Source organism: Chiloscyllium plagiosum, unplaced genomic scaffold (genome assembly GCF_037043375.1).
Source record: "Chiloscyllium plagiosum isolate Xiang-an unplaced genomic scaffold, Cpla_swu_hap1 HiC_scaffold_9, whole genome shotgun sequence".
NCBI classification, from domain to species: Eukaryota; Metazoa; Chordata; class Chondrichthyes; order Orectolobiformes; family Hemiscylliidae; genus Chiloscyllium; species Chiloscyllium plagiosum.
Window position 1 is genome coordinate 104,656,679 of NW_028270147.1, and position 72,089 is coordinate 104,728,767.

The following is a 72,089-nucleotide window of genomic DNA, read 5'->3' on the forward strand; positions in this document are numbered from 1 at the left end:
GGTTCCTCTCTTTTAATGTCCACATGCTCCTCATGGATTTCCTCAGATTCAGGCTTGAGGAATGGTACTTTAAATTGAGCCTCAAGTTGGTCCTTTTCCCTGTTCAGTAAATCCAACAGAGGAGTTGAAGAGATCTCATGGATATTGAGTGAAAACCCCTCCCATTGTGCACTGGAAGAACACACAGACACATTGGTATTGATTTTGGTTTCTGTCTCCAGTACTGCCTTGGATGCCTTCTCTATGGACACATCATTCTAGTTCATGTTTCTTCATTCTGGTCTTCACTCAAGTTTGCTAATTGTTCCTCCTCACCAGACTTGGACAAGCTCTCTTTTCAATTTTGGTCATCTCCAAAAGTTTCCACTGCCTTGCTAGATTCATTAATAAGGTGCAGCAAGTCAAACTTACTTGGTTCAGAAAACTGATTACTTGCATTTTGATCATTCAAGTTGTTTTTAAATGGACAGAGCTTAAAGTCTACTTGCCCTCCAGGAGTATTACTTCGACCAAACTCTTCTGCCGGCAGTTCTGCTAATTCTTTTGAAAGCTCTGGCTCAACCTCCATCGCATTATTATGGCCTTCTGGGGTATCCAGCCCCGCACCAGTCCAAAAGCCATTGGCAAAGTTAGTCCTGCCCTTGAAGCAAAGTGTCCCTGGTTGGATGCTACTAACTAAACTTCTTGCACCAATTTGGAATTCAGGCAGCTCATCAGTTTCAGGTAACATGGCTGTTTGAGTGTGACACGGACAGAGACAGTGTGATGACATGGGAGTCTGTTCCTCATCACTTTGCTCTTCTCAGTTGGTGATTTCAAGTCTACAAGTTGTTCTGAATGTACGCTACCACAGCTGGGAGAGTATTTCTCACCCAGTCGCTCACTGATTTCATCATCCACACTGATACTTGGTGAAACATTTCGAGAAAGCTTCTTCCCTTCATTCATTCCCTCCTGCTGAAATGCTCAGGACAGGAGAGCACTTGGGCCTCAGTGTGATTTTTGTCACTGGTGATTTTGATCAGATCGCTGGGTGAGCGTCTGAGGTAGGTTACGCCCCCAGTGGGTATTCTGGTCCCAATCAACCCCGTCAGGGCTGGCACACAGCATTTGGGATCTCCCAATCACATGGAGAATTCCTTGAACTGGCCAGTAAGGTATATTTGCATTCTTTTGTTGGCAACGAATTAATGCAGCCATGCTTCAGATCGTTCTGAAACTTTCACTAATCAACAACCCAACATTGAACAAGATTAATGATTTCTGCCAAACATTCTCGACATTCTAAAACCCGACAGTTTTGTTATATCGCGATACTTCTTTGCTTCATCTTTCACAGAACAATTTCAGAATTAATTTAGACAACACCAATCCGACCGAACCTGAGTCCCCGACTCCTCTCTTCTTTTTTAAAAAAAGTGTCCTGGACTCTATTTTGGATCCACAGGTCCCCGACCTGTTTGTGGGTGTCCTCTTTAATCTTTCCTGAATTAATTCTTACTAAGGCCAATCCCTGGTAAGCAGCGAGGGGTCAAGTGAACCACTAATGAATGAGAGGGAAACCAAACGGACAAAATACTCACGCCTGGCTGGCTGATTCCTCTACACTAAATAGCGGAGGACTCAAGGCACTTACACCGCTTCCCATAATCTGTCCATACTGAGTCCGAGTCATAGCACCAGATGGGACCTGGACCCCAGTGGACTGGGGCGGGGGGGGGTTCTGTTCCGTGATTGGTCAATAAGCACTCACATTCTGTCTGGTTCTTCAAGATTTCATTCTTTATTTTTCATATGGCCGGGCGCAGATCGCCCAGAAACACAGAGGTTATACACTTCCGTGTTCCATATGGCTTAAAACAAAGATATTTTTATACTTTTCTTAAAGAAAGGTACAAGCCATTATCGCATAGCACATTCAGATAATTACCAATCAAGTTACGAAATGATCTTAACTGACAGCAACTTGGTCCAATGATATTTCCTGGGAACCAACTTTATTTTCCAACACTGAAGCCACTCTTATCTCACTAACCGAATCTTTGCACCAGCACTTGAAGGTCAGTTGGATTGGCCAGTAATGTATCATCTAGTCTAGTTATTTCTATGCTGTAAAGGAAGCATTGTCTGCTAATCTCTGTTGAGGCAGACTGTGATTAGTCAATTATGCAGCTCGAACAGCGTTAAAAGCCATTTTATGCAGCTTTTATCAGAATTGTCAATTTGCAGCCTAGTGCGGTGAGGAAGGCATATGGCGTACTGGCTTTTATTGGTAGAGGAATTGAGTTCCGGAGTCCTGAGGTCATGATGCAGTTGTATAAGACTCTGGTACGGCCGCATCTGGAATATTGTGTGCAGTTTTGGTCGCCATACTATAGGAAGGATGTGGAGGCATTGGAACGGGTGCAGAGGAGGTTTACCAGGATGTTGCCTGGTATGGAAGGAAAATCGTATGAGGAAAGACTGAGGCACTTGGGGCTGTTTTCACTAGAGAAAAGAAGGTTTAGGGGTGACTTGATTGAGGTGTACAAGATGATTAGGGGGTTAGATAGGGTAGACAGTATGGACCTTTTCCCGCGTATGGAGTTGGGTATTACAAGGGGGCATAGCTTTAAATTAAGGGGGGGGTAGATATAGGACTGATGTTAGGGGTAGGTTCTTCACTCAGCGAGTCGTTAGTTCATGGAATGCCCTGCCAGTAACAGTGGTGGACTCTCCCTCTTTATGGGCATTTAAGAGGGCATTGGATAGGTATATGGAGGATAGTGGGTTAGTGTAGTTTAGGTGGGCTTGGATCGGCGCAACATCGAGGGCCCAAGGGCCTGTACTGCGCTGTATTCTTCTATGTTCTATGTTCTATGTTCTAAGCCATTTTGTCATATTATTTGCATTAAAAAGCCATTTGGTTCCCATTTTAGTTAGTAAGAGCATGTGTGAAGTGGTTGTTCCTGACAACAACTGGTTACCTCAGTCTGCATTCAGGATTCAGATCCTCAGTAGATAGAGACAGGGAAGTGGGAAGCAAAACAAAGGTCACATTTCATGTACAAAAGGGGATTGAATATGAATGAGCAGTGATTTAATGGATTGAAAACTTACAGCATGGGGGTCGGATCACAGTGTATGTGGCAGCTCTCTATTCCAACAATACTCAATACTTCGTAGAAATCTTTCACCCACTAGACTGCTTTAAGGCACATCTCAAAAACTCACCCAATAGAACTGATTATATTCTGTATGAACATATAATATTCTGCAGCAGCAAGTGTACAACCTTCAGCCATCATTTCCTCTTTAAAAATAATGATCCATTCTTTCTTTTTCACATACAGAGTAAACAGATCGACTTCATTACAAATGCATTTTTTAAAAAAAGGACATGAAACTCCAGAGAGCTCTGACCATGAAATATTTTATCTCAAAAGGTTGATTCAGCATTGACGTCAAAATGCATGAGGTCATCGAGTCAGTTATACAACAGACCCAGCTCATCTGCACCAACCAGATATCCCAACGTGACCTAGTCCCAGTTTGCCAGCATTTGGCCCAATCCTTCTCAACCCTTCCTATTCATGTACCCATCCCAATGCCTTTTAAAAGGTACAACTTGTAATTGTACCCCTCTCCACCACTCTGGCAGCTCATTCCATGTGTGCAGCTCCCTCTGCCTGAAAAGTTATCCGTCAGGCCCTTTTTAAATTTTTCCCTCTCACCTTAAACCTATGCCCTCTAGTTTACAACTTTCCTGCCCTGGGAAAAAAATCTTGGCTACTCACCCTATCCATACCCCTCATGATTTCATAAACCTCTACAAAAACCCTTCAGCCTCCAATGCTCCAAGGGAAAAATACTTCAGCCTATTCAGCCTCTCCCTGCAACTCAGTCCCGGCAACATCCTTGTAAATCTTTTCTGCACTCTCTCAGATTTAACATCCTTCCTACAGAAAGGTGATCAGAACTGTATGCAGTATTCTAGACGAGGCCTCACTAACGTTCTGTACAGCTGCAACGTAACACTTCAACCACTACAGTCAATGTTCTGACCATTGAAGGCAAGCACGCCAAATGCCTTCTTCACCACCCTCTCTACCTGCAACTCCACTTTCAAGGAACTATGCACCTGCATCCCGAGGTCTCTTTGTTCAGCAACACACCCAGGGCCCGACCATTAACTGTATAAACTAATGACTGGATAGGGAACTTTAAAAATGAGATTTGATAGAGAAGTTTAAAAATGAAGACCATAAGACAGAGGAGTGGAAGTAAGGCCATTTGGCCCATCGAGTCCACTCCGCCATTTAATCATGGCTGATAGGCATTTCAACTCTACTTCCCCACACTCTCTCTGTCGCCCTTAATTCCTTGTGGGATCAAGAATTTATTAATCTCTGCCTTGAAGACACCCAATATCCCAGCCTCCACTGTGCTCCATGTCAATAAATTCTGGCTGAAGAAATGTCTCTTCATTTCCATTCTAAATTGAAGCCCTCTCATTCTAAGGCTGTGCATACGGGCCCTAGTTTCCCTGCCTAACGGGAACAACTTCCTAGCTTCCACCCTTTCTAAGCCATGCGTTATCTTGTAAGTTTCTATTAGATCTCCCCTCAACCTTCTAAACTCTAATGAATACAATACCAGGCTCCTCAGCCATTCATCGTATGTTATGCCTACCATTCCAGGGATCGTCCATGAGAGTCTCTGCTGGTGCCAGTATATCCTTCCTGAGGTGTAGGGCACAAAATTAGACACAGCATTCTAAATGGGGTCTTACAAGAGCTTTATCAAGTCTCAGAAGCACATCAATGCTTTTATATTCCAACCCTCTTGAGATAAATGACAACATTACATTTGCTTTCTTAACCACGGACTCAATCTATAAGTCAACCTTGAGAGAATCCTGGACTAGCACTCCCAAATCCCTTTGTACTTTGGCTTAAGGAATTTTCTCACAGTTTAGAAAATAGCCCATGCCTGTATTCTTTTTTTCAAAGTGCAAGGCCTTGCATTTGCTCACGTTGAATTTCATCAGCCATTTCCTAGACCACCCTCCAAAACTGTCTAAATCTTTCTGCAGCCTCCCCACCTCCTCAGAACATCCTGCCTGTCCACCTAACTACTTATCATCGGTGAACTTTACCAGAAAGCCCCCAGTTCCCTTCATCCAGATCATTAATATATAAAGTGAACAGCTGCGGCCCCAACACTGATTCCTGCGGGACACCACTTGTCACCAGCTGCCATCCCGAAAAAGAACCTTTTATGCCAACTCTCTGCCTTCTTTCAGACGGCCAATCCTCAATCCATGCCAGTAGCTCACCTCAAACACCATGGGCCCTCACCTTACTCAGCAGCCTCCCATGGTGCACCTTACCAAAAGCCTTTTGGAAGTCGAGATGGATAACATCCACTGGGTTTCCCTGGTCTAACCTACTTGTTACGTCTTCAAAGAATTCAAACAGGTTTGTCAGGTACGATCTCCCCTTACTAAATCAATGCGGACTCGTTCTAATCTGACCCTGCACTTCGAAGAATTTAGAAACATCATCCTTAACAACATATTCGAGAATTTTATCGACAACCGAGGTTAGGCTAATCGGCCTATAAGTTTCCATCTTTTGCCTTGATCCTTCTTGGACAAGGGGGTTACAACAGCGATTTTCCAATCATCTGGGACTTTCCCTGACTCCATTGATTTTTGAAAGATCACAACCAATGCCTTCTCTATTTCCTTAGCCACTTCCCCCATAACTCTAGGATGTAGCCCATCGGGCCAGGAGATTTATCAATTTTTAGACCTTTTAGCTTTTCTCGCACTTTCTCTTTTGTAATGGCAACCATACTCAACTCTACTCCCTGATTTTCCTTAATTGTTGGTATGTTACTCATGTCTTCCACTGTGAAGACTGATACAATGTACTTATTAAGTTCTTCAGCTATTAACTCCCATCTCTCGCCTTCCTGCATCAATTTGGAACAGCTCAATTTCTACTTTTGCCACTCGTCTGTTTCTTATGTATTGAAAGCAACTTTCACTTACATTTCTAATATTACTGGTGAGCTTACCTTCATATTTGATCCTCTCCTTCCTTATTTCTCTCTTTGTTATCCTCTGTTTGTTTTTGTGGTGTTCCCAATCTTCTGATTTCCCAGTCTTCCAGGCCACTTCATAGGCTCTCTCTTTTTCTTTGATACATTTCCTGACTTCCTTTGTCAGCCATGGCTCTCTAAATCCACCTCCCCCCACCCGGAAACACCCAGAAACTCCTGCCATTGTTGCTCTCCTGTCTTGCCCACTCGGCTCTGCTTCCAGTTGATTTTCCTCAGTTCCTCTCTCTTGCTCCTGTAATTACCTTTATTTAACTGGAACACCATTATATCCGATTTTGCCTTCTCTCTTTCAAACTGCAGCCTGAACTCTACCATATTATGATTGCTGCCTCCTAAGTGTTCCCTGACTTTAAGATCTTTTATGAAGTCTGGCTCATTACATAAAACTAAGTCCAGAATAGCCTGCTCCCTCGAGGGCTCCATCACAAGCTGTTCCAAAAAGACATCCTGTAAGCATTCCATGAATACCCTTTGTTTGGATCCACCGGCAACATTATTCAACGAGGTCATTTGCATATTCAAGTGCCCCATGGTCACCTTGACCTTGCCATTCTGACATGCCCTATCTATTTCCTGGTACATCTTGCGCCCTTGGTCCTGACCATTGCTGTGAGGTCAGTATGTAACGCCCATTATGGATTTTTTTGCCTTTGTGGTTCTTCGACTCCACATCATCTGATCCTATGTCATTCAGTGCCATGGATTTAATTTCATTCTGAACTAATAACCCTGCACCCTCTGCCCACCTCTCTCTCTTTTCGATAAGTTGTAAATCCTTGGATGTTTAACTGCCAGTCCTAAACCCCCTGCAACCATGTCTCTGTGATGCCTACCACATCATCATCATTCATGATGATTTGTGCTGTTAATTCATCTACTTTGTTACAAATACTATGAACATTCAGGTAAAGTGCCTTAATGCTAATTTTCTTATCCTCATGATTTCCAACATCTCTAGTAATATGTTCAAAGTTATCCTTCGTTTTTGCTTCATTCCTGGTCTGCCTTGAACTGAAACCCTGCACACATGCTAACCTGTTGCTTATCGTTCTACTTGACTCCATACTCCCTGTTGCTTTCCCTTTCCCTTCCCCCAGACTAATAAGTTTAAAGTCCGAGTGACCACCCTATTTATCCTTTTCACCAGAACACTGGTTCCAGATCGGTTCAGGTGGAGACTGTCTCATCAGTACAGATCGCCCCAGTTCCAAAACTAATGCCAATGTCCCATGAAATGGAATCCCTCGTTCCCACACCAATCTCCTAGCCACGTGTTTACTTCCCTAATTTTCTTATCCCTATGACAATTAGCACGTGGCTCGGGCAGTAATCCAGAGATTATGACCCTCGAGGACCTGTTCTTCAATTTCTTTCCTAGTGCTTGATATTCCCCACACAGGCCCACATGCCTAGCCTTGCCTATGCTGTTAGTGCCAACATGGATCACAACAACTAGATCTTCTCCCTCCCGCTCCAATATCCTTTCAAGCCGGTTGGAGATGTCCAGCATCTTGGCACCGGTCCAGCAACACACCATGTGGGACTCCCAATCCAGCTCGTAAAGGATACTATCTGTCCCCCTAATTATAGAATCCCCTGTAACAACTATTTGTCTTTTTGCTCCCGCTCTTGAGTGGCTTTCTGAACCATGGTGTCATGGTCAGCTGGCTCATCCTGTCCACAGCCCTTTTCCTCATCCATACAGGGAGCAAAAATTGCATATCTGTTGGACAAGGTCAAGGGCTGAGGCTCCTCCACTCCTGAACTCAGAATCCCCCTTCCTGCCTCACTTACAGTCACACCCTGTTGTTCCTGATCACTAACTGAATTTGAATTACTTAATCTACCGGTGTGACTGCCTCCTGAACCTCCTGCGTCCAGGTAACTCTCCCCCTCCCGGATGTGCCGCAGTGTTTGAAGCTCAGATTCCAGATCATCAATTCTGATCCAGAGTTCTTTGAGCAACCAAAACTTGCTGCAGATGTGGTCACTGCCCTTCACAATGGGATCAGCCAGCTCCTACAACATACAGCTACAGCACATCACCTGTCTAGCCATCTCTACTGATTAAATTAATTTATACAAAATTATAAGTTAAATATTATTCAACTAACCAACTAAGAGTGAACTTTTAATCAATCACACGATACACAAGGAATATCAATTGAAACGCCTTACCTTAGCAACACACGAGAGTCCTTTTCTTTGGTGAGAGGAGAGGGCGGGGGGGAGACACGACACATGTAGTACATCGGGATTCAGCTGCTGCCCAAATATATACCCAACAGTCCTCTGCGCCTCGCTGTGGCCTGTCGCTCTGCTGCTCCTTCAAAAGCCTCACTTATCAAGCAGTCTCACGTCCGTTCCTGCTCAGTGTTCGCTACGCCAAGCTAAGTTTTTATATTTTAAAGTTATCATCACATCGGGTCTCTGGTCCTCATTGTCGCTCCTCCCACTCCAACTGCCGCCCATAAAATGAAGAACACTGATCCCCCGAGGTAAGTTTGTATATTTTAAAGTTAACTTCCCGTCAGGCCTCTGGTCCTCGCTGAAGGTGCTTGAGCTGCATGGAGGGAAAAATGTTTTCACTTGTGAGGCTGACCTGAACAGGAAGTTCACATTAACGAATCGAATCATAAATTCAAAACAAGATATTCTTCCCTGAGAAGAGTGACAACATGGAACTTGCTTATGCCAGGAATGCTTCAGTTGAATGGCACAAATATGTTTAAGGGGAAATTAGATAAGTACCTCAGGGAGAAATATACAGAAGGATGCACTGATGGGATGAGACAAAGTGGGAGTAGAGTCGCATGGAGACTAAATAACCGCAATAGCCTGTTGGGCCAAAAGGCACGTTTCCCTGCTGTAAAGTATCTGGAAAAGTTCTGGTCTCCTTCACTCAAGAACCATTTAATCACCAACTAATTTGGACAAAAGGGGTCCCACTGGGATATGAAAGAGAAATACAAGAGACATCCCTTCATAAGGTAACACAATTAACATCCATTACTGAAAGTACCTCTGCAGAGAGCACGGTTTAATCTTCAGCTTCTCAGTATCAGTGGAGTACAGAGTTTGAATTTGCTGTTTGGTTGAGCTTGAGCTGCCAACATCAAGATCTTTACTGGGTTCAGCTTGGGTCTTCGTCATAAACTGATCATAGGACTGAAAGAAACATGGAGAGAAAGTGAAATCAAACATTGGGATTGAAAGAAGTACACATGACACTACTTTGCCAACTGCACTGAAATCAATGTACTTCTGAATTTTTAAATAAGTTTTCTGGCAACTAAGGAATAGCAGAACTTGATTTTCAGCAAACTACTCCAGTGAGGAGTCAAGTTTTCAATTCAATCAGAAAGTTGAAGCATTTTCTGGATGTATGCAGGAGAGCCAGACAGGTAAGCCAAAAACAGATAAAGCATTTGCCATTTGAAATAATAGAAAATTCAGATGTAGGATGCAGTGTTCATAGTCGTGATGTAATGGTACAATATAATACTGAACAGTTGCTAAACTGAAGCACTTACCAAAATATTGTCCACCCGATCAGGTTTTCTCCTGCCAAATGTCTTCATCTTCTGCCAGCCTGTCTTCTGATATTGCTCCTGGTTGAATCCAAACAACTTCATAACTTCTTTAGAAATGAAGATCTGGGGATAGAAGCACAGGAGAAATGGCAACTAATGCACATACCCTAAATACACAGACAAACAACCTCCAATCCATTATCCTTCCCGTAAACTGCTCAATGAAGACTTTGATGCTTGGACCTTCTGATTCTTCTCCCATTCTGAATGATGTAAAATTGGATGAAACTCAAAGCATGTTCCATTAAACAAAAATCACTAAATGCTTTAAAACATAATTATAATTGAAGTGAATAACATCAGTGAGATCCGAAAGCATATACAAAACAACTTTAAGGTAGCATGCAATACTCCCAGATTGTGAGAAGGTTTGACATTTTCCCTTGCCTAAGACCGAGACTGAGATATGAGTAATTATTCACTTATCAATTCACCGCATTACGTGGTTCAGCACTTTGCCAACAAGTGCTGGCCTCTGCTCTGTCAAATTCCAAAAATGTTCTGCCTTTAATAGACTGTAGGCAGACAACTCAAGATCAGCGCTGTGGGAGGTCTCACAATAAATATTGGGGCTGATGTGGATTCATTCAGTGGACCCAGCATTTCAGGAAGGTCAAATCATTCTCAGTTTAACAGATGAGTTCATCAAAGCTATATGATCTAACCACTGACCACTGCCTCACATGGCTCCAGGCAGGAAGATTTTGATAGGTTTCTCGGCTAACACCGTCAAAGGCAAGTAACATGCCCAGAAATGTTGGTGTGGGAAATAGTACAGTTCAGACTGAAGACACGTTACAGTCGAGTTATAAAGACAAAGCAAAGGAAATGAACAGTTCCAAATTTGCTCTGTGAATGAAAAGCTGATTTACACATGCCCATTCTCAGTCCCTGGCAACGTGCAACGCTTCACAAACTGTGCTCAAAGGGAAGTCAGGCTAGACAATGAGCTGCTTGATGTTGACTTTAGACCGTGGTAAAAAGTTCACATTGCAGTGCTGCAAGTCTGAGTTACTGGAAGGAGTCATCCAGTGTATACTTCAATGTCAGTGCCACAGTAAAATAGAAGTTGCATTGTTGCAATAGTAAAGAACTTGGTCTTCGTGCTGGACAATACTTTTTAACCAATGCTCAAGTCATCCACCTTAACCTCAAATTGCCAAAAATCTTGCAATATATATAACTTTTCACACTTGTAGCATGTTGTTCTCAGCCTTTGAAGTATAGCCACTAATGATAATATCGTCAAAAGCTGCAACAAACTTTCACATAGCAAGTTTCCACAAATTAGAGAAATGGTTCAGTAAACGTTGAGCCAGACTGACTCATGTAGTAAACTGACCAGCACCATGAGGGAGAACTCCACTCCTCTTCAATGTCACACCAAAACTCTTTTAAAAAAACTCACCCAAGGGGGAAAATGGGGCCTCACTTTCAAAACAATACTTCAGTACGGCACCAGGACCGTCATCCAGGATTTCATTTCAGCTTTTGCTTAATCCCCTCTGCTGACTGAGGAAGAATGCCACTGAGCCATGGCTAACACTCAGAGCTATTACATTGTGTCTCCAGTTGGGAGTAAAATGAGGTTCCTCGAGGATCACTTGGGAGATCAGAGTAAAATGGGGCTCCTCAGTTCCTGACCTTGCTTCTATCATAAGGTCAGAACTGCAGATGGTTGCACAATATTCAGTACCATTCATAGTCTGCTTCAGTATCTGAGGAGTTATGTTCAAAGGCAACAAGATCTACACAATATGCAGATTTGGACTGGTAAGAGGCAAGTAATCTTCGCATCAAAACTGCCAATTAATGACCATCTCCAGTAGGAGGCCTGTCACCAGTGGTGGCCCATAAGGATCGGTGCTGGGTTCACTGCTTTTTGTCATTTACATAAATGATGTGAACATGGAACATAGCATGGTTAGTAAGTTTGCAAATGACACCAAAATTGGAGGTGCAGTGGACAGTGATGAAGGTTCAGAATACAACAGGATCTCGAACAGATGGGCTGAGGATTGGCAGATGAAGTTTATTTCAGATAAATGTGAGGTGCTGCATTTTGAAAAGGCAAATCAGATCAGGACTTATACACTCGATGGTAAAGCACTGGGGAGTGTTGCTGAGCAAAGAAACCTTGGAGTGCAGGTTCATAGTCCCTTGAAAGTGGAGTGACAAGTAAGCAGGATTGTGAAAGTGGTGTTTGGTATGTTTGACTTTATTGGTCAGAGCATTGAGTATAGGAGTTGGAAGGTCATGTTGCGGCTGAATAGGACACTGATTCGGCCTCTTTTAGAATACTGTGTGCAATTCTGGACTCCCTGCTCTTGGAAAGATGTTGTGAATCTTGAAAGGGTTATGCAAAGATTTACAAGGGTGTTGCCAGGGTGGGAGGTTTCTGGTATAGGAAGAAGATGAATTGGTTGGGGTTACTTTCCCTGGAGCATCAGAGGCTGAGAGGCGACTGTAAAAAGATTTATAAAATTATGAGTGGTATGGATAGGATAAATAGACAAGTCTTTTCCCTGGTGAAGGCAAATCCAAAACTAGAGGGCATAGGTGAGAGGGGAAACCTTTAAAAGGTACGTAACGGGTAACTGTTTCATGCAGAGGGTGGTGTGTACATGGAATGAGGTGCCAGAGGAAGTGGAGGCGGCTGGCATAATGACGATATTTAAAAGGCATCTGGCGGCGTATATGAATAGGAAGGGTTTAAGAGGGAAATGGACCAAATGCTGGCAAATGGGACTAGATTGTATCTCGGATAACTGGTCTGTATGGACAAGTAGAACCGAAGGGTCTGTTTCTGAGCTGTACATCTTTACAACTCTAAGATAATATTTAACAATGGCCCTTGACATTCAATGGTGTTACCATTACTGAATCTTCCACAATGAACATCATCGGGGTTACCATGGACCTGAAACTCATCTGGACTCATTATATAAACACTGTGGGCTACAAGGGCAGGTCAGAGGCTTGGAATACTGTGATGTATAACTCACCTCCTGATTTCCCATAGCAAATCCACCGAGTACAAAGCACAAGTCAGGGGTCTAATGGAATACACCCCACTTGCCTGGATGAGTGCAGCTCTAGTAACACACAAAAAGCTCACTACATCCAAGATAAAGCAGCCACTTGATTGGCACCACATCCGCAAGCAGCTATGCCCTCCACCACCCTCCACTCAGTAGCAGCAGTGTGTACAATCTACAAGACGCATTGCTGAAATTCAGAGATCTTCAGCCAGATCCTCCCAAATCTGTGACCATTTAGATCAAGAAGGACAAGAGCAGCAGACTGCCACCTGCAAGTTCCCCTCCAAGCCACCCATCATTCTGACTTCGAAAAATATCATTGTTTCTTCAGGATTGCTGTGTCAAATTCTGGGAATTCCCTCCCGAAGGGCATTATGGGTCTACCTACAGCACATGGACTGCAGTGGTTACAAAAGATAGCTCACCAGTTTCTCAAAAGCAACTAGGATCGGTGAATAAATGCTGGCCAGCCGGCAATGGCCAGACCCTGTGAGTCATTTAAAAAATGTTCATTGAGGAGTTTAGAGTTAAAATGGGGTTCCTTGGTACTCAATGGGCATAGAGGAATTTTTTTTGTTCATTCATGAAATGTGGGCGTCACTGGCTGGCCAGCACTTATTGCCCCTTCCTAGTTGTCCTTGAGAAGATGGTGCTGAGCTGGACCCACAATCTCATTAGGGAAGGACTTCCAAGATGCAGTGACAGAATTCCAAGTCAGGATAGTGGCCATTGTTTACAAGTTGAGTCACTCACTTACTTAATCTACATATTTTAACTCCAACCAGCATCACGTTTGCAACATTATTACTGACAAGTAGGAAAAAAGGATTACGTGGAGTTATTACCTTTACTTCATTTAAATTCTGTGGGTTCCTCACTCGTTTGAAGAATGAAGAGCTAATGCGGCTTGGCTTCATCCGTAGGGCTGGGCTGGCATGGAGGTCGTCAGAAAAGATGTCAACAAAAATTTCTCTTGTAACATTAAGGACAAGCTGGAAGAAGTAAAAGACTAACAGAGAAAAGATTATATTAGATGCGTCCTCTCCACTCAGCAAAAAGCTTATGAGATCATTACAGTGAAAACAAAAGGGAATCCTGTTCAAAATATATAAAATAACAACTGTTTGCTCCACGATTTGAACCAAGGCTACATTTCGAAGTTCATTGATTGCAGGAGACAAGGCAAAAGAGAGATTAGAGAAGGGGTTTAAAAGGATTGCAGAACTACCAAGGGTAGGTGCAGATGTATTAGACAAGATTTCCTGCATAATACTGAGGAAGGCACCACAACATAAAAGGAGGCAAATCTTTGAAACAAAATGAATGACATCTGTGGGACATGCTGTAAATAGAAAGCAAGCTATCATGGCTCCAATTATTAAGGTGAATAATAATCAAATATTGGATTATCAACCAATGGAAACAGCAATAGAAAGTCAGAAACGATGGAGAAGAGTTTGAAAAAAATACTGAGTGGCTGGCAGGGACACCATATATCATGTAAATAGAAACAGAATCTGTAGATTCTCAGACTGGGGAAAGTTATGACAGATGGGATTTAACGCATAACAGTATGATGATGATGAGGATGATAAATTAATAATGGGAGAGTACAAACAGTGGAGGAGAAAGGGGCTTTGGATTTTTAGGGAAGGGGCAAAATGGTAAATTGAATTCAATGCAGTCATCAGGATCGAGATAATGTTTTTAACATACTCTGTTATACATATCATCAATCAGAGCTGCTGTGGAGCACTCTTCACCCATACCTTTCTTGCTTAACTAAGAAAAAATAATTTTGTTTTCAAATGCAAAATCTGGGTCTCACCTCACAATTGTGGGCGGCACGGTGGCACAGTGGTTAGCACTGCTGCCTCACAGCGCCTGAGACCTGGGTTCAATTCCCGCCTCAGGCGACTGACTGTGTGGAGTTTGCACGTTCTCCCCGTGTCTGCGTGGGTTTCCTCCGGGTGCTCCGGTTTCCTCCCACAGTCCAAAAGATGTGCAGGGTCAGGTGAATTGGCCATGCTAAATTGCCCGTAGTGTTAGGTAAGGGGTAAATGTAGGGGTATGGGTGGGTTTCGCTTCGGCGGGTCGGTGTGGACTTGTTGGGCCGAAGGGCCTGTTTCTACACTGTAATGTAATCTAATCTAAGCTCTTCTGCTGACACTCTCGTCATTCTTCCATTTATAATTCCCAAAGTCTGGGGGTATTTGCAAATCCCCCAGATCATGGCCAAGTTCCTGCCATTTGCACAGCTCCTCAGCTGCTGCATGAACCAATGTCTCAATCTCTACAGTATCTTGAGCGAAAGCAAAGTTATTTTCCCCTTGGATGTTTCGGGGCACATCTTTTAGGGACTGGGGCTCCTGCACTCGGCTGCCCTGTTGCAAAGTACACAAACTGTTGGTCAATCTAGATACTGAAGGTCAGGAACAAAAATGATGGAATTCATTTCAAAACATTAATGAACAATACATGGTTATAATAAACTGTGAAATCAAAGCATGAAAACGGGAGACAAACAAACGAGAATCATCTTTGTATATCTCAGAGTATGTCTGACGTGTCAGACACAGGCTGGAATTCATTTCCAATTTATTCTCAGCCATGTAATGAAAGTCAAGGTTTCCACATGGAGTGAGACCCAGAACATTAAACAGTATATTTTATTAGACTGAGTACTCAAACTCAATACAAAATTTACTTGATGGAGTCAGAACAAATGCTTTATACTCCTTTTTAAGTTTTAAAACTTTTTGGCCTTAATCAAGGTGGTGAAAATAATCATCTTTACACAATTTCAAAGTATCACAAGTTGTTTTCCTGAGCTTGAAATATAAACTTAGTATGAAAAGAACACGTCACACTTATCCTATAGGTGGAATCAATATTCCATTCGGCTTACAAAGGGAGATATCATGGACTATCATGGAGTGTGGAGGATGAGAAGAATACAGTTATTGAACTGAAAAGAATACTTTTGGACAGTTCAGGATCAGATACATTGTGATGAAAACAGTGAATATTCTTCAAACTATGCAATCAAAAACATATGGCTTGTCACAAGTAACCATAGAGAAAGTAATGGCCATTTTAGGAAACTGATATAGACTGTTCAAATCTTTCCTGGTTCAGAGTATAAGTATGGAGAATCTCTTTATCTTCTAACTGTTGTGTACTTCGGGGAATGAACGATTTCAGACTGAACGTTCTGAGCTTCAGCTTTCCAAAATCAGATCACCTTCAGTTGACTGCTGCACCCCTTTTTATTCCTGCACTTTATAGGGAAACACAAATATTGACAAATCAGAAGAGCATGTGTCAGTTTAGTCAGGAGGTTGCTGTGTCAAATCAAACTGACCCAAGCACCTATTTCAGTGACTTCCTGCATTGAATGCTCAGAAAGGAATGGACAGTATGAGAACTTGTCAAGCACTTTCATCAAAAGAGCTGCTTGTCCAATCAATGTTAATATGTGCAAACCATAAACCCTTCGGTTCTTCTAATCAGATGGTCATTCAGTCTCAGGACTTTGCTTCCGAACACAACGCTGGAAAAATTGCGTGCGAACTGAAAAAGCCAGAGATGATTCAAAACTTAGTTTAAAAGATCCTCTTTAAAAACACTGCCTCCCTTTTAGGGAAGGACAGAAAAGTGCGGAGGAAAAGGTTTGAATTTCAATAGCAATCCTTCAGTTCTAAACTCAGTCATTACACAGTGGAAATAGCCACTAAATCCTTGAGAAATAATCAGGCGTACTTACACTTATTTTGAGAATTGATGGGCAAGGTAGAAAACACTGAGACACCAGAAATTCTAAGAATATCTCCCACAGCTTGATTTTATCACCCACAAATATATTAACAATTTCTCAAGATATTCCTCACAACAGTCTTTTGGGAAAGTGTCCTTGGGAAAGGGGAACACTCAGGGTAATTTCTGAAAATGTTGACGTGCAAAATGTGCCCAAATAAAGTGGAGTTGTATTTTGACATTTGTGACGGAAACAATCACAATCCGACATTTATGTTAAAATATGGGAATTTAATATGCTCTGGGATTATTCATCAAACAATCACATCAATGCTTCAAGACAAATAACACATCTCCAATTCTTAAAATTAAAATCCATCCCAAAACTGGCTCAAAATTAATACTTACAGGTCGAGGACAAGGATCTTGAGATAGTACTTCCTTTTTATCATCAACACTGTCATCTCTTTCAGATGGCTCCAATTGGATGACAGTCTTCTGTTCCTCCTCAAGATCCTTGGAAGGTGATCTGGGTGAGGATTCAACATCCAATTTGAACTTTAATCCTTGATTAGTAAACTGGATCTTCTCAGCTCTTCTCTTCTCTAATATCCCAAGTTGCCAGCATTTAGCCCATATCCTTCTCAACCCTTCCTATTCATATATCCAACTCAAAGCCTTTTATAAGTTAAACGTTGTAATTGTATCTCTCTCTACCACTCTGGCAGCTCATTCCATGTATGCAGCATGCTCAGCCTGAAAATGTTAATCCTCAGGCCCTTTGTAGATCTTCCTCTCTCACCTTAAACCTATGCCCTCTAGTTCTGGACTCCGAAAACCTGGGAAAAAGATCTCGGCTGTTCACCCTATCCAATCCCCCTAAAAAAATCCTTCAGCCTCTAATCATCCAGGGAAAAAATGCTTCAGCCTATTCAGCCTATTCCTGTAACTCAGTCCCAGCAACATCCTTGTAAATCTTTTCTGCACATTCTCAAGTTTAACATCCTTCCTGTAGAAAGGCGATCAGAACTGTGTGCAGTATTCTAGAAATGGCCTCACCAATGTCCTGCAACGTAATGCCTCAAGCCCGACAGTCAATGTTCTGACCAATGATGGCCAGCATGCCAAATGTCTCCTTCACCACTCTTTCTACCTGCAACTCCACTTTCAAGGAACAATGCACCTGCATCCCGAGGTCTCTTTGTTCAGCAACACACCCAGGGCCCGACCATTAACTGTATAAGCTAGTGACTGGATAAAGAACTTAAAAAATAAAATTTGATAGAGAACTTTAAAAATGAAGCAGCCCAAACTGCATGGAGGGAGAATGTCTTCACTTGTGAGGCTGACCTGGACAGGAAGTTAACATTAATGAATCGAATCAGAAATTCAAAACAAAACTTTCTTCCTTGGAAAGGGAACAACATGGAACAACATGACAACTAGTACTGGGAATGCTGAAGTTCAATAGCATGAATATGTTTCGGGGAAATTGGATAAGTACCGAAGGGGGAAACATACAGAAGGACGCACTGATGGGATGAAACAAAGTGGGAGTAGATTTGCACGGAGACGAAATAACTGCACAAATCTGTTGGGCCAAAACGCACATTTCTCTGATGTAAAGTCACTGCAAAATGTACTGGTCTCCTTAACAAAAGAACAATTTAATCACCAACTAATTTGGACAAAAGGGGTCCCTCTAGGGTATAAAAGAGAAATACAAGAGGCATCCCTTCATAAGGTTACGCAATTAACATCCATTACTGAAAGTACCTCTGCAGAGAGCACGGTTTAACCTTTCCCTTCTCAGTTTCAGTGGCGCACAGAGTTTTATTTTGTGGTTTGGTGGAGTTTGAGTTGCCAACATCAAGATCTCCACTGACTTCAGCTTGGGCCTTTGCAATAAACTCATCATAGAACTGAAAGAAACATGGAGAGAAGGTGAAATCAAACATTGGGATGATAAGAAGTACACATGACACTACTTTGGTAACTGCATAAGACAAAATCTTTTTTGAATGAACAAATCTAATTTTAGCAATCTGTAAAACCAGTTAACCACAAAATTGAGAAAGATTAACAGGGAGACCAAAAAGCCCAGTTGGTTGAATGCGATCAAAACAAGTTTGTTTATTCCTTTCAAGCCACTGCACACACCAGTCAACATTACAACAACCTATTTATGCAGCACTTAACAAGTAATAGGCCCCAAAGCTGTTTTAATAAAGAATACTGGGACATTGCTCAGGAAGAAGTATCAGGACAGAATACCCAAGACACCATTGGAAAAAGGAAGGTCTTGAAAGTCAGATGAGATGAGGATATGAAGAGGAATTTGGGATAAAAGGTTTGAATGAATGTTTGGAAGAATATAAAAACTCTTATTAATGGCAGAGAAAAAAAAATCAAACAGAAAAAGCAACCCTGCTCAACCACTTTTCCTTAAGATGGCAAGAATAAAAGTCAACAGCCCCCAACAATTTTTAGTTCAAGGAAATGGATGCTGATTTGGTTTTGAGAACGCAGTATGCAACATGTGAAATGCTCTGAACTCAACCTCTGCAAGGTCACACGTTACAACCATCCCCAGCTGAAACCTGCAGGGCAGTGGAGGGTTCAATCTCACCTCCAGCTGTTTGATGAGACTGGCCTCTTGTGCTTTCAACCGCTCCTGTTGACGTTCCTCCTGCTCTTTCTTCAGCTTGTCCACAATGGACTTGCGCTTCTTAAGTTCGTCCTTCAGTGCATGGATCCTGATCTCAATATCACTCTGGTCTGACGTAGTTTCTGTTGAAGATCCAACCAATGGATGTTAACAGGTCTCCTTACAATCAAATTCAACTTGGACACTAACATTAGCAGATAAGAGATATATGCAAACCTGCATAACTCTTGGTGACACTTCTCACAACCTGTTCAACAACTTTAATCAAACCTGCTAAACCACTGACAAAACCTCGTGCAATGGACACGTTGACCACTTGGGGGCCACAGTGTCACCAAACACATCAACTCCTCAGACCTACAGTATCACCGTACACACCGGCCGATCACGCAGCAGGACTATCAGGGCAGTCAGTAACGGTGAGCATGGTTAGAACCATATTGAGGAAAAAGCCAAAATGGGAAGCTGGAGACTAAAAGCTTGCAAAAGATGTGCATTTGAAGGACAGGAGAGGAATGGGCTTTGGAAATGAATTCTGCAATTAGGCTACTATACATGGCCATTATTTAAGTTAACTCTGGAAGGGATGCAACAGTCAGAGAAATTAAGACCACAAGAGGTTGAAGGATGATGTTAGACTAAAAGTCACAAAGAGAGACAGGGATTCATCATGAAGGGCTTTCTTAACTGTGAAAATTAGATTGGAGATGTTGAAAAATTGGGAGGCAAAGTTCAATGAAGGACAGTCTGATATTTTTCAGATAAGCGCTCTTTCCAGACTTTTGGAAGTGCTCACATTCATGGAGTATTGAGAAATCTGACCAGAAGAGGACGGAATGGTCAAGTCTCTGGGTGAGAGTTGTGGATGATGAGGCAGGAGGCATGTAACTTTACAGAGACAGGTTTGTGATTAGTAAATGCTGGGTTTACTCGACGCTGGAACATGCTGCTGAGATATAAAGGGTGTGGACCAGCTGAGGATAGCAAATGAGAGGCTGGAGTGGCAAAGGGACACAGCTGGAGAGTCAGAAACAGGCAAACCTGTTGGAGTTGACTTTTCTTTGTTGAATACTTCAGTGGTGTGCAATTTTTTTCTGAAAGGCTGGTGACATTCTTTCTCCAATTTAGACAGGTGTAACATGACCGAAGTTACAGACCAATGAAATCAAACTTGCACAGGCATTCAGCTCTTACTGTTCAACTTCAGAGATTCCAAAGGAAACTGACAGAACGAGATGTTAACAGACAATCTACCACACCGAGGCTGACTTAACTCTGGGCTGTCGGCCTCAATTACAGTGACAATACAGTAATAAGCAAAACTAGAGGGTAAGCCTCCTGTGACAGAACTCATGTCATCATCCCATCATGCAAGGTGGTGGAACTTGAATTCAATAAAATAAAAAGTCTGGAATTAAGATTCAAATGATAACCATAAATTAATTGTCGATTGTCAGAAAAATCCCATCTGATTCATTAATGTTCTTTCGGGAAGGAAAGTGCCATCTTTACCTGGTCTGGTCTCCATGTGACTCCAGACCCACAGCAATGTGGTTAACTCTTAACTGTTCTACGGACAATCATGGATGGGCAATAAATACTGGCCACCCAGCAATGCCCACATCCCACAAGTGAATTAAAACAAAATTCCCTTAATAAATCCTACAGCAAGGCCATTTCAGGTGTTATTTTCACTTTCACACAAGACAAAGTCTCAAGAATCACCATCCCTCGGTGTTGTGCTATACTCTCAGCCAAGCAACATTTTTAAACAAAAATTAATACACATCGTGTTTGAGTTTCGAAGCACATCAAATAATTTGAAGAACCTCTGTGAAACTTGGTCATGTTTGAAATTTCCTACCTGACTGTGTCTCAGAAACAGTTTCATCAGACCAGCTGCCAGATGCTTGGTGGGATTTTAGAATAGGTCTGTCATGCACACGGATGCTGGAGCTGATTTTCTGGCCATCTTGCTTCGATGTACTCTCAGTCACTTTTGAGGAAGGAGACTAAAAACCAGAGAAGAAAGCAAACATTAGTTCCAGTCTGACATTATTTTCCAAGTTTGTGAAAAAGGAAGAAGGTGGGATAAGCCAGGAGATCGATTGTCAGCCTCCCTCTGGCTGTCACGATGTCTCAGTGGTTAGCACTGCTACCTCTGAGCACTATGTATCTGGGGTCAAATTCCTCTCTTGAGCAACTGTGTGTGTGTGGAGTTTGCACATTTTCGCTGTGTCTGCATGGGTTTCCTCTAGTTCCAGTTTCCTTCCACAGTCCAAAGACGTGCAGTTAGGTGGATTAGTGACACCACCACTAGGCCATCTAGAATTATGGGAAGATTGAACAATCTCTCTTCCTAAGTTCTAGAATTCTACTTGCTCCATAATTAAAAGCACAGCTTTGAAGGTAAAGCCTTTATTGCCCTTTGAACCTGCTTTTACAAATCACCATCCTTCATAGCACCAGGCCTGCTCCCACTCAAATTACAATTGCTGCTGGTACGCTTAATCTAAAATTAAAAAAATACACTGCCACACACATACCCGCCAACACAATTCTACCTGTCATCTTTCAACCATTCCTGCCTCTTATCAAACCTCCTCACAGCTTCCTTAACTTTTCCAAAACACTCATCATTCTTCTTATTTTACAATATTCTGATTTTCAACACCACATGCTCTTGGCACATAATCAAATTATTAAATGAACACCGAAAATAAAAGTGCCCCCAGAAGCAAACCCAGAAACCACGACTTTCTTGAACCACTCTGGAACTTCCCCAAATCCTTTTCTATATTTCCACCCTTCTATCTGTTTAAATCCCGTTTGCTACCCCTGCCTTAATTCCTTGTCAATTAATCTTATGCCTGACACCCATCATATCTCCACATCTGAAAGTTGAGGTTTTTTTAAGCATAGTCATCACTTTTGAAATCTGCTCTGATGCTTTATTTCACAGTTACCTGTTTTCTTCCTATTTTATCTTTAAAAACTTGCATTTATAACAAATCTTTCATATGATAAAACAAACCAAGTAACTTCACAGAAATAGATTAAACATGATACTGAGCCTCAAAGAGATCCAAGGGCAGATGTGAAATCTGTCAGACAGTTCAAGTGCCTTGAAGGAGGAAAGTGACATAGACAGAAGTAAAGTTCAGGGAGAGAATTAAAGAGGTCACTGTCTTAGTAACTGAAGGCTTTTCCATTAATGGAGCAAATAAAATTGAAATTCTCAAAGATTTAATTAAAGGAATACAAATAGCTTGCCTGCAATGTATAATCATGTAAATTAATTTAAATGATGCAAAGACTGGTTCTGGTATTATCCTTCACCAACCGGCTTTCTGGAATAGAACAAGTAGTATAATATAATCGTCAAGTCTGGAAGTAAGACAGACATTGATGAGGCTCCTGCAGTGGAAGAATGGAGGTGGGGCAGAGACAGATAATCAGAGATTCCATAAAGTGCCGAAGCAGGTCATTTGGCCTTTTAAGTCCACATCAACCCTCCGATGACCAGCCCACCCAGAGCCCCCTCCCCTCCAGCTGGATTTCCCATTGCTAATCCACCCATCCCGCACATATTTCACATGCCTTCACAAAATTCCTATTCTTTCCCACGTTACATTTCTCATTCCCCCTCAGAATTCCCATTCACTGCCACTCCTGATTCCCATTCCCCTCAGAATTCCCTTTCCCCCAACACCTATATTTTCCATTCATTCTCAGAACTCCCATTCCCTCAGATCTCGCACCCCCTCCCCACACTGTTTCCCATTCTCTCCACTTCCTGTTTCCCTGGGACTGATTTTGAGCAAAGCCACAGATTTTCTATTCTCTGCAGCCTTATATGACATTCTTTACTCATTCAAAACAGTTTTTGTAGAAAAAACAATGCAAAACATCTTTTACCATTTTCCTGTGTGTTGCGACAAAGTCCTGGGAATAAACAACATCTATGAAAATACGATGGTCAGGACTGGTGGTCATCCGAAGGGCTGCTGATGGTGATTCCAGAGTCTGAGCAGGTGAACATCTAACCTCCTCAGGAATTGAACTGTCACTGTGGGGCTGGGAGCAAGGTGGCGCAGGACATTCTTCCTCACTGCCTGTGTCTAGAGAAAATAACAATACTTCGAACATTTATACTGTAATGGGTTAACAGTGCTTAAAGTGATGTGCACAATGCAGTATGACTGTCTTACAAGTCTGTCCTCCTTTCAATGTATTCTTTATTTCAGATGCATGTAACAGTATCATAAGGAGAGTAGGTTAGAAACAGTTAACCAGAGAAAGTTAAGTTTGCACAGGTCACTGATGAAAAGCACCTTGAGCTAATTCAGATTCTATCAGACATAACTGCTCATTGTCAAAATACTCCGATACAACATTCTGCGCAGTACTGCAGTTACAGTTTCATGCTGCTGCTAATGGTGAGGAATGAAATTAATTATCAATATTGCAAAGAAAATTAGATTTTTCCATGTAAACAAAGTGGCCACATAGCCTTGTGTAAACAACATCCAAGCTCTCTCACTGGTTACAACTTTTGCTGCTTCTCAACTCTGCAAGTGATATGTAACCACCAGCAGTGAAAGGAATTCAAATCTGAAACATCAGCCTCCCTCGAGAGGGTGAGTGGGAAATTATACTGGGCTATTGTGTCAAGGTACCATTGAGAAAGATGATAATTCCAACATCTGACCTATGCTGAATAAATGGATGACAGCAGATGCTTGGGAAACGTGATTTCCTTGAATGAATGAGACAGGCAAAATAAAAGGCCAGGTTTACACCTTGCTTCTTCTGCATTAATCCAGACTGATGACATTTACACATCAATACATCACCTCAAATGTGCCATAACAATCAGCGATACCAAAGTGCACTTGAAAGCAGTCAGAACCACAGTAAATGCATTACTGTCTCGAAGAGAAAACAAACAAACAAGAAACAGGCTAACATTATCTTTCGATTCGGGAATCTTCTCGCTTGCCTCTCTCTTTGCCATGTTTGGTTTGAGCTCCCTGTCCCAAGCAGCCAGAGCCTGTTTTTCCATTTGCTGGATCGCAGCTTCCTCAGCATCGAGCCGCCGCTTCCACTTCAGCAGCTCCTCTGCATGTCGTCGCCGATGCATCAGTTTCTGCTCCCGTTTAGTGAGGAACCTGATGGACATGCAAGCAGGACGGGGAGAGAGAAAGGAAGTGTCAGCTAGCTGCTGATATTTATTTCTAAAATCGGACATTAACCTGCAGCTCAAAATGTATAATTCTTACTTTTTAAATTCAACACTGTTTGGGTTATAGTTTCACAACACAAACAAAATTCAGGGCAAGGTCTCCTTGTACACCTCACACATCCTAGAACATTGCAGCACTACTGCATGTAAATAGGCTCAGAGCAGTTAATCAACACATTCAAAAGGGTTTCCTCCAAGTTTGCTGACGCAATATTAGTCAAAACCATCAACTTCAATCTGCAATGCTGCTCTTCAAAAAAACTTCAATCTGTCATAGATTTCCCCATCCCACTGCAATTGGTAACCTGGCCCGGCCCAGGGAATGGTACTGGGACATTAGTGAACTGTGATCTCAAAGGAAGTGAGTAACCAAAATTCTGATAGCCTGGTCCTCAAAGTTTAGAAAGAGGTTTGAGACAAGTCAGATGCTATGCCTTCTTGTATTTAGCTCAATTGCATTTCCTATTTACAGTACAGTGTTTTGCAAAGTGTAAAGAATTATTTTTTTTTATCATGGTGGGGGATTTTTATCCTAATTTATCACAGTTGCTGCCTCTCGCTCCCCAAGTCAAATTATTAGCATCTGTAACAAAACAAAGAACTGCAGATGCTGAACATCTGAACCAAAGAAACAAAGTGCTGGAGAAACTCAGCAGGTCTGACAGCATCTGTGAAGAGAAAGAAAGGTTATGTTTTAAGTTCACTAACTCTCTGTCTGAACGAACAACAGGTCACTGGACTTGAAACATATAACGTCTTTTTCACTTCAGTGATGCTGCTGGACCTGAGTTTCGCCAGCACTGCATTTTCTATAAAACTTTATTTATAAAACAGAACGGAAAAATACTAATCTGCAAAAGTGAGTCAAAAGCGTAAACGTGAGCATAGCTTCCACACTTGAGTTCAGATTTCTTAAAGCTACATTTATCAAGATTAGTGGGCTGTTAACTCTGCCAAACTATTTTGCGAAAGTCCAACTCAACGTTAAAAAGGTCAATCTTTGTTGCATCCTGTTAGCATGAGCAGCTCAAGATTGTTTGTTTAACTTCAACTTGTTGCTTTCACAGTAACACCCCTTTAAAAGCACGTTCCAGATTAATTATAAAGTCTGCAGTATATTGCCAACTAGCTGCTTTCTGCATCTATGTGAAGCCACAACTAAGCCAAAGGGATGCACATTTCTCGACACAATTCCTTTCCCTTGGCCCTCCGCCGACCCCCACATCATCCACATGCATGTGACGAAACAGAGCATGCTCGATCAGTGAGAAGCAGAGGTTGCACAGTACCTGACCAGCTGGTTGTAGATGTAAACCTGGAATTTGGGATGTACGTTGGGAAAACAGACACTGAGAGAAGCCCAGTGATGAGACGTAAAGACAGAGAAGTCGTGGTGACAGGACAGCAATGTTTACAAAAAAAGGAGCAAAACAAGAAAAACAAAACAGCTGAGTATCACCCCAAAATTGCTTTATCTTTAGATACTCAAGAAAACCTCACATTATTAAGGAGAAATTACAAATATTCCATCAAAACATTTGTAGCCAACCTCCCTACACCTCTGCCTCAACACAACCACTTCTGCTCGGATTCATTAACTTCAAATGGCAACAGAGCTCATCAAATCCAACCCCTGCTCCATTTCTCTTTGACTTAGATAGTGGGAGAATCTCAAGCACTGCCTTCCACAGCTTACAAACCCATCTGATGCTTGTTTAATGTTGTCATTATTGCTGCCTTCACCACCAACTCTGGCAGCTCATTCCAAACATGTGTGAAAAAATTGCCCTGAGGTAACTTTTAAATTTTTCCTTTCTTACTTATGCTCTCTAGTTTTCAACTCCGCTATCCTGGGAAAAAGATCACGGATATTCACCCTATCCATGCCCGTCATGATTTTATAAACTTTTAAGGTTACCCTTCAGCCTCTCCCGATAGCTCAAACCTTCAACCCGAGCAACATCCTTGGAAATCTTTTCTAAATCCTTTCAGGTTTCACAACACACCAGCACTGAATGCATTATTCCAAAAGTGGCCTCACCAATGTCCTGTACAATCATAACATGACTCAACTCTTACACTCAATGCACTAACCAATAAAGGCAAGCACACCAAACGGTTTCTTCACGACCGTCTGACTGAAACTCTGTCTTCAAGGAACTAGGAACCTGCACCCCAAGGTTTCCTTAATCTGGAACACTCCCCAGGACCTTCCCATTAAGTCCTGCCCTGATTTGCCTTACCAAAATGTAGTACCTCACATTTATTTAAATTAATTAGATCAGAAAAAATCACTAGTCGTTTAGCACATCATCCCAATCTAATTATTTATTAAATATGCTAAACCTGAATCAAACCTTGCTTAAACCACAATTGGATACTGTGTGCAGGCTGATCATCATACTATAAATAGAAAAAGGGGAAACTGAAGTGGGTACACAGACAAGGTTGACAAGGTTGGTCACAGAAATGTGTGGGTTCACATGTCAGGAAAGGGTTAACAAGCTACATCTCTTTGCTCTGAAAGGCAGCCAAACAGGGACATAATAGAGGTCTTTAAAATGTTGAGAGGGTTCAGCAGACTGGATACAGTCAGAATGTTTCCTTTCACAGGGAAGAGCATACCTTGAGGCCACAAAGTAGTCACCAAGAAATCCATCAGGGAGATATGGAAGTTCTGCAGAATTGGATTACAACAATGAACACTGCACAGGGAGTGGTTGAATCAGATATCATACGGGTGTTTAAGGGGAAGATAGACAAGATTAGAGGGAGAAAGGAATAGAGGGTCAGTGTAATAGATGAGCAAAGGTGACAGGAGTCTCAAGTGGAGCAGTAACACTGATGTGAACTGATTAGAACAAATCATAGAATCCCTCAGTGTGGAAACAGGCCATTTAGTCCATTGAGTCCATAATGACCCTTCGAACAGCATCCCACCCAGACTCACTCCCCTACGCTATCAGTGTAACGCTGCATTTCCCATGGCTAATTCACCTAGCCTGCATATCGCTAGGCTCTATGGGCAATTTAGCATGGCCAATCCACCTGACATGCATATTTGTGGACCGCGGGAGGAAACCCATGCAGACACGGGGAGAATGTGCAAACTCCACACAGTCGCCTGAAAGTAGAATTGAACCCGGGTTCCTGGCACTGTGAGGCAGCAGAGCTCGCCATTGAGCCATGGTACTGCCCTAATATGACCTGTTTGCATCCTCTGTAGTGTACTCAATTGCCTTCATAGGATAAAAAAGCTTACACAATGATGTCAAGCTGATAATTCCACCAGGAAAAACAATTCCTGCAACATTTGCATGTACCTCCAGTTTCCCAACACACTCCACTGAAAGGCAAAGCAAGCTTTGCACTAGTGAAAGTTTTCACATTGCAATCCCATTCTGAGACTGTTACACCAGGGCAATGAGTGTAAAGAAAGAAGATGAGGGTAAGAAAAAAGCTCCACTACTTGGAGAGCAGTAGCAGTGAAGCCATATTGATGCCCCACTCGCAGGGTCAAACATGACAACACCTCAGGGGGGATAATTAGAAACACCATATGCAGCAAACACACTGTCTTTGAAAAACACAGTTAAATGGACTTCATCTATTTATCTCTGTTCAGAGCCACACTGTCTCTCTCTTTCTCACCCTCTCTATAACATCACCAGCTGACAAATGAGCTGGTTGGCTTGCCAGCCTTTCACAGCAATATGCCTTATAAGGAGCCATAAGAGATATTTCTTTTCATCCATCTGACTGCGCATCTTCTTCAGTTTTTGCATGATGCTGCTGGTCTCACTGCCTGAAATCGAAACAGGGGAGGGACTCCACGTCTCCGTATCTGTTTGCAGGGGACTGGAAGTGGGGCTCACTTTGGAAACATTCTCCACTTCTGGTTGTTTTGCATTCCACTGGTCCTGTCGAGTTGGAACCTGAGAAGATACCAAGATGGACGCATGGAAAGTTAAGTTTGTTCCTAAAATGAAACAGCTCCAGAATTAGTTGCAGTGAAACACAGATGAGATTCAAAGACTGGTTTCTGCAACTAAGCAACATCATTTCCTTTCAGGCAGGCAGAGCGTTTCATTAGTTTTGAATTAATTGAGCTTTAATTAATTGAAAATTTCAAAAGTGAGACTGATTTTTTTGTTTGTTGAGAATGTTTATTCAGGAAACCGATTAAGGAGGGAGATGTAGATCAATTATAATAGAAGTAAGTGCAAGCAGATGAGTGGCTCAACAACCTAGTCCCATTCCTATGCACATGATCAAGTGCAAAAATGTTTTGACACCTTTGTAGCATATGCTGATAACAGGTAGGAGCCAGATTGCAGGGAGTGAAAGAACAGAAGCACAGATACATTGGGCTGAAAGCTCCATTTCTTGTGTTGTCACTTCCACAGAATGCAGAACAAAACACGATATCGATGAATACAAAGGATGGTATTCTCGGCAGCAGCAGGTATTCCTGCATATACAGCTTTAGGTTGCAGAGATTTGGACTCTACACAAGGGAACATGCGAACATATTATCAACTTAATAAAAGTACCGAGGCTTAAGTTGATGTTTCTCAGTGACAGACAAACCATTCTTACATCTTTTCTGTAAAATATTAAAAGTTTTATTTATATTGTAATGATAATATAGACCAGAAACCTGGCTGATAGCAAGTTTGGATTGAAAGTGATCACCCATCATTCATGCTGCTGAGTAAGTAATTCCTTACTTTAATAGTAACCTTGCATTGAACAGTTCAGGAGTTTGCAAATGGTGGGATACTAACCAACTTTCTCTCCCCAGCGGATTTGAGTTTCTCCTGAATTTTGATGGTGGTCTGGAGCATATGTTGAATCTCCTCCTGCTGTTTCAGAACCAGCTGCCTCGCCCTGTGAGCAGGCTTGTTGGCCTCTTGAAGATGCCCGATTCCAGCCTGTGATGAAATTGGATGCAATGTATTACCATTTAGAGACCAACCAAACCCGTCTTTACATCGTCAATAAATTTATTTTGACGACAGAGTACAGACAAAAATGAAGTCAGGGCATACAACTCCATAACCAATTAAGTTCGAAGTTGCACAGTTTCCAGGTGGCACTGCGCAACTTTTATAACTTATAATGCTTGTTCTTGAGGAAAACTTTGTTTTTCTTCGACAAAATGTATTGTCAACACAAACTCAAACAGTCAAGTACTCCAGGTGGAAAATCATCATGAAAGAGTTACTCACATTCTTTTTCGACAACTGATGCCTAACTTTGAGTGAGCATTTCTGATTTTATTTCAGGAGGTTGCTTCCTGGTCTGTGGTGAGTTAACTTGAGTTCTCAAACCTGAAAAACTGTCCTCAGCAGCCAAGTACTTTGCAGAAGAGAAAGATGATGAATAGGCAGATTTCCGCTTTCGAGAATTGCACATGAGCTCTTGCTGCTGGGCAAGTTGGAAAGTGTTTCTGGATTAGTGGTGCTGGAAGAGCACAGCAGTTCAGGCAGCATCCAAGGAGCTTCGAAATCGACGTTTCGGGCAAAAGCCCTTCATCAGGAATAAAGTTGGAAAGTGTGCCTGGGTTGAGTGAATACAGAATCTGGCAAATCTGTAGTGGGTCCAACAGCAAATAACGTAACATTCAAAGTCTGCGTGACACTGCCTGACACTGCGAGATTGGTAAAACCTCTGCCAACAAAAATCAGCAACTTGTTGAGACCATCACTATATTTTTCTCAGTTTTGGTTTGGAACTGTGAGCTGAAGTTAAGAATTGAACTTTGAAAAGCAACTTGTTTTAAAACAACTGAATAAGGCTCAGTCGTTTATAATACCAGAGTTGATTTTACTCCCCTTCTTGAACAAGGGGACGACATTTGTTATCCTCCAGTCTTCTGGCAGTATTCCTGTAGACAATGACAACATAAAGATCAAATCTCAAGGTTCTGCAATCTCCTCCCTGGCTTCCCAGAGAATCCTCAGTTTAATCCCATCCAGCCTCGAGGCCTTATCTATTTTCGCACTGTTCCGAATTGCTAACACCTCCTTATGAACCTCAATCCCGTCTAGTCTAATAGCCTGCATCGCAGTATTCTCCTCGACAACACTATCTTTGTCCGGTGTGAATACTAACAATATTCATTTCGTGCTTCCCCATCTCCTCGGACTCCATGCACAACATCCCACAACTATCCTTGATTGGCCCTGATCTTTCTCGTCATTCTTATCTTCCTGATATACTTATGGAAAGCTGTATGGTTTTCCTTGATCCCATCTGCCAGTGATTTTTCATGTTTCCTCCTGGCTCTTCGTAGCTCTCTCTTTCGGTCTTTCCTCACTAACTTGTAATTCTCAAGCTCCCTAACTGAGCTTCACGTCTCAACATAAGCCTTTTCTTCCTCTTGACAAGAGATTCAACTTCTTTAGTAAACCACAGCTCCCGACACATGGTATAATGATGCTGGAATTTACAGACAAACTTGGATAAATCTGCCCAAGTAGATCACACAGTTTCACCACTGCTGAATTAGCAACTAAACCAGAAAGAGAATGATCAGGGTTTAAGATTTTGTTAAACAGCAAATTCTTCTTAATATTTTCCAACTTTATGCCCCTCCATGCTTGTCATACTCAATTTAGAGAAAATTTATTTCAACAAGATATTGCTTATGCTCACAAAATTAATAAGGGTATTTTAAAAGAAAATCAGGAAATAAAAGGTTGGTGTCAGTAGAAGTGTCCACAAAGATGTTGAGCAGCCATAAAAACCCAACTAATTCATGGAGGGACTTAGAAGAAGGAAATCTTCTGCCCACAACTAGTATGGCATATGTGACTACAGTGTTATGGCAGCATGGATGGCATGCACACCATACCTACCAAGCATTGACCATCTCTTGCAATCCTTTTGAAATGAAGTGGTATTATCATCACTGCTTCCCTCACAATTAACACATTAGAGTTACCCTCGACCTGAAACTGAACCGGATCAGCTATACAATACTGTGTCAACAAAACCAGGTCAGAAGCTGAAAGTTCTTCACTAAGTAACTCACTTCCTGTCTCCCCAGTACATGCCCTCGAAACAGAACATCAAATAGTGTGTAGCAACTTGCTTGATCAGCATCACATTCACCAATCTATACATTCACGTCCTTCACCAATAAACAGTGAGAGCTATGTGCACTATATAATGCACTGCGGGAACTCACTGAATTCCTTCAACAGCATCTTCAAAGCCTCTGACCTCTACCACCTAAAAGGATGCAGACAGTAGATAACATGGTAACACCATTACTTGTAAATTCCTCTCCAAGCCATACAACATCCTGACTTAGCAATATACCATTCCTTCACTGCTATCGGATCAAAATCCCAGGTATTCCTTTCCTGTCAGCATTGTGGTTGTACCTGTAGCAGGTGAACTGCAGATGTTTGAGGAAATGGCTCACTATCACCTTCCCAAGTGCAATGAAGGATGGACAACAATACTGGCCTTAACAGCAGCGAAGAAATCCATTGAAGTAATTTGTTTAAAATCCTTACCCGTGGGTTAGGACAAGAGTGTTGCACAATCTGTTCCAGAGCCCTGAACTCCAAACCTAACAGCACTTGCGAGTTGATATGTTTATATTGACCAAGCAGATTGCAGGAGCTCAAGGCAGCTCACCACCATGACCATTTCGAGAATGAGGGATAGTAAATAAATACCAGTATTACCGGAAACATCCCAAATTCAAAGAACAAACTTAAAAATTCAAAAAAAAAGTCAAAATTACATTCATTCTACTCATTCCAAACAGTGAAAAGGGGAAAGATGATGTGAATACCTAGCTTCTGCACAACAGCCTCACAGCAATGAGAAAAGACAACAGCTTTCTCCCTTATCCGGAAAGGATTACTGGAAGTATCTGCACATTCTTACATTGCATTTTTGAAAGGCTATTCAGCCCAACATCACTGCATAGGTCAGCTACTCACTTTTGCTGGTGCTCCAACCAGGCCAGCTGTGCTTTGGTCTTCTCCTTCAAGGCTTGTTCTCGCAGCTTGAGGAGTGACACCTGGTGCTGTGCACGCAACTCCTCCTCCTCCATGTATTGTCGCACCATCTCCATGGTGAATTTAGAGAAACTGTCTTGACCTCCTGAAAAGGGCATGCTCAAATCATGCTGAACAGTGAAAGACAGGAGGACAAACAGTACAGAGTGAGGTGATCTGCTTCCCCTGACCCAAGCAAAACTTGCTCCATAATCCACGAAAACACAGGACTGACTGCAGACAACAACAACAATTAAAAGTAGCTGGAGTATCATCAGACATGTCAATCATGCTGCATCACAAGTGATCCCATCAAACTATCCCAATATTTATCAGGAGAAGTAAATGCTGACTGTCTTATTTCATCATCTGTAAAATACATTAAGACTGGCAAAGTCCCTCATACTGATAAATTTCTGGTCAGGACTCCAGTTACTAATTTGCTGCCAGGTTCTGATAAATAACCAAAAACAGAATAGGAGTTGCACATACGGAGAATAAGGGTGTCATGGTTACATCAACATTAACCAGGAGGTGGCTATTTAGCTTCTTGAGCCTATTCCACCATTCACCCAAATCATGGTAATCTTCAACATCATGACAAATCCCTGTCTTTGTCCCATAATCCTTCAGCATTTTGGTTAAAAATCTACCAATCTCAGATTTAAAATTTGTAACTGATTTCAAATCAATCACTGTTTGTGGAAGGGAGTTTCAAACTTCATCCATTTCCATGTGCAAAAGTGTTCCACAATATCACACCTCAATGTTCTGACTCTCACATTTTATCAATTCAATCTCTCTTCTTAAATTAAGCCTCAGAGCCCAAGTATCACTTCAGTAAGTCTACATTGCACTTCCACCAAGAGTGATACTCTTCTTAAGCCATGGTGCCCAGCCCTGACGGCTTGGACTGACTAGGTTTTGAACTGCTGAGGCATGACTTCTAATCCTTTGTTTTCGAGTCTTCTTTGGACATAAATGTCAACATTCCACTGGCCCCTTGATCACTTTTCTGAGCCTGTTTGTGACATTTTCATGAACTGTATGCAGCTGGATCACCCCCATCAAGTTTCTTTGAACTCCACTGTCTCTCGATTTTCACAATCAAGAAATATCCTATTTTGATCCAACCTCTCACTTGCCGACACAAACTCATCTGTAGATTTTTCATTTACTTAATCTATCAAGATTGCTTTCTGATTTTATGCTTCCATCTACCGACACTCGAGATCACTGCTAATCTGTACAGAGGCCCCAAATTTTGAATGTGGCTTTCCTTTCATTATGAATAGTGAATAGATAGGGCACCAACATAGATTTGTGCAGGTTATCTCTAACCATATCCTTCCAATTAGAATATCTCTTATTATCTGCACAAATGTCTCTTGTACAAATCAAATTCCTCTGCAAGCTCCACTTGTCTTTTGCATCTTATTACCCCCACCTTTAATGGACAGTAGAAAGTTGTCAATTCAGGGACATTCTTAGCAATCAAATTTAGCTTGTGTTTACCTGACGAGGTGAGCAAGGAATCCCAGTAAATATTAATCTCTGTCTTCACTACATGGTAACTTGATCACAAAGATTAACAATGCAAAAGATTTATTCCGCTTCAAGATTTATAAACTCTGGTAACATTGTTAGTGAGTGGTACTTATCTTTTAAAAAACACAGCCCCTGCCCAACACTTGCCTTCCACTCATTGCCCCAGCTGCTCCTCATCCTCTACATCTGAATCTCATGGCAAGATACCTAGAACATGGAGAGGAGCAACTATTCCAAGCACTGAGATCCCACTAACTGGCACCACCACTCACCCTTGGCTAACCCAAGGGAGAACTCACTTTTGCAGCTATTGAAGCCAATTGATCCTGCAGTATGTCCTCATCGGAATCATCCTGCTGGCTGTGTTTCTTCCCCATATTAAAGCATCGATGGCTCTCTGATGGCAGAAGGAGATGGAAGGATTTCTCTTCAATCTCATCTTCAGTCATTGACTCATCGAACTTAAGGGAGTACTCAGTGGCAAGAGAAGCAGAGTCTGGAGAGACAATAAATGATTGACATTGTTCTTTGTTATTTTCCATTGCTCACTGAAAGATTTAGAACTTGAACATGAAGTTAAAGGCCGAGCTAGAATCCTTGGATTAGTTATCTGCTCAAGGAGCAGAGTTGGGTTACAATTATTGATTCAACACGACTGTTATGTTGAATCACACATTGTTTAAGGGTACAGGAGGAAGTTTCCTTATGCACAACCACAGATCCAAGGGGAACACAAGAAAGTTGGATTGAATAGCTTAAGCATATGACTGAATAAAGGAATCTTGAAGTAAATCAGTGCAAGACATGTTACTATTTGACCCACATGTCCTTTGGGTATGGAAGGAGTGCTGACGTGACAATTGATTTGGTTGATTTGAATCACCTAACTAAAGAGACACCATTCCCCATTTAAGTCATGAGATCAGTGGAAGGACAAAACATCATTTAGATTTGATGAAGTCTGTTTTTTTCCCACTTGTCGCACATTGAATGGGCTTCTTCCTCTCGGGGGACTGTGGGCTGTAGTGTGCGGTCATTTACTGTCCCCCGGTGCATCCTCTCAAATTTTTAGTTGATGCAGTCTTTAAATTAATGGCTCCTGGGGTACGCCATATATTTATAGAAGGAGACTTTAATTGTCTCATGGACCCTGGGGTGGACAGGATGCCAAGGTGGCTGTTGGGTACACCTCTGCAGACTAGACAGTTAGTGGACTTGTGTGAGGAGTTGGGGCGAGTGGATGTGTGGAAGTGCCCCCACCCAAATGGGAGGGACTTTACCTTTTACTCCAACCCGCACAAGTGCCACACAAGAATTGAAATGTTCTTTGTTCCGTCGGTTTGTTTGGACTTGGTGTTAGCCTGCAGGATTGGGAACATAACTATTTCGGACCATGTGGCAGTATATTTAGATGTTAAGATCAAAGGTAGTGCAGGAGACACATGACAATGGTGCATGAATCCATTTCTGTTGAAGGATGACAACTTTGTACAGTATATCACAAGGGAGTTCAGGGTTTTTTGGGTCTTCAATCAGGCTACAGCCAGTAACCCATCAGTGCTCTGGGAGACCACCAAAGCATTCTTAAGGGGTACGATTATTTCACACTTGACAATGAGAAGGAGGCAGAGAGGAGAGCAGCAGCTGACAATTGAGGCCTGGCTGAAGGCAGCCAAATCGGCACATTATCCCAGACCATCCAGGGTCAAGTTGCAACAGGTCATGGCTCTCCGGGCTGCTCTGGACTCAGCGCTCATACAAGTGGCAAAGAGAGGGGTCTCCTTTGCAAAGCAAAGGCTGTTTGAATATGGGGATAAGCCAGGTAGATCCCTGGCTTACCTGGCTCGGAATTAAAGTGCTCCACAGTCCATTGTGTTTACCAGGGAGAGAACTGGCAATATCACTCGTGAACTGAGGAAGATCGATGCCAGATTCCAGGAGTTCAATGCAGAGTTATAACGGTCAGAGGGCTGTGGGGATGGAGAAGTGAGAATGGAATCCTTTTTTGAAAACTTGGACCTCCCTGGTATAAACGCAGATCAGACCTCCCTTTTAAATGTACCTCTGACAGTACAAGAGGTGGTAACGCACCTGGTCCAGACAGATTCCCATGTGGATTTTATAAGGAGTTCATACACGTCAGCTGAACCACTTCTGGACCTGTACAGTCATTCCTATGACCAGGACTGTCTTCTGCTCTCTCTTACAGAGGCTAATATCGCTCTTATTTTAAAGAAAGGAAAAGACCCTGAGGATTGTGCATTGTATAGACCCATCTCGTTGTTGAATGTGGATTTTAAAATTCTATCAAAGGTGTTAGCTCTGAGACAGGAGAAGATGCTGCCTGTTATTATAAAAGAGACGGGTTTTATCAAGGGCTGCAGCTCCTCCAACAACTTCAGGCGGGTATTGAACATCGTGCAACTATGTCAGCAGAGAATGATTCCGGGTTTGGTGGTCTCCCTGAAGGCAGAAAAGGCTTTTGTTCGGGTGGAATGGTCGTATCTCTTTGCTGTTCTAGATTGTTTTAGTCTGGGAAGGGCCTTCGCCAGGTGGGTGGCAGTGTTATATAAAGACACCAAGGTGGCAGTTATCACGAACAGGGTTAAATCGAGCAATTTTCATGTGGGGAAGAGCAGCTGACAGGGATATCCCCCTGTTATTGCTACTGTTTACCTTTGTATTTGAAGCACTGGCGGAGGCTATCCAAAAAGACCCTGAAACACTGGCACCGACGGTGGGATTTGGGGATCAAAAATCACTCTCTGTGCAGATGATGAGAGAGAAAAAGACTTTGACTATTTACACTATCCATGCCCCTTCTTGATTGTATAAACTTCTACAAAAACGCTTCAGTCTCCAATGCTCCGTGGGAAAAATGCTTCAACCTATTCAGCCTCTCCCTGTAACTCAGCCCCGGCAACATCCTTGTAAATCCTTTCTGCAACCTCCCAAGTTTAACATCCTTCCTATAGAAAGGCGATCAGAATTGTATGCAGTATTCTAGACTAGGCCTCACCAATGTCCTGTACAGTTGCAACGTAACACTTCAACCACTACAGTCAATGTTCTGACCGATGAAGGCAAGCATGCCAAATGCCTTCTTCACCACCCTCTCTACGTGCAACTCCACTTTCAAGGAACTATGCACCTGCATCCCGAGGTCTCTTTGTGCAGCAACACACCCAGGGCCCGACCGTTAACTGTATAAGTTAGCGATTGGATAGAGAATTTTAAAAATTAGATTTGATAGAGAACTTTAAAAATGAAGGTGCTTGAAGTACATGGAGGGAGAAATGTTTTCACTTGCGTAGCTGACCTGAATAGGAAGTTAACATTAGTGGATCAAATCAGACATTCAAAACAAACCATTCTTCCCTGAGAAAGGTGACAACATGGAACTTGCTAGTACCAGGAATGCTTTAGTTGAATAGCATGAATGTGTTTAAGGGGAAATTGGATAAGTACCTCTGGAAGAAATATACAGAAGGATGCACTGATGGGATGAGACAAAGTGAGAGTAGACTCGCACGGAGACTAAATAACTGCACGAGTCTGTTGGGCCAAAAGGCACTTTTCCCTGCTGTAAACTCTCTGCAAATGTACTGCTCTCCTTCACTAAAGAACCATTTAATCACAAAACAATTTGGACAAAAGGGGTCCCACTCGGGTATAAAAGAGAAATACAAGAGGCATCCCTTCAAAAGGTCACACAATTAACATCCATTACTGAAATTACTTCTGCTGAGCCAGCGGTTTAATCTTCAGCTTCTCAGTCGCAGTGGAGTACAGAGTTTTAATCAGCGGTTTGGTGGAGGTTGAGCTTGCAACATAAAGATCTTTGCTGAGTTCAGCTTCGGTCTTCTTCACAAATTCATCATACGACTGAAAGAAACATGGAGAGAAAGTGAAATCAAACATTGGGATTTAAAGAAGTACACATGACACTATTTTGACAACTGCACTGAATTCAATGGACTTGTGAATATTTTTAAACTTTTGTGGCAACTAAGGAATAGTAGGCCTTGATTTTCAGCAAATTACTGCAGTGAGGACAAGTTTTCAATTCAACCAGAAAGTTGAAGATAAAGCCTTTGCCATTTGAAATAATAGAAAATTCAGATGTAGGACGCAGTGTTCATAGTCGTGATGCAGTGGTACAATATACAACTCAACAGATAAAAACACAGGAGAAATGGCAGTTGTTGCACACACCCTAAATACACAGACAAAACAACCCACAATCCATTATCCTTGCCCAAAACTGCTCAGTGAAGCCTTTGGACTCTTTCCCCCATTCTGAATGATGTAAAATTGGATGAAACTCAAAGCATGTTCTATTCAACAAAAATCTACAGAATGCTTGAAAATGTAATTATAATTGAAGTGGACAATATCAGTGAGATCCAAAAGCATATTCTAAACAACTCTAAGGGAATATGCAATACTCCCAGACGGTGAGAAGGTTTGACATTTTACTTTGCCTCAGACCTAGACTGAGAAATGATTAATTATTCACTTAACGATTCACTGCACTACATGGTTCAGCACTTTGCCAACAGCATCTTCTAAGAGGTCTCTGCTCAGGCAAATCCCAAAAATGTTCCGCCTTATAATAGACTGTAGGTAGATAACTCAAGATCAGCGCTGTGGGAAGTTGTGAACAATTGCAAGAAATCACTGTAGCTGAGAAGGTTTGCCTTACTAATCAATGATTACAGTTCAAATTGGATGTTGAATCCTGGCCCAGGTCACCTTCCAAGGATCTAGAGGAGGAACACAAGGGATACGTTTGTATGAAACTGGAAAAGAGGAGCTTCACCTAAGGGTCGGACTCGAGACCAATGGGTCCACAAGGTCAGATTATATCTCGATTGCTCTCGGTCTGCACCTTTGTGTGCTGCTTCCCCCATTTCATTCTCACGGTACCCGGACGGAACCCTAAATGAGATCGTTTAAATAGGTACTAAAAACAGAATCTTGTGGGGTTAGAGGCCCCTGTGTTTTGTAGGATTGGAGACCCTGTAGATCAGTAATTCTGTGAAGATTTAAAATAAATAGGATAAATATGGGTGCACATTAAAAGTGAACAAGGGATTTGGGAAAAAAGGGAAGTAAACAGAAAGAAGCCATAAGAGCGTGGAAAAAAGGTAGATAGGGAAAAATGGGAAAAAGCCATGCAATCATCATGGAGACAAAACTGTATTAAAAGGGGAATTAGTCCATTAACTGAGGAAGGATCTGAACTAGATTGGACAGAACTAAAATGCAAATGTGAAGCACATGATTTAGATGCAGAACTGGAATTGGCTAGGGAGAAAATAAAACAAAGTAAAGATTCAGAACCCTTGCTGAAATGTCAGGGGCCCCAAAGAAAAGGGAAACCGGTGAATAAACAACAGACTGCAGCTGTAGCCGGGCAGGACCAGACTGACGATAAAGACAGTTCCTTATACCCCACCTCTCCCAAAGACCCTTTACTAAAGAATCCTGATCCATCTGTGGATGAGGAATGGGACACTGATTCTGAGGAGGAAATATTTTACGCCTCCCGTCCTGTCAGCCGACTTCCTCCGGGTCCCCCCTCAAAACTCACCCACAGTACGGCCAAGGCGAACACACTGCATAAAACAAAACATTGCCTGAACTCCCCACCCCACTCTGAGGATCAACGTGCCAAGGTCCATACACGTCCCCCAATGAATCATTTGTCCCTGTGCGTTAGGAGTGCTATAATTGCACTGATAAGTGAACTTATGGCCACTGATTTTGATCAAATCTAACTGCTGCTTTTCAAACCACTCGTACTCTTTAACCAGATGGTGAAAGGAATTGATGCCCTGCTGAAAGAACCAAAGCCTTGCTAGTTTTTCAAAAAAGAAGTATTTCAGTTCGACTTTAAAACAACCAGTAGTGCAAGTTGAATTCAAACTAATACAATTTAAAATTCCGATGGGAAGGATTAGGCCAACGTACAGGCTGGCAATTACAACCCTGCCTCCTAATTAGTAATTACAGACAGTCTGTGGCATTCTACTGGTACCGTGGATTCACAACATCCCAATGGATCTTGGGGTCCTCCTCTGTATCCTCCCCAACAGTCCACAATGTCCTTTACTCCCTATACATCCTCTCACTAGTCTTCACAGCCTCACCCAGCCCCTCGAGTTCCCCAACAATCACACATTTGTTTCAACTGTAATCAACCTGGACATTGGTCCAAGAACTGCCCTTTCCCAAAGCAGCCCCCGGTTGATCGCTGGAGTGGAAGCAGCTGGCAACCTCTTGGTCACCCTCCCCAGGGACCTCAGCAGGTTTGCTCTTTTATTGCACAAACCCTTTTCTATCCTTGACACCTGTGCTACAGCGGTTCTTATCTAGCAACATGACTCCTCTTGGTGCCCTGTTGCCTATTACTCCACTAAGATTGACCTTGTTTGCTCAGGGTATGCCTTCCTGCACCCAGATTCTCCCCACTATCCATCCTATGGTATTGGCTGCCTCTATTATAACTTTACATCAAAATGTAGAAGTCTGTACCTCGCATTCCGTGGTATCCTTGCTTACTTCTAAACATACTCAACACCTAACTGCAGCTCATCTAAGTTGCTATGAGATTTCATTACTTCAGAATCCACTTCTCCCCTTTAAATACTGCTGTAACATTAACCACGCGACATTCAATGGTTCTTCTTCTGTATCTCCAGAAGGCAAACACATGTCAGGATATGCAATTGTCACTCTGTCCCATACAACAGAAGCTTATTCCATCGATCCACCCTGCTCCGCCCAGCAAGCTGAACTCCTTGTTCTCACTTGTGCCTGCATACTTGCTGAAGGAAAGTCAGCTCATATCTATACTGATTCCCTTTGGATATGCCCATGATGAACTCTGGTAGCAGCACAGCTTCCTTACATCAGGAACCCCGATCCTCAATGCTGCCTCTGTTGCTAATCTCCTCAGTGCTAGTCAACTTCCCTTTCAATTGGCAATTATCAAATGTTCGGCTCACTCCTCTGATGCTGCCAATGTCACTAAAAGCAACAATGCCGCTGACACAGCTGCTGAGAAACCAGCTTTTGAGCAAAGACATGGTTACTCAACTGACGAATCGGAAACCAAAGGGAGACTCTCCTATTTCCTCTTCTGACATTGAGAAAAATGCCTGACCAAGAAAAAATTCGGATCCATTGGGGGACGACTCTGATTAGGGAAAACAAAAATGGATGAACCACGGTTGTTCTGTAAATAGCTACAATAAGCTTTGGGTTACGCTGGTAGAATAGACATGTCTGCCCGATTCACTTCTGCCTATTCTAGTTGATTGTGTTCATACACATACACATGTGGAGAAGGAGGGAATGGTGGACAGAATTCTCCAAACTTGGTGGAATCCCCACCTTCAAGAAAAAGCAAAACAAGCAGCTTCAAATTACCAAATTTGTCAAAACATTAATCTCGGGAAAGGAGTGAAGTGTCCCCCAGGTGAAGTGCCCTTGCCAAGTGCACCTTCTGACACTATCCAGTGAGATTTTAGACAGTCACCTAGATGCCATTGTTATAAGTATTGCTGAGTGGTAATTAATGTATTTAATAAAGGGTTGGAGTTTATCCCTGTACTGACAACAGCAACAACTACTTGTAAAATTCTGTTAAGGGAAATCATACCCAGATTTGGAATACCATGAACGGTGTTTTCCGATAACGGCTCCCACTTCTGTGCGGAGCTAACCAAGCCACTATGTAAGAGTTTGAATACGAGTCAGAAATTCCATTGTGCCAACCATCCCCAAGCAGCGTGAATTGTAGAAAGAGCCAAATGTAATTTAAAAGGTCAGCTAAGCAAGTTGGTAGAAGAAATTGGCCTTCATTGGCTGCAAGTACTCCCAAATGCTCTTTTTAATATGAGAAAACCATGACATAGAAAAAGACGGGATTCTCGGCGGCTGAACTGATATATGGAAAGCCCCTGAGGACTCCCTGGTGTGCACCATTAACTCCCCAACACCCTGTTGAAGGGCATGTCAGCAGAAATGCACATGTACCTGATTAAGCTGACCAAAGCATTGCAGTCGTATCATCAACAGGTCAAAGCAGCCTATCGAGTACCAGGGAAGGAAGAAGAAAGAGTTCCAACATTTAAAAACGTCAACTCTGGTGACTATGTATGATTGAGAGACTTTAATCATCAAAAATTGGGCCCTTGCTGGAAAGGTCCTTATCAAGCTTTTCTGACAACTGAAACTGCAGTAAAAGCAGAAGGATGTTCAACATGGGTCAACAAAGGACATTGCAAGCGTGTATCCCCCTCACAGTCCTGTGTTAGTACTGATACAGGTATCCGACGAAAACCGAACCCAAGTACATACATCCAGATGTAACCGACCCATCTGTGATATCTCAGACTGGCTAAACCCCAATGTAACTGTATAAATGAAACCTGTACTAATACCATTGGAAGTTATGAATGCAGCTGCCTAGCTGAAGATCAGTTAAACTGCTCACATTTTGTATTCAAACATCACTCTCGACCTTATTGTCATCTTCGCAACACTTCCATGCCAGCCACCATGAGATGGCACAATTCCATAACCTCAGCCACTCCATCAACCGAAAACTGTTACTTTGAAATGTTTGTCTGTTCCCCTCTCAAAATGAACCGTACAGATTGCAGTATTGAGCACATAGTACCGAAATCACCAAACCTTCAGCCACCTATTCCCATGAGACAGACAACTTATGCCTTCTCGATGGCATCTTCTCCTATCTGACCTACACCACTGATAGAAATACCTTTACACAGGTTCCTCAATTATCCGATAATCAGATTTTCTGAAGGTGATCTTAAGGTCTCGATAGAAACATTACGTCAAAGAGCAGTTTCAACCCTGATCATGTCTTCTGTTTACAGGTACAATGATTAAAAGCAAACCCGGCTCACTGAAATGCTGCCGAGGACAGTCCTGACCAGTCCAGGCACCATCTTCAAATGACTGACCTCCTGCCCTCTCTCTCCCCCAACACTCTCCCTGGAGTTCTACACAGGGGTGAACCCCAAACCCTTCATCCCCAGATTATCGCTCCAACATTGCCCTGTACAGGGCAGAGGCGGAACCTGTCAAAAAGTTGTCCGCTATTTGGAGACTTATCCCACAAAGGCAGCAGCAGTCTTCCTGTTGGTGCACAGTCCGGCTGCCCCTCGGGGGGGGCGTGCTCAGGGATTCGGACGGTAGGTAGGGATCGACGGGGGTGCACGGTTCGGGGAGTGGGATTGGGATTGGGGCCGGGCGGTGGGGCGCGGACAAGGTTGGGGGCGGCAATGGGGCTGCTGGGTGGGATCGGACGGGGTTGGGGTTGGTCGGAAGACGGGGTTGGGGTTGGGCAGGCAGGTTCCCACGTGCAATGTGCTTTTGCCGAGTCTCTTGAACGGGGAACAGACTTCACAGAAAACTCTGCGCCCCAGAGAAAATCACTTAACCGAATAATCAATTATCCGGATGAAATAGCGCCTGCCCATCTCGTTCGGATAACTGAGGTTCCACTGTATACAGTTCCTATATTCAGTAGCTACTGTAATTAAGACGACAAGCTGGAAAGATGAACAAAGACCAAAAATACTGTGTACTCCCAATCTCCCATCTGTTACCAATGGTTTCTTTCTTCAAGCTAAAGCCTCGATCCATGTGTTATTTGCTCAATCTTCCATCATTCTGATGTCCAGTGTATAAATGGGACTCACACACTTATGCAACCCCTCACTTATGATGGCAAAACCCATTCGGTAGAAGTAGCACATCGCTGGGTGAAGTGCACTGACAAACATCAAGGATTCAACGTTAACGTTGTTCCGCTGTTAGAATGGTGCGTTGAAAGAACTTCCAGTACCCACGACATGGGGAAAGTGATGCCAGCACTGTGTAAAAAGGTTATCAAAGACACTGGTCATACTCCTGCTCTTCATCCACTAATACACTTGGACAACCAAACGTTTGATAGCACCCGCTGTTTACAAGATTCAGCTCTAGCCCTGAGTGGACTCATCATTCACTCACAGAAGTGCGCCTTTGGAATTCCTTTTAGCCTTCATTGGTGATGTGAAAACAAAGGCTACCCATATTTACCCAATGACTGGTACGAATGTTGTGCCCCAGTACAAAATTTACCACTTTTTACCCTCCACCATGAAGTACCTGAGGTAGATGATGAATAGAATGCCTACCAACATGTGAAGCAGTATGGAACAAAAAGGAGAGGAAAAACAAATGGGACTTAGACAACTTCTTCCATCAACAAACCTGGTGATCCAAGTTGCTGGGAGGACTTATTCCTGGCTGGGATGTTGAGATGGCCTGAGATCAGATAAGTGACCTTGCATACGACATCGAAAAACTTGCCAACTCAACTGCCCAAGCTTTGAAGTTGGTGAACAAAGAGTTACAGGGGACCCGGATGGTAACACTTCAGAATTGGCTTGTGCTAGATTTCCTCCTTGCTAAAGGAGGCGCTTGTTCTGTTATTGGCCCGCAATGTTGCACCTACATCAATGATTGCTCTGAAGACATTTTGGATAACTTAGATGTTATCAACAAAATGGGTCAAGATGCAGGGAAGACACCTGCCGCACCATCGTCCAATCCATATGGATGGGGTATTACTTGCTGGCTTTGGTCGCTGTGTGGAATGTACTGATAGTCCCCAGTCTCATCCTAGGAATATACAGTGTCGTCCACTTATGCATGGAATGGACCGTACATTGCTTTTCACCTAAGCCAAAGAGGAATCTTGTTAATCGACCCTTGTCTATCCCTGTAGCTCCACGTCCGAATGTCTATGCTGAAATCCAGTATCATTCTGACTCTGATCCTCTGGACAATGACTCGCAAGAGGAAGCACTCAAATTATTGAGAATACAAATCGACTGAATGGAGTAATTATACTTGTATAAGCTGTGTAGTTGCCATGAAATGACAAAAGGAGGGAATGAGAAAGTTTATAGCCTTAAAACTTGTCCTTAAACATTTTGACTAAATGTAATGTTGAATTATAGAACACATTTGTTGCACAGTCGAAAATAAACAGGACAGCCAGGGAGGCGCCAGGCCACAAAAGGGGGAACCCAGGATGTGCAGAAGATAAAAACATCTGCTCTCACCAAGTGGTAACAGGATGCGCCAAGGCAATTAAGAACATTTGCCTTAACAGCAATGAATCTGTGTAAACAGGACACAGAGATAACATTCACGGTGTTCACTTGTGAAATTAATGACAGTGTTTGATTGTGATCTTCAACTTGGTATCATCCTGCAAGCATGTCAAAAGTCTTGTAATTAATGGTCAGGTCGTATCAATTATACTGGATTCTTATTACCCTTGCAAGACAGGCAGACAGAAAGGGAAAAACATTATTCTGTTATAGTCCCTAACCTGGGCGTTCAAAAAGACACTAGAGAGAGAACAAGTGAAGAACATTTTAATGCTGAGATTACCAAAGCCAATAGAAAACTAAATCTTTGTGGTTTGGTTCAAATGCACGCTTACTTGCTGCGGATTCAATACAAAAAATAGGTGCAGGAATAGGCTATTCGGCCCTTCGAGCTAGCACCACGATTTATTACAGCCATGGCTGATTATCCACAGTCAGTAACCTGTTCCGGTCTTATCCCCATAATCCTTGTTTTAAATTTAATTGCATTTTGGGACTTTATGATTATTTTGAGTAATCATCGCTGATTATGAAATGTAAACTCTGTAAAAGGTAATATTGATGAAGCTTTAACTTACTTGCTGTTCTTACAGACCAGGATGCCCCACTGTCAATTCTAACGAGTCGGATCTTATGTCCTTTTGAATTTGAATCACAACTCTGAAAAGAAAAAATGTCTAATTCGAAACAAATGAATCATTTAAAATACAACCTTACAGTAACAATTCAGCCTCAGGTTCAAAATGATTCTTTTCTTAAGATAAAAAGCAAGAGTCTGCTCCTCGCTTAAAAATTATTCTCACCCTAACGTTGAAGAGATTCTGACACAACCTATGAGGAAGCCATTTTTTACGGTCAAAGTTTGCCCTCCTCGCTAAGAAGCCATTTTGTAAAACATGATGCCTGACATGCGAGCAATGCAAGGTTACCTTACAACTTCTCCCACTTAGACTGGTGCCTCCTTACAGTAGGGACTTGTCTCACCAACAGGCACCTGACTCGGCTGAATCTGTTTTTCCCACCTGATGAATGGCTTCAGGCCTGTGGGAGTGATCAATTAGGCACACACAGACCTGTCAATTAACTTCTCTTCCTTATGAATTATTGCCTTTCCAATATTGTCTGTCTAATTAAGTGCTTAAATCTAATTAAATGCAGTGTTTTTGTAAAAGTTTGTATAAAGAAACCCTGTTGGTGACAGAAGGAGAAAGTAACCTGCGAGGGCTCTTCAAGACAGAGCTGGTCGCTACTCTCTAAGGTTTTAGAACCTTAGCTAGCCTGGCTAATAGGTACCAGTGTTATGTTGTAACAGTGATGCTGTTGGTAAATAAAGGGGAAGACTAAAATTAAACTAAACTCTCTGTAAGAAGTTTTATTCCAGACTATTCCAGACTCAAAAGAGTACGATTGCTGGGACAAACCAAGAGAGGCTTACAGGTCTGAGCCCACAAGGGCTTCCCGGGACCATCTCAAATCTGTACTTTAACATCAGTGCCTGCTAATTTTCATATAACATGTTGTTGCCTCAAATCTGTGCTCATCTTTCCCAAATTCTACGCGAATCCTTCCAATCAAGTTTGCGATTTGCCACATTTTTGAAATTACTCTTATCCAAGTCACAGCCAACATGATGACAGAAGTAAATTGTTTTTTTTTCTCCGTTTCAATCTACACACATCTCCGTCCACCACACAATTCTCCTAAAATACCTCTCCACTGGTATCCAGCTCACAGCTCAGGGGCTGTTCTCATTTAGTCCTAATTCTACGGATGTGTTTGGAGACCAAAGAAGCCAATGAATTTAACCTTTATTCCCTCCTCCTCCTTCCCTCCTCAACTATGACAGTTACTGAACAGCTCCTTCAAAAAAAACCTTCCATCTAAAAGAACAAAGGTAGATATATGGGAACACTACTACCTGCAAATGGCTGACTGCTCTGTCTGGTTCACCATCACTTTCACCTTTGATCGGTTTGTGGCCATTTGTTGCCAGAAGCTGAAAAGTAAATATTGCAGTGAGAAAACGGCAGCTGTGGCTCTGGGAGCAGTGACTGTGCTGAGCTGTTTAAAGGACATTTCCTGGTATTTTATGCTCACGGCTCGGTATTGGCTGGGGAACGCCCCCTGGTTTTGTGATGTAACAGACGCTGTCTATTCTCCAGTGTCTGGGTCACAATCGAGTTCCTCCACCACATTCTAACCCCGGGTGTCCCATTTCTCCTGATTCTGCTGCTCAATGTTCTCACCGTCAGACACATTGTAGTGACCAGCAGAGCCCGGAGACTCCGCGCTCACACCAATGGGGACGCTCAGTCTGACACTGAAATGAGAAACCAAAAAAAATCCATCATTTTACTGTTTGTGATCTCAGCCAATTTCATCCTGTTATGGTCAACGTTCATGCTGTATTCTATATGGTACCAAATTCCCCTTGTGGGAAATAGAACGAACTCACTTCAATCATTTCAGTCCGAGACAAGATCTAAAGCAGCAGTATCGTTTATTATACTCTTGCAAGAGTGGTGCCTATAAGTTCGGCACATCGAGTTTAACGAGTACACAACTTATATACAATTCATTTCTCTTTCCCCCCCTCCCATTGTTCCTCCCATGTTTACATCTCCCACTACTCTAAACCCAGCTGTTTACCTCTTGCCTCATCCCGCCTTGGGCATAACAAAGTACAAGTTTTGCTTGGCCATTTCATCACATCCTGCTGTGGTCCACTGTTATATATCATCCTCCAATGCCATCTGCTTCTTTGCTTGCTAAAGCAACATTTCCTTCCATACTTTGCCCATACTGAGCATGTTGACCTCTTGATTGTTTTTTTTTGTTTTTACAGAAGCAGGAAACAGATGCTTGTAACTGTGTGTTCAAGCATATCCAGCTTAACCTACACCCCCTCCCCTCACAGCACCTTATCTATTTGTCTGTAACATCTACCATTGTTTGCAGGCACATTTCATTCTTGTATGCACATTTTAGCTAATGCAAAAGCAATTATATATTTCCTTCACATAGTTTTCATTCTTGTTAACTCAGCTCTTGGTTGAACAATTATACACTAGTGTGGGTTCATTTACCTTACATAAGCAATTATGATTGCCAAAGTAACACTGCTTTACCTATATCCCACACCCTTCAAGCCACTCATCATCCTGACTTAGAAATATACTGACACTCCTTAACTATCACTGGTTCAAAATCCAGGAACTCCACCCAAGGGCACTGAGGGTCAACCTACAGCACACACACTGCAGTGGCTCAAGAAGGCAGCCCACTACCACCTATTCAAAGGTAACTAGGTATGAACAATAATGCTGGCCCAGCAGCGACACCCACATCCCCTACAGTTTTGTTTTCCGTAATCACAGATGAGCAGGGATTTCCTGTAACTGTAGATTAAAGTAATTGCTTTGAATCCAGTCTCCATTGCAATAGCAGGTGAAGCCAGTCTGGACAATCTTGGTGTCAGATTTGACTCTGAGAGGAGCTCCGAGCCTCACAGGGCTGTTCTCCCTGAGACTGAGCCGTTCCATTTTGAATTGCCCGCGATCCAAAGACTCGTGCACCGTGGCCGGCCATTCCGCGCCTGCGCAACAACACATTGGCCGGTAGAGGCGCGCCTGCGCACGACCACAGGCCGGTAATCCCACGTCTGCGCGATGACACCGCGGTCCGGCCGCACCGCGCCTGCGCAACGACAACAGGCCGATCATCCCACGCCTGCGCAGTGACACCGCCGCCGGTTGTACCGAGCGGCAAACCCACAGCTTTCTCTCAAACATAATCCCCGCTGTCGCGGTCAACACCGGAGCCGGCATCGGCGGGTTCCCCACCCAAACCCCCCAACCGGTATATCCGACACCCGCACGAAAAAAACGCGAGCGTATGGAAAACCCTTCCCTACTGAGGTAAAAGGGGGAATTCGTGCAAGGCAACGGAATTGGTCGCACTCCAATTATTATAAATTTTAAATATAAGTACAACTTGAAGACGCGGTTTCACTTCAGTCTGTTGAACTTTCTTTTACCGAATAAGCGGTGCAGTAGTAAAGTCAGAAGAGGGTGGGTTACTCTTCAGAGGGTCGGTATGGACATATTGGGCCGAAGGGCCTGTCTCCACTCTGTAGGGAATCTAACCTAAAGTACCAAGCCACGGCCTCATTGCCGCCATGTTGACGGGCAAGACCAGGAGGGGCGGGGCTCTGACCACGTGAGTAAAGACACGTGATGGGCGACATGACGTCAGTGGCCCCGCCTCCATCTGCGCTGATGAATCAATGAACTCTTCCCTGGGAAGTAGTGACCATAATATGATTAAATTCTACTTTCAGTTTGAGGAGTGAAAAGTGACTCGTGTCTGTGCAAGCGGGCATCAGAGCCGCCCCGCATTTGCCACGGGACTATGCCTACATCAGGAAATGATAAGAGTTCATTTTTATGTTTTAAACAGCAGTCGTAGCTTTAAAACCCACAAAACTCAGCAGCTGCTGGTCTGCCCACGTGACTGGGAGATAGGAGACAGAGGACAGATAGAATCCACACTAGACCAACATTACCCATGACTCATGGGCCAAAACTCCGGAATTAATTAAATATGGAAACCCATCTCCTAATCACATCAAGAGACTGACTGAAACACACACATACCCATCGATACGGAGCCATTCTGACACAAAGGACAGGCATCCACCAGACAGGTACGGACAGACCAATACACACCAACACCCCAAGGGAACAAAGGGGGGTGCTAGCCACTGCCCTCACAGAGAGAGACAAGCAGATCATACCCGGACCCATTTTACATAAACCAATTAGCACCCTATTGTGCATGCCCTGCAAGTCTCCTGGGACGGCAGGAAACAGCCTATTCGCACCTACTCCAGTGATGATGGGGAACTATCATCCCATTCATCCTCAAATCCCACACATCCTGACAACTAAAAGTATATAATATGAAGCTGCGCGCGGGAACAGCAGAGCAGCCGAGATTCGAACCTCGGTTGGTCTCCGCCAGCGTTACTGCAGTAATAAACGTTACCGATTGTTGAACCGGACTCTGGGCTCGGACTGATATCATTTCATCCGCGCTAACATCTGCAACCTAGTTAAGACAGTTATGAGGGTATGAGAGTTAGGCTAGCTAAGGTGAAGGGGCAATAAACCGGAGAGGAATCCATTAGCAGCAATCATGGGAGAGGAATTGTGAATTGGAAAATCGTATAAAAGCTAAACCTTGCAGTCACATTTGCCTGTATCTTGTACAATGGCCTGATGGCTCATATGATAGTGAAGCCTGCTGTAGCATCTACAAGTAAGATATAGGTCAGGAAAAGTTGGGAGAAAGGAACTCAGCGAGTTTTGAGAAGATTTGTAGCTCAGGTTGAGGTTCTGGATGTAGGTTTGCTCACTGAGCTGGAAGATTCGTTTTCTGCCATACTAGGTAACATCATCAGTGAGCTTCCTGATGAAACACTGGTGGCATGGCCTGCTTTCTATTTATGTGTTAGGTTTCCTTGGGTTGGTGACATAATTTCCTGTTCTTTTTTCTCAGGGGGTGGTAAATGGGATCCAAGTCAATGTCTTTGTTGTTAGAGGTCCAGTTGGAATGCCATGCTTCTAAGCATTCCAACTGGACCTCTATCAACAAAGACATTGACTTGGATCCCATTTACCACCCCCTGAGAAAAGAACAAGAAATGACATCACCAACCCAAGGAAACCCAAGCACAAAAATAGAAAGCGGACCATGACACCAGTACTTCATCTAGAGGCTCACTGATGATGTTACCTAGTATGGTTATGAAATGTCTGAAAATGAACCTTCCAGCTCAGCGAGCAAACCTACACACAGAAAGGAACTCAAGAAAATTACAATCAGTGGAGGGAGAAGTAACAAAAGGATTGGTGAGGGCAGAGTGATGGATATGATCTATATGGACTTTAGTAAGGCATACGACAAGGTTGCCCATTGGAGACTTGTAGCAAGTTTAAATCTCATGGAATACAGGGAGGACTAGACATTTGGATATAGAAGGGAGAAGATAGAGGGTGGTGGTGGAGAGTTGCTTTTCAGACTTAGAGGGCTGGGACCAGTGGAGTGCCACAAGGATCAGTGCTGGGTCAACAGCTTTTCATCATTTATCCAAATGATTTGGAAGTGAATGTGGAAGGTGTAGTTAATAAGTTTGAAGATGACACCAAAATTGGAGGTGTAGTGGACAGCAAAGAAGTTTACATCAGATTACAATGGGATCTTAATCAGATGGGCCAATGGGCTGAGAAATGGCAGATGGAGTTTAATTTAGATAAATGCGAGCTGCTGCATTTTGGAAAAGCAAGCCAGAGCATGACCTAAACACTTAATGGTAAGGTCCTCGAGAGTGTTCCTGAACAATTAGACCTTGAAGTGCAGGTTCATAGCTCCTTGAAAGTAGAGTCACTGGCAGATAGGATAGTGAAGAAGGTGTTTGGTATGGTTTCCTTTATTGGTCAGAGAATTGAGTATAGGAGTTGGGAGTTCATGTTGCGGTTTTACAGGATATTAGTTAGGTCACTTTTGAAATATTGCATGCAATTCTAGTCGCCTTCCTATCGAAAGGATGCTGTGAAACTTGAAAGGGTTCATAAAAGGTTTACAACGATGATGCCAAAATTGGAGGGAGTTGGATGGAGTTGTCCTGCTCACCTTTAAACAATCCCCAAACCTCAAACAAATCATTGTTCGTAGCAAGCTGCCCGGCTTTCAGGACAATTCCATACGATACTGTCACGGTAGACGCTGCAAGAGGTATCAGAGTGTGGACATGGATACCATCATTACACGTGGGGACACCTCCCACCATGTACATGCAGGTACTCGTGTGACTCAGCCAACATTGTCTATCTCATACGCTGCAGGCAAGGATGCCCTGTGGCATGGTACACTGGTGAAACCGAGCAGAGGCTATGGCATTGGATGAATGGGCACTGCACAACAATCAACAGATAGGAGAGTGCCCTTCCAGTTGGAGAACACTTCAGCGGTTCGGGGCATTCGACTTTGGACCTTCGGGAAACCATCCTCCAAGGCGGACTTTGGGCCAGGCAGCAGCGAAAAGTGGCCAAGCAGAGGCTGATAGCAAAGTTCGGTACCTGTAGGGATGTCCTCAACCGGGACCATGGACTCATGTCACACTGCAGGTGACCACCATTGCACTATATGCACACACACATATGCACGTTCTCTCACAGACACTCACAAGGCCACCCACACACACACACAAACCCACATGCACACATACACATGTACATTTGTGAGGTGAATTTGTACTTGCAGAGTTACATCGTACTTTGCTCAAAACCTGCATGAATCCATATAAGATTCTGTTAATTCATTTTTCATAATGTTTAGAATCAGTCTAAATATTATGGCACAGATAGCAGCACACAGGGAGCTAACACCTTCAATACATTATCTGAGCTGACACCAATTGTTAAATTCACTTGAGAATGTAACGTTTAAAAAAGGTTTTGCAATTTACAAATGAAAGAAGTGAAACTAACATGGTCATTCTAACAGACGAGAGACTTAACAAACAATCAAGGTATTTTTCAATGTATAACTTCAGTTACATCACACTGTAAACTTTTTCTATAAATTCTGTGTGTTACAATCATGTACTCTACAACCATTTGATGAAGGAGCAACACTCCGAAAGCTAGTGCTTCCAATTAAACCAGTTGGACTATAACCTGGTGTTGTGTGATTTTTAACTTTGTACGTCACAGTCCAACACTGGCATCTCCAAATCGTGTAAATATAAATTCAGCATTCTCCTGTATCTCCACAATGAAATGTGCTAAACACAGAGGAGCTCTGGGGCAGCTTTCGATGCAGCATAAGTGGGGGAAAAAGAGAAAAATTCACTTAATCTTTCTTCATCAGTATTGAGTGTTTCAAGAAATCGCAGAATGGTTATGGGGCATAAGGAGGCTGTTCAGTCCATCCAGTATGCACATCTCTCTGAATGAGCATCATGACTCAGTGCCATTCCCCTCTGTTTTTTCCCTGTGCCCTTACACATTATTTCCATTTAAATAACCATCTGATGCTTCTTGCCTGCCTCATTGAACCTACCTCCGTCACATTTCCAGGCAGCGCATTCCAGACTCTGCTGTGTGAGAGAAGTTTTTTTTTTTTGCAAGTCACGTTTCCTTCTTTTGCAAATGACCTTATATCCCTTCCCCCAGGTTCTCCATCCTTTTATAAGGGGTAACAGTTCCTCCCAATCTATTTTATCCTGCCCTCATGACTTTGAAACCTTCTATCAAATCTCCTCTCAGCCTTCTTCTTCTGAGGGGAGCAGTGGCAACCTCTCTGATCTATCTGACACTGATGTGATGATGTTTGCCAATGGTTGCACAGTGTTCAGCCACCAGTTGCGACTCCTCAGGTACTGAAGCAGTCCATGTTCAAATTCAACAAGATCAGGACAATATCCAGTCTCTAGCTGATAAGTGGCAAGTAACCCCACACTGAACCCCACCCAAACCACCTTCTCAAGGGCAACTAGGGATAGGCAACAAATACTGGCCAACCAGTAAACCCCCATGACCCATGGCTGAATATTAAAAGAAACTGGGGAACCATTCAGCCTGAAAAATGCCCGCAAGTCTTTTTTTCACTACAACAATTTGTACCCATGGTGCTACTGTCTTGCTGATTCCATGAGATATCACTTTCCTGTCATATCTGTTGTGTTGCAACGCATCAATTCTTTCAGAAATCCCTATACACCACATCCACAACATTACTCTCATCATCTCTCTGTCTTTAATGAACCTTCTCTTAAAAAACCAATGCCAACTCTTTGGGATTAACCTACATTTTTCAATGAAGCTAGATTCATTCTATATTGAAGATTTGTTTCAAGAAGTTGCCCTTCACTGAAGTTAAACTGATCGGTCTGTAACTGCTGGGATTATCCTTACAACCTAAACAAAGGCACAGTGTTTGCAATTCTCCAGTTCTCTGTTACTTTCCCGAGTCTGAGGAAGACTGGGAGCAAGCATCCAGTTCCTCTGCAATTTCCACTCTCACTTCCTTCAATATTCTCCGATCATTTGGTTCCAGTGCCCTATCACCTTTAAGTAGCATGGTCTATCTAATGCCCCTCCTTATCAATTTTAAACCTTTCTAAGGACTGAGTTTCCTCTTCAGTCACTACAGCCTGGGCAGCATTTCCTTCCTGAGGAAAGTCGGATCAAAAATATTCATTTAACATTTCAGTCATGTTCCCTGCCTCCATGTGTAAATCTTATTGGTTGTCTCTAATTGGCCCCACTCTTCCATTTTTTGCTGTTTATGTGTTCTATCAAAGACATGAGGATTCCCCTTTGTATGAGCTGCCAGTCTTCATTCTTAACCTCTCTTGGCTGCTCTTACTTTGTGTTTTCACCTCCCATCCGAACCTTCTGCTTTCAGCTTGGCTCTCATTTGTATTTCCTTCCTGGGGCCTGCCATAAACATGTGATTCTTCTGAAGGAGATCGCTGAGGAGATTGTGATGGTTTGGTGATCTTTCAGGAATCACTGCAGTCGGGGCGGGGGGAGGAGGTTGCTAAGGGGGGTAGATGGTTGCAGGGTTCCAAAGGATTGGAAAATGGCTTAGATAACGCCCTTGTTTAAGAAATAAGGGAGGGAGGCAGAAGACAGGAAATTATAATCGGTTAACTTGACCTCAATCATTGGTCAGATTTGAGACTTAAAGTTCAGGATGAGATTGCAGGGTGCTTGGAAGAGCATGGTAAAATAGGGCTGAGTCAGCATGGCTTCATCAAGGGGAGGTCATGTCTGACAAACCTGTTAGTGTTCTTTGATGAGGTAAGAAGCAAGTTTGACAAAGGAGAGCCAGTGGATGTTATCTATTTGGATTTGCAGAAGGTCTTTGACAAGGTGCCGCACAGGGCACTGCGACACAAGATAAATCCCACAGTGTAAGGGGCAAGATACTGGCAAGGGTAGAGGATTGGCTGGTTGGAAGAAGGCAGAGAGTGCAGATAAAGGGGTCTTTTACAGGAAGGCAGACGAGCAGAGTACCGCAGGAGTCAGTGTTGGGACCACAACTATTCATGCTATACATTAATGATCTGGATGAAAGAACTGAGGGCATTGTTAGTACATTTAGAGATGACACCCGTAATGTGTATCTCCTTTTGCATCCTAGGAGCACTGAATTTGTTTTCCCTACCTTCTCTTTTTAAGGGAATGTACCTCAACTGTCCCCCTACCCATCTGTGCTTTGAAGGTAACCCATTGCTCAGCTGCTGGTTTTCTTGCCAGTCTTCGGATCCAGTCTATTCAATCCAGCTCTGCTTTTGCCCTGTTGATCTCAGCTCTCTCTCAGTTAATTATTCTTACTCTGGACTGTGCTTTGTTCTTTTTTTAAAAAATAATTTTCCTAAATGGGCAGCACGGTGGCACAGTGGTTAGCACTGCTGCCTTACAGCGCCAGAGATTGCACATTCTCCCCGTGTCTGCGTGGGTTTCCTCCAGGTGCTCCGGTTTCCTCCCACAGTCCAAAAATGTGCAGGTTAGGTGAATTGGCCACGCTAAATTGCCTGTAGTGTTAGGTGCAGTGGTAAATGTAGGGGAATGGGTCTGGGTGGGTACGCTTCGGCGGGTCGGTGTGGACTTGTTGGGCCGAAGGGCCTGTTTCCACACTGTAAGTAATTAATCTAAATATTACAATACAATGATCACTGTTCTGAAAATACTTCCCATGACACTTGATCTACTTGGCCTAACTCATTACCAAGATCCAGGCCGAGCACAAACTCTTGTCCTGCATGCCCTCAATACAATCTTGGAATGAAAATAGAAAATCAAACAGTACAGCATGGTACAGGCCCTTTGGCTCGCGATGTTGTGCTGGCCTTTTATCCTACTCTAAGATCAGACTTGCCCCGTCTGTCCTTCATTGCTACTATCTCAGTCTATATTCAGATAATTTAAGTTTCCCCTTCTAATGACTTATTTGGATCTCTCTGTAAGTTCCTTGTAAGTTTGTTCCTATCCATCCTTCCCACTGGTTGGTGACCTGTCGTCTGCTCTGAACAATCTGATTGCACCATTTTTGTTCCTTATCTCAAGCCAATTCGATTCTGTCCTTGACCCCTCAGAGGCACCCTCTTCCTCCAGCTCTGCACTGATCTCCTTAACCAATCATACCACTTCTCACAAATGTCCCCCTCTCCTATCTTTACTGAACACATTGTATCCAGGAATACCCAGTCCCGCACTGTCTCTGTCAGAGCCATACTTCAGATTTCCACTTTGCAATCTGTGTCTGTCACTCCCAAATCTTATTGACCCATTTCAGTCTGTTTCCCTTCAATCAATGTCCCTAACTGGCAAAGGTAGCCAAAGGCTTTGTCAGTGACTGTAGAGACCTGGTGAGGTTGGGAAAAATCAGAAGGATCAGTCACACCATTTGCATTATGTACAAGGCCAGTGATGCAACAACCAGTACCTGGGACACCAGGGGGAGCCTGTCATCTCTTATCGCTGTCCCTGGTTTGTGGGTCCTCTCTGATTGAGACCATTGTCAGATCCATTGTCAAGATCGCCACCTCCTGACCTGGAGAAGCAAGAACATGCAGTGCTCGTGGGAATAACCTGAATGTGATCAGAGGACAAGGTCAAAAATCACACGACACCAGGTAATAGTCCAACACGTTTATTAGAAAACAGAAGCTTTCATCGCCTCGCCCCTTCTTCAGATTCTCAGAGGAGCAAGCAAGGTGAATTTAATCAACAGAGAAAACAAACTCTGCTGTTCATTTCCTTTGAGGTTAACTCCGTTCTCCTCAATGACATGAACAAGAGACAAGGCAAGAGTAAAGAATATAAAGACACCACCAGTGACTTCCTGAAATGCAGTTTCCTGCTTTTTCAGTTTTTAGCCTCGATTCAAAGCGGAAAGAGCCTTTCTTTCTCCTTCACGTCTTGAAACTCTTGCTGAGATGATCAAACCCAGCAACAGTTCATGTGATGGGTTGAGGGGATTGTCTAATGATAGAGAGAGGGGACTGGGTCAGGAATGGGATTTATCTTTGGACCTTCTGGGAAGCCAGGAGGAGATTGCAGATCTCCTCCCTGGAATTTAGAAGGTTGGGAGGAGATTTCACTGAAACATTTCAAATTATCCAGGGCCCTGACAGGGGAGATTTTGGAAGGATGTGCCCCAACCTGGGGATTCTAAAGCAGAGTCACAGTCTGGGAATAAGGGATTGATATTTATCTCCGCGATGAGGAATGGGTGGCACAGTGGCTAGCACCATTGCTTTACAGCACGAGGGACCTGGGTTCGATTCCACCCTCAGGCATCTATCTGTGTGGAGTTTGCATATTCTACCTGTGTCTGTGTGGGTTTCCTCTGAGTGCCGCAGTTTGCTCTCAGTCCAAAGATCCACAGGTTAGGTGGATTAGCCATGGGAAGTGTAGGGTTACAAGAATAGGAGAGGGGGGTGTTTCTGGGTGAGATGCTGCTTGGACTTGATGGGCTGAATGGCCTTCTTCCACACAGTAGGGATTCAATGATTCTACGTTGCTGTGGGTCTGGAGTGATATGTTGGTTAGTATGGGCAAGGACAACAATCTAAAGTACGTTAGTGGGCCCGATGGGATTCTCCTCCAACAATGGTCATCATTAGACTCTGAATTCCAGAGTTTTCTTTTCAATTTAAATTCCACTCTGTGCCTTGCCAGGATTTGAAGCCAGGTCCACCAGAACATTACTGGGCTCATCTGGATTAAGAATCTCGTGATGATACCACTAGGCCATTGCCTCCCCACATGTGGATGATCTCCATCTTGAATTTATTCAAATGCCTAAGTATCAACAACTGTCTGGGGATGAGTATCCCAAAGATTCAAAACCCTCTGAGTGAAGAAATTCATAGAATCCCTACAATGTGGAAACAGGCCATTCAGCCCGTATTGCCTCTCCAAAGAGCATCCCACCCAAACTCACTCCCCTATAACCTTGCATTTCCCATGGCCATTCCACCCAACCTGCACATTTTTGAACAGTGGGAGGAAACCAGATCACCTGGAGGGAACCCAGGCAGACACAGGGACAACATGCAAACGCCACACAGTCAGTTGCTCGAGGGTGGAATCAAATCCAGGTCCCTGTGCTGTGAAGCAGCAGTGCCAGCCACAGTGCCTCCCCATTTGATTCTGAGCAATAAATGCTGGCATACCAAGTGATGCCCAATCCTGTAAATGAATGAAGAAAAGATCAGTCAAATTTGGATAGGACTGTGATGGGTTACTCCCCACATGCCTGGAGGGTGCAGCTCCAAAAAGAGTCAAGAGCTTGATATCATCCAATACAAAGCAGCCTGCTTGATTGGCATCACATCGACAAACATCGACTCCCTCCACCACTGATGTTCAGTAACAGCCGTGTGCACCATCTACAAGGTGAGCTGCAGAAATCCACCAAATCTCCTGAGACAGCACCTCCCAAACCCACAACCATTTCCATCTAGAAGGACAAGAGCAGCAGATACACAGAACACCACCACTTCCAGGTTCCCCTCCAATTCATATGCATCCTGATTTGAAAATATATTACTGTTCCTTCAGTGTTGCTGGGACAAAATCCTGGACTTCCCTTCCTCTGGGCATTATAGGTTTATCTACGGCACATGGACGGCAGCAGTTCAAGAAGGCAGCTCACCACCACCTTGCAAAGGGCAGGATTGTGGCTCAGTGGATAGTGCTGCTATGTCACAGCGTCAGGGACTTGGGTTCAATTCCACCCTGGGATAACTGTCTGTGTGAAGTTTGCACATTTTCCCCATGTCCGTGTGGGTTTCCTCCACACAGTCCATAGATGTGTCGGTTAGATGGATTAGCCATGCTAAATTGCACATAGTGTCGAGGGATGTGCAGGCTGGGTGGGTTAGCCAAGGGAAATGTAGCATTACAGGGATGGGGTCGGTCCAGATGGGATGCTCTTTGGTGGGTTGGTGTGAACTTGATGGGCTGAATGGCCTGCTTCCACCCTGTATAATGATTCCATGATTCTCAAGGGAAACTCAGAGTGTGTAATAAATGCTGGCCAAGATAGCAACACCCTTGTGCTCGGAGTGAGTTTTAAACAAAAAGACCATCTGCACTGCTTACTATTCCATCAGTCTTTGTGTCAATGTGCAACTATGATTCTCATTAATACATACAGTAAGTAGTTAAGGCCTCACCACAGAATCCTTGTGGAACACCACTTGTCACTTTCTTTCTCTGTTGTCTGTCACTAAACCAGCCTCCGAACCAAGTCAAACATTCATCTTCAATCCCGTGGGTTTTAACTTTGGTCAGCAGACTGTTTTGTGAAAATTATCATCAATTCTGAAAGTTGATAATTCTATATGCATCAACTATTTTAGTTCATGCATTTGGTTTGTTAGTTAGAATCTACCTATCACAAATCTATGTGGGCTATTTCCAGTTCTCTACATGTTCATTCTCTTGACTGTTAATTATAGATTGCAATTAAACCTTCAAAAGAGATGTTAGATTGACCAGGATATAATTTCCTTGGTTCCCTCTCTCATCTTTCCTGAACTCATGGAGTTACAGCAAGATATTTTCCAAACTAAAGAAATGGTTGCTGCTTTGGAACCTGATGGGAAAAGCTTCTGACACTTCTTCCCCCCCGCACCCCCCCCCCCCCAACTCCCCTCCTTTAAACCCCTGAGTTCTTGAAGATCTGTCAGCCTTTAGAGCTGCTCCATTGCTGTTTTCTGGCACGTATCAAGTTTTGTGAATTCCAGTCTTCCATTCATTATTAACCTCCCTGGAATGGAAGCTGCATTATCCCGTTCCTTGACTGTGAAGACTGACACAACTAATTATTGTACATATCGGCCAGTCCCTTAGTTTCATTCGTGGAATTCCCAGTTTGTTTTAAAGGGTTCAGATTACACTGGAGCCGCCTCTTTGTGTTATTCTTGTGACCCCTTGCAGATCTCTCTCTCAATCACTTTTTTGTAACTCTTGGTTCCTTTTTGTCTTCCTTTGCAGTTCTTCATATCTTCCTTCGGTTTCCTGAATTCTCACTGATATTCCCACATTCGATGTTCTCGTCTTTAGTTTTTTTGTGTTCTTCCACTTATTTTGTCAGTGACGATGTGCTAACAAGTGGGGACCTGTTCCATACTGAGCTGAATTCGTCTTTAACCATCTCCCCATCTCATTGAGAGTCTGATCTAACAATTTTGGCTGACATCAATCTCTGTTGCGCTCTGTTTTCTGGGAGGTGGGTGTCACTAGCATAGATCAGCATTTGTTACCCAAGACTAATTGTCCTTGAACTGCTGGCCTTGCTGTGGCCTTGCTGTGGAGTCACATGAAGTCCAGACTGGGTAAGGCTGAGGCTGGACAGCAATCATGGATTATTATTGTGATCACCATTAATGAGGCTTGCTTTGTGATTTGAATTCAAATGCCAGCACTTGTCACTGGGGGACATAGTACAGTTGGATATATTGTGGCAGGACCCATGTTTTGTATCTCACCTGAAAGACAACAGCTCCCTCAGTTTTGCAGTGTCAGCCTTGACTGTGTGTTCAACATAGGAATTAGGAGAGGGAGAAGGCAATTCAGCCCTTCAAGCCTGCTCTGCCATTTAACATGACTGTGGCTGATCTTATCCTGGTCTCAACTCCACTCTCCTGCCTGCTCCCCATAGCTCTTTATCTCACTTTCCATCAGAAACACATCTTTCTTGAACCTGTTGATTGATTCTGCCTCCACTGCACTCTGGGGCATTGAGTTTCACAGATTCACAACCCTCTGGGAGATGTAGTTTCTCCTCAGCTCAGTTTTGAACCGACCTCCTCTCACTCTATATCGATGACCTCTTGTTCCATACTGTCCCGCAAGGGGGAGCATCTATTCAACATCCACCTTCTCAATCCCCTTTCCCATTTTCTATCCCTCAATCAGACCCCTCCTTCATTCTTTTGAACTCCAGCGAGTACAAGCCCAAGCTATTTAACTGCTCCATAGTAGGACAGCCCTTTCATCCCTGGGATCAGTCTGGGGAACATCCTCTGAACAGCCTCCAGTGCCACCACATCCTTCCTCAAATAAGGAGAGACAATGCCCAGGTGTGGTCGCACCAATGCCTTACCAATGCTCAGGTTTATCATATATGAACAATGCTTGATCAGTTGGGCCAATGGACGAGGAGTGAGAGATGGAGTTTATTTAGATAAATGACAGGCTTTGCATTTTGGGACGGCAAATTAGCCTTCTTCTCTCCAATGAAAACAGCCTCAGTTCCCTCAGCCCTTCCTTGTAAGACCTTCCTTCCATACCAAGCAACATCCTAGTAAATCTCTTCTGAACCCTTTCCAAAGCTTCCACATCCTTCCTATAATGCGGTGAGCAGAACTGTCCACAATACTCCAGGTGTGGCCGTACCAATGTATTGTACAGCTGAAGCATGATCTTGTGGCTCCGAAATTCAATCCCCCTCCCAATAAACACCAACACACCATATGCCTTCAACCTGGCTGGCAACCTTCAGGGATTTATGCACCTGGACACCGAGATCTCTCTGTTTATATATACTGCCAAGAATTTTACCATTAGCACAGTACTCTGCATTCCTGTTATTTCTTCCAAAGTGAACTACCTCACACTTTTCTGCATTAAACTCATTTGCCACTTCTCAGCCCAGCTCTGCCTCTTATCTCTGTCCCTCTGCAACCCATAACATCCTTTGGCACTATCTACAACTCTGCCTCCCTTAGTGTCATCCGCAAATTTACTAACCCATCCTTCTACGTTCATGTCCACATCATTTATAAAAATGACAAACACCAGTAGCCCCAAAACAGATCCTTGCAGCACACCACTGGTAACTGAGCTCCAGAATGAACATTTCCCATCAACCACCACCCTCTGTCTTCTTTCAGCTAGCTAATTCCTGATCCAATTCACTAAATCACCTTCAATCCCGAAGTTCTGTATTTTGTGCAATAGCTTACCATGTGGAACTTTATCAAATGCCTTACTGAAGTCCATATACACCACATTAACTACTTTACCTTGGTTCACCATTTTTGTCACCTTGTCGAAGAGCTCAATAAGATTAGTTAGGCACGAGCTACCCTTCACAAAACCGTGTTGACTATCTGTAATCAAATTATTTCTTTCCAGATGATTATAAATCCTATCTCTCAATCTTTTTCAACACCTTACCTACAACCAAAGTAAGGTTCACTGGCCTATAATTCCAGAGTTGTCTCGACTCCCCTTCTTTAACAAGAGAACAACATTTGCTATCCGCCAGTCTTCTGGCACTACTCCTTTTGACAATGATGACATAAAGATCAAAGACAAAGGCTCTGCAATCTCCTCCTGACTTCCCAGAGAATCCAAGGATAAATCCCATCAGGCCCAAGGGTCTTATCTGTTTTCAGATCTTCCAACATTGCTAAAACCACCTTGTTATCAACCACAATCCCATCTAATCTAGTAGCCTATAACTCAGTATTCTCACTAGCATTGCCCTTTTCCAATGAGAATACTGACGAAAAGTATTCATTAAGCACTTCCTCATATCCCCAGATTCCTCACACAACTTTCCACTCCTATCTTTGATTGGCCCTAATCTAGTCATTTTTTTATTCCTGATGTACCTATAGAAGGCCTGAGGGTTTTCCTTGACCCTATCCACTAACAATTTCTCATGTTTCTCCCTGGCTCATCTTAGCCCTCTCTTTCAATCTTTTCTGACTAACTTATAACTCTCAAGCCCCCTAACTGAGCCTTCATGCCGCATCCTCACATAAACCGCCTTCTTCCTCTTGACAAGAGCTTCAACTTCTTTAGAAAACCATGGCTCCCTCTCTCAACAACAACCTCCCTGCCTGATAAGTATATACTTATCAAGGACCCACAGTAGCTGTTCCTTGAAAAAGCTCCACATTTCAAGTGTGTCCACCCCCTGCAGTTTCCTTCCCCATCTGTTGCATCCTAATCTTGCCTAATCACATCATAATTGCCTTTCCCCAGTTATACATCTTTCCCTGCAGTATATACCTATCACTGCCCAATGCTATTGTCAACATAACCAAATTGTGGTCACTATTGCCAAAATGTTCACCTACTTCCAAATCTAACACTTGGCCAATATGGCATTGCCCTTGTTGGCCTGTCTACATACTGTGTCAGGAAACCCTCCTCAACACATTGAACAAAAACTGACCCATCTAAACTACTTGAACTATAGTACTCCCAGTCAATATTGGGGAAGTTAAAGTCCCCCATAACAACTATCCTGTTACACTCACTCCTATCGAGAATCATTTTTGCCATCCTTTCCTCTATATCCCTGGATCAATTCGGAGGCCTACAGAAAGTTCCAAACAGGGTGACCTCTCCTTTCCTGTTTCTAATCTCAGCCCAAACTACCTCAGTGGATGTGTCCTCACATGTTATCTCAGCTGCTGAAATACTACCCTTAATTAACAATGCCACACCCCTCCCTCTGTTACCATCTTCTCTGTTCTTGCTGAAACATCTCAATCCTGGAACCTGCAACAAAGTCCTCTAACCATATCTTTGAAATGGCCACAACATCGAAATCCCAGATACCAACCCATGCTACAAGTTCACCCACCTTATTCCGGATGCTCCTGGATTGAAGTACACACATTGATTGCTGGTGCCCTCTCATGACCTTGCAAGGATGTTGCCAGGGTTGGAGGTTTTGAGCTGCAGGGAGAGGCTGAATAGACTGGGGCTATTTTCCCTGGAGCATTGGAGGCTGAGGGGTGACTTTATAGAGGTTTATAAAATCATGAGTGACATAGATAAGGTGACTAGCCAAGATCTTTTGCCCGGGGTATGTGAGTCCAAAACTAGAGGGCATAGGTTTAAGGTGAGAGAGGAAGGATTTGGTAGGGATGTAAGGAGCAACTTCTTCATGCAGAGGGTGGTACGTGTATGGAATGAGCTGCCAGAGGAAGTGGTGGAGGCTGGTACAATTACAACATTTAAAAGGCACCTGGATGTGTATATGAATCGGAAAGGAATAGAGGGATATGGGCCAATTCCTACGGCAAATGGGACTAGATTAATTTCAGATATCTGATTGACATGGATGAGTTGAACCAAAGGGTCTGTTTCCGTGCCGAATGACTCTCTGACTAAGTCTCTGGTTTAAATAGACAAAGCTTCTGAGACAGAGGTGACAGTGCTTCCACTGACCAGGTTCCAGTTTGTACAGGGCTCTGCTCTCAGCTGGATGGTTGGGAGTTTGAGCTGATTTTAAGCTGTATATTGGAGAGGAGTAAGCAACCTTTTTGATCAAAGCCTCCAGAAATGTGAAGGTGACATTTATAAGCAATTCAGAGCAATGATCTACTCAGTTAGTTTGACTCCTGGGGCCTGCTGAGTACTAAAACTCAGCATTTAGGGATTGCTGAGAAATATCTTCATTGACTTGGACATTAATTGTACTTTTCAGGTTCCACAGTTTAATGAAGAGTCCAGAAGATTATAGCTTTGGGTTATTTCCCGATCTCATTGTTGCTGTCTACAAGGCTGTGAAGGACACAGAGTGGAAGAAGTACTTTCCAAAAGAATAGAGGCTGCTCCTGTCTTCAAAGGGTTTCCACCTCTTGAGTGGATATGAGACAGAACCAAATGCATGCTTCAGGGCTAGAATGGAAAGCAGGAACTTAAATTTGTATCATAGAATCCCTATAGTGTGGAAGTAGGCCATTCAGCCCATCAAGTCCATACTGCCCCTCCGAAGGGCATTCCACCCAGCCACCTATTCTATCCCTGTATTTTCCAATGGTTATGGGCAATTTAGCATGGCCAATTTATCCAGTCTACAGATCTTTGGACTGTGGGAGGAAACCAGACCACCTGACAGAAAACCACACAGACTCATTGAGAATGTGCAGACTCCACACAGACCTGCCTGAGGTGGGTCCCTGGCGCTGTGAGGCAGCAGTGCTAACCACTAAGCCATCGTACCACCCCAAAAGTATAGCACCTTTTGTCACCTGAGGATGTTCCAAAGCAGTTTACTACCAGAGCTGAGGGCTTGAAACATGAATAAGGTTACATTTGTGCCACACAACTGCCAGGCAATGACTGTCTCCAACAAAAGAGAATGTAACAATCTCCCCTTGATGTTCAGTGGCTGTGTAATGTGTGCATACATTGCCTTTAAGAAAGTCCACCCTTGTGTATGTACAGTGTTGCACTCTACCGACCAGTTAGTCATCTGTGAGCCTGCAAGCTGCACACACCGAGATCAATTCACAGAATCCCTACAGTGTGGAAACAGGCCAGCTGGCCCAACATGTCCAGACCGAATCTTCCAAGTGCATCCCACTCCCTCACCCCATTGCTTTACATTTTCCCTGACTACTGCACCTAACCCACACATCCCTGAACACCATGGATAATTTAGCTTGGCCAATTCTCCCAACCTACACATCTTTGCACCATAGCAGGAAACCAGAGCACCCGGAGGAAACCCACACTGTCACAGGGAGAATGTGCAAACTCCACACAGACAATCGCCTGAGGCTGGTATTGAACCAGGTCCCTGGTGCTGTGAGACAGCAGTGCTAACCACTGAGCCAACATGCTGAACATTATTGCTTGCTGTAACGTCTACTTCATGACTTGTAACATGTTTTATTGTTTTAAATAAATCAACTCACAGAGTTAATGGATTGATTATGGGACCATTATCTTTAACATGTCCTGGTGAAAAGCAGGAGAAAACACTGCGCAGATGAAGCATATTGTACAAGCAGCTTAATCTGCAGGTAGAAAATATAAACTACATTGTCTGATCGTGTGAAAGTGTATGAGGCAACAAATGGGCAAGGAACAAAAGTAGACCACTCGGCCCTTTGAACCCGCTCCCCCATTCAATAAGATTATGGTTGATCTGATTTTAACTTCAACTCGACATTCTCTGATAATGTTTCATCCCTTCAGTCATCAAGAATCTATCTATGGTCATGGCTGATCATTGAGCACTGTACTGTAATCCCTCCCTAGCCCATATGGCTTGAATCTTTAGCCACAAGAGCTATCTCTACCTCCTTCTTGAAAACGTAATGTTTTGGCCTCAACCACTTTCTGTGACAGAGAATTCCACAGGCTCACCACTCTCTGGGTGAAAACATTTTTCCTCATCTCTGTCCTATAGGGTTTACCCCTTAACCTTAAACTATGAGCCTGGTTCTGGACTTCTCCAGCATTGGGAACATCCTCCCTCCATCTAATTTGTCTCGTCCTGCTCCAATTTTACAGCTTTCTCTAAGATTCCCTTCCTTCATTCTTCTAAACTCCAGTGAACACAATCCTCACCAACTCAACCTCTCCTTATACATCAGGCCTGCCAGCACAGAAATCAAATGGCATTCAGTAATTAATATTAATCAGCCCATTGTGGAAGACATACTTTGAAGGTCAGGGTTATGAGACAATCTTTGCCAGTTCTAAAATTCAGGTTTCTGTTGCAGTAATCTCAATGGAATCATTGGATACAATCTTACAACAGCAGAAAGATGGGCGGTGTGGATGGAGGATGCAGACAGTGGTGTAGACAGTGGGTGTAGACATGAGCAAGACTTTGTGTGGTGACCAGAAGAGTGGCTGTGTGGAATCACAAAGAGAGAAGGCAGTGACACAGTCAGGGACACGCCCTGGTGCTGGAGGTCATGCTGCTGCTGGCAAAGGTCGCATTTCATCTGGAACTGCACTCCCTCCCTCCACACTCCCCTCTTGTCCCCACATGCCTCACTACAACCTCTGGAGATGCCAGCCAGCACCTTGTGCCCTCCATTGACCTTGTCTCCATTAGCCTTGACCCTCCTACCAAGCATCTACTTGGGCCTTCACTGAAACTTGAGCCATTTCCTCTGAGCTTAGATCATGTATTTGCTATCTTGTGACTGCCTCATCTAGTCACCATTAACCTGCACTGCCCTCTCAGCGTGGAGCGTAGATTGATTCAGCGCAGAAAAGGCCCTTTGGCCCATTGAGCCTGCACAGACATAACTACCGCTAAAGGCACTCTAATCCCAATTTCCTGAACTTATTCCAAATCCTTGAATGTTATGATATTTAAAGGTTGTAAGGTTTCCAGCATTCACTACCTTCCCTGACAGAGGGTTGTGTGTTTATAGCTTATATCACATCAAGGTCACGGAACTTAACAAAAGCTCAACTCTTTGGGCCTTTTGTATGGGTGGCGTGGTGGCTCAGTGGTTAGCACTGCTGTCTCACAGCATCAGGCACCAGGTTCAATTCCAGCCCCAGGTGACTGTTGTGTGGAGTTTGCACATTCTCTCTGTGTTGGAGTGGGTTTCCTCTGTGTGCTCCAGTTTCCTCCCACAATGCAAAGATGTGCAGGTTAGGCTGAATTGACCATGTTACAATTGCCGTAGTGTTCAGGAATGTGTCGGTTAGGTGCCTTAGTTTGGGGAATGGGTCGAGGTGAGTCTCTGTTTGGAGGGTTGTTGTGGACTTATTGGGCCAAATGGCCTGTTTCCACACTGTTGGGATTCTGTGACAGTCCATTCCAGATTCCCACCACCCGCTGAGTGAAAACATTATTTCCCAAATCTCATTTGTGATGTTTGTAGTGAAATCCTCCAAACCATTCATTTTGTCTAGTGTTGTTTACCTCTTGAGCTGCTTGTTCAATAAATGTTTTATTCCTTTTGATAAAATATGAATTCCCGAACAGGGGCTGTTAACCTTGTCCAATCAGGGAGCCCTGGCTGACAGATTAAAAAGGGGAGTGTCAGAAGTACTGATACTCTGGTACCTGACTCTGAATAACAACCTGCCAACCAACCCCCTCCTTCTGTCACCCTCAATCTCCCCATGCTTACTCTTGATGCCCCTTCAATCCAGCTTGTGCTGCTTTTGGGAGAGGTTGGCCTTTCGTCCATCACCCAGGAACGTGGTCATCATCCCAGAGGAGCATAGTCGCACTCATTACAGACAGAGATGACTGATGGTGTGATTAACCTGAGGGTCACTACAGCTGAGGCAGGGGGAGAGAAGGTGGCACCTTCATGGTGGTAGTACCCTTCATTAATCCACTTCAACCCTCTTGCAATTCAAGAATTCAACCTCTCTTGTTCAGACAACTCCCCTCCCTGTAAGGTAATATTGCTGCATCTAGTTTAGAGCTAATTGACCATTGAAATACAACTATGGTTAGTCAGCATTGGCTGGGCAGGCAGCCACTACTGCAATGACCCCAGCTCCAGAATATCCCCTTGTAATCGGGCAACACATTAGGGAACACAGTGTGCACTGCCTCTGAAATCCCTCCCTTACTGAGAATACACTCTCAGCATTCACCTTTCTCAGCTACCATCTCAATTTACTATAAATTCTGTGTCCAACGATTCAGCCCCACTAGCTACCTGATGAAGGAGCAGCGCTCCGAAAGCTTGTACTTCCAAAGAAGCCTGTTTGACTCTAACCTGGTGTTGTGTGAAGTTTAATAAAGACTGAATTGTTTTTCATCCGAGATTTCGGAAGATTAAAGCCTCATCTTCAATCCCCATCACAAAGCCCATTCTCTGTCCATCACTCAGAGACAAATGCCTTAGCAACACCTTCAGGCAGCACAGAGTGACACACTCACACTCAGTGCGATACCTACACGCAGTACAGAATAGCACGCACACACTCAGAGCCACTTACAGGCCACACTGAGTAACATACACACTCAGAGAGACAGGCAGCACTGAGTAACATGCTCACACTCCATGCTGCCTGGAGGTGTCTCTCTGAATAATACACCCACACTCAGAGTGACATCTACAGGCAGCATTATGTAGTACACTCGCATTCAGAGAGACGCAGCCTGCAGTATCAGCGATTGGCCTAAGATCATTTCAGGTACTATCCAGCATGCAGCAGAGAGTGGACAGTGCAATCCCAGCAACTGGGCCTGGACCAACAGAGTGAAGGGGAATGCCTTAGATTGTAATCATTGAGTCCCAACAGATTTCAGTTTCTGTTCTGTTTGGAATCTTGTAACCTCCACAGATTCCAGATGGAAGAGATCATTTGAAAGTGATTGATGATTAGCTGGCAGTCAATACACAACAGATATCTTATTGATTGACAGGCCAAGCAGCCAATTGTGACAACGTCATGCTGAAATGCAGCCAATCAGCTGAACGGTGTGGTCCATTCCCAAAGCACACAGAGACAGAGACTGAATCTTCTTCATCTTTATTCCCTTTTCCAGACTGACATTGACAGAAAACAGACTGCAATTAACAGCCCAGACAGAGGAAGTTGCTCAAATTCACAGCCATAATGGAGCTTGAGGAAAACACTTGTGGAGATTTTCTCAATAATGTGAGAGTCTTGTCCCTTTAAACAGTGATAAAAACCTGAAATTGGAGCTGGTGGCTGAGCAGGAAAGAGATCTGGTTGACTGAAGCAGAAATGTCTGAGGTTCACATTGTTTTGTACAGCTGACAATCTTCAGCAACTTGTAGAGATTTTACTTGTCATCACAAATCACCCCTGTTCCTATCAAACACTCACAGGACAAGGACAGCATGAGATTTGACACACTGTAAAGCTCTCTCTACACTGTCCCAATGACCTGCCTGAACTCCTGAACCTCAGTAATGTCTCCAAGGAGTTCTGAGAAGGAAAATAATTGAAATTTAATGCTCACAATGATCTTTGTCCTGCCAGCTCAACCCTGTCCTATTTAACGTTGTGTCTCCTTTGTGGACTGTCTCAAACATTCTACACACATTCTGATCTCCTGATGCTCTTGCTGAGGGGAGAGGGGAGGGTCACGTGGGTGAGGGCACAGGAGAAACGAGCGTTGGACTCCCAGTCAGACCCAGAGAGAGTCAGCAGACTGCTGACACTGTAGGTGCTGTCTGAAGCTCGCAGGTAGTTGCTGGTCTGAACCCCGTCCGAAATGACTGCACCATCCTTCTTCCACTGCACCTCCAGCTCATCGGGATAGAAGTGATTGGCAAGGCACACCAGGGTGGCAGTGCCCTTGGCATTGACCTGCTCTGGGGAGGGGGGCAGCAGGGTGAGCTTGGGCTGAGAGTTCTCACGGCCTGAAAGACAAGAAAAACAATTTTAATCCCTGCCAGTTTCAACTTTCAAAATATTCACTGGGAAAACGTTTGAACATTTGTAGCCAATACCTAACAAATCTGACAAAAGAACAGACATTGTTTAAATTGCTTCTTGGGATGTGGGTGTCACTGGCAGGGCCAGCATTTATTGCCCATCCCTAATTGCCCCTGAGAAGGTGATGGTGAAAGAGAAGGGACAGTTTTGGACCATAATTTAGGAAATGAATGTGGGCAGCTGGAAGGGCGATCAATGGGGGAGCATTTCAGTGACAGGGATCAGAACTCAGTGAGATTGAGAGGAGGGATGGAAATGGAGAACAACGGAGAAAGTGTAAAAGTTTTCATTTGGGAGTGAAATATTTTACTAAACTTTGCGGTGCTTTGGTAAAAGTGGACTGGAACCAGCGGCATGATGGGATCCCTCAAAGGAGGAGGCAGGGCAGTAGGATCCCTCAAAGGAGGAGTCAGAGATCGTTCAGAATCTGTTCCCACAATGAGTAAGGGTGGGACTCCCAAATCTAGACTCTCAGCCTGGGATGTCAAAAGGCAGCCAGAGTAGGGCAGACCAAACAGGGAAGGTGATGTTGGTTATCTGGAGTTCAAACCTGCAGAAAGCTGAGAGGAGGATAGAAAATGCAGGAGTGACATTGAACAGGACCTGAGGAAAGCAAAGAGCTGACAGGATGAAATCAAATAATAGAATTTACAGTACAGAAGGAGGCTATTCAACCCATCATGTCTGTGCTGGCTCTGGAAAGAGCTATCCAGCTAGTCCCACTCTCCAGACTGATCTCTGTTGCTCTCTAACTTCATTCATTTGCAATATGCACATTGAAACCTCCAACAGAATCCACCTCCACCATCCTGTCAGGCAGCATGTTCCAAATCCTAACAACTCCCTCATCTCACTCCAAGCTGTCTTGTTGACCATCTTGAAATTGTTGCCTCTAGTTACAGACATACCAACTCATGGAAACAAAATATCCTCCTTAACCCTGTCAAAAATTGTTCAAAACAGTGAACAACTCTGTAAGATCGCCTCTTAATCTTCTCTGCTCAGAGGGGAATAAGCCCAATCTCTCTAAACTTTCCTTGTATCTAAAATCACTCATTCCTGGTATCATTTCGATAAAACTCCTTTGACCTGTTTCCAGGGTTTTAACATGGCTCTTTAAATAAGGTGTTCACAACTGAACACAATCTTCCAAATCTGGTCTGATCAGTGATCTGTAGAGGTGTAGCATTGCTTCCTTGCTTTTTTACTCTGTGCTGTATTTTAAAACCCAAGGATTCTGTAAGTTTATTACTAAAAATGCAATAAGGGGTTAGAAGATGAAATATGAAAGTTCGCCAGCCAATAATATAAAAGACGATTGCAAGACTGTTTGTTTTGTCGAAATATAAAAGCTAAGAGGAAGGCAAGACTGGATGTTGGACTGCTGGAAAATGAGGCTGGAGAAGTACTAATGGGGAACAAGGAAATGGCAGAGGATCTGAATAGTGACTTTACATCAGTCTTCACAGTAGAAGACACCAAGTAGCATACCAGACCTTAAAGAGATTCAGGGGCAGAGATGAGAGTAATGGTGATCACTGAGGAGAAGTTGCTGGAGAAGCTGAAAGTTCTGAGATGGATAAATCAGCCGGACTGGATAGACTACACCCCAGAGTTTGAAGGAGATAGCTGAGCAGATTGTGAAAGCATTGGTGGTGATC

The 72,089-nt window shown here is 43.4% G+C and overlaps 1 long non-coding RNA gene across 1 annotated transcript; it reads right to left on the reverse strand.

The window, feature by feature from the left end:
* Positions 1 to 37,679: 37,679 nt before the first annotated feature.
* Positions 37,680 to 49,349, reverse strand: LOC148149221 (uncharacterized). Its single transcript, XR_015758234.1, has 4 exons — positions 49,221 to 49,349; positions 47,103 to 47,180; positions 45,763 to 45,844; positions 37,680 to 37,865 (listed from the first exon to the last, which is right to left on the reverse strand). It is a non-coding gene; the product is annotated as an uncharacterized LOC148149221 (long non-coding RNA).
* Positions 49,350 to 72,089: the final 22,740 nt, after the last annotated feature.